Raw genomic sequence first — 72,089 nt, 5'->3', positions numbered from 1 at the left:
ATGGATTATAATTTGTAGGTTTTATATGATGAATATCCTACTATTAACTTCTAAATAAGAAGTTACACTCATCTTTTTCATATATCTAAACACAAGAGTTAGCATACAAACTATTTAGACGCTAGATTGGTTTGCATTTCACTGTCAAATTAATTTCTTTTCTTTACTTTGTTTGATTGGATGAAGCAAGAAGTCTCCTTAAAAGTATACAAGGCTATTATTTATTGTTAACTGCATCAATTGTAACTATGGTGAAATACTACTCCAAATCATTTGAATCTCAAGTGAAAGCATTGCATTACACCTAGACGCACTTCTATCTAAATTTTTCTAATTTAGAGAAGATTTTAGATATATTTCTGAATTTTTCAACATCTGAACAATATATCATTTTTTATTTTCTTCTTATTTTTTCTATTTCTATTGAATTAAGATAACTCCTGATAAGACCCTAGTAGGGTTGGGTCCTACTCAACCAAAAGTAGCTAATAAAATCATGAGATTGTAATAAACCTTACCTAGTCGTCTTTACAAAGTGGCTAGGGTTTGTATTTGAGCTTTTGGGCTTCCTAGTCGTCGCCCCTTTTACTGGACTGGTTGGTTAGGGTTGAGGGCAAAAGGGGTAACTCACTTAGGAAGCAGCTCCTAGGGCTAAGGTTAGGAGATTATTTCTTAGAGAAGTATTAGGAGTTGTAAAGGAATATGAGTCTTGAGTAGGAGTTAGTTAGAAATCCTATTATGAGTTAGGGTTTAGAAGCCCTATAAATAGCTATGTATTTATAATCTTTTCTTAAGTAATAGATGAATCTTTTCTGCAGCCTTTGAGCAATAATTTGGAGGAAAAAACCCCTATAGAGTTCCAAGGAAGTCGATACCCTAAAGAGATCAAACCCAAGCTTAGAATCTGCGAGGGTTCTAACATCTGGTATCAAAGTAGCGATCTGCTGCTTTTGCTACCACTAGCCAAGAAATTTTCACAATTGCTCTTGATGTCGCCATCTCCACCGTCATCTTCTGCCGTAGATTAAATCAATCTACTGTCGTCATCTCCAACTTTTTTCCCTAACTTTCATCCACTACCATCACAGCCCTAAAACTTTACTAAACCATACTCTCAAACTGTACCCAAAACAAGCATAAACCATAGCCTACATCCACTAATCCACCAACCCTTTCGACCATCACTTCTCTCAAGTTATACATGCCTTTAACCCGATAACAAAAGAGAGATCTTAACATTATAGATTTAGAGGCATATACTATGACACCTGAGGAGGCAATCAATGCTAAATTCGAACCCTTCGAGGTGCGAATAAAGGATAAGTGTAATCATATCAAATATTTAAGTTAGGAATTGATTTTCTTTCCTTACTTGTTATTATAATTTAAGAAAATCTTAATCTACTTCCTTGTTTGTTGATATGAATTAAGGAAATAACTATTAAGTATTCCAAATATGATGATATCATATTTGTTAGTATATTAAATAGAAATAATTTATATTAAATAAATATAAAAATTAAAATGAATTTTTCCTAATAGAGGCTCACCTCCTCCTATTTAAAGGGAGGGATTTCTCTCTTTCATTCCTCACATAGTCGAGCCTGGCAACGGGAGGAACGAGGAGTTACACCATGTTGACAAGAGGTAGGTTTCCCTACCTTTCTTAAATTTAAAAGTTTTAGTTTTTATTTTGATTCTTTAAATGTTGAAAGTTTTATAGTTTGAAAAATATGTCTCAATTCTTTAAATGTCAAAATTTTTGCATTAAAGTAATCAGTTAAAGTTTTCATAATATTCTTTGACCGATCATTAAGGTTTTATTGTAGAGTTAAATATGTTAAAAATATATTTGTTTTATATGATATTTCCTACATTACAGTTTATCTTTAATCTTATCTGGATTAAAATCTTGTTAGATTAAAATATGTTATCTAAAATCTTTTTTTTTAATTCTTTGATCTAAAATTTAAAATATATTATTCTCAATGATTTAAAATATGACTAGAATATGTTGAAATTTTATATGTGTTGAAAACATGATTTTTATTTGAATTTAGAAGGCTATTTCCTTGTATTAAAACTTATCTCCTAGTCCATTAAAACTTTTAATGTCTTATGATTTCTAGTCAAATTTAGAATGTTATTTCCTTGTATTAAAGCTTTTCTCCTCGTCTATCTTTTAATCCATTATTATGTTTTTTATTTATATTGTTAATGAGTATATGCTATGATATAAAATTAGATATTAATTGGAATGAAATTGCTCATAGGTCAGGCCTAACCCACGGGTCAGGCCTTGGCCCGTAGGCTACCTCAGCCCAACCATTATGGGCGATTACATGCGACGCACATGACTAGTCCATGGGCCAAGGCTAGGCCAGCTTTGTGTAATGTATGCTCAATCATGTAAAATGCACATGACCAGTAGATGGACTGGCTCAATCTAGCCCAATATTATTGTTGAACTTGAGCCCAAATATTGATTGAACTAAACTAGACTTGATTAGTCTAGATCAATTCAGGGTGATTCCGAATTGATTGACTTATTCAAGTTAGTTTAACCTAAATTGAACTTAATCTAATTTAAATTATACTAGTCTAGGGTGGTTCCAGACCAGTTAAATAAGGATTAGAGATCGGTTCAATTAGGCTCTAGTAAATCGAGTTCAATTGAATCGATTAAACTAGAGTTCAAGTCAATTGAGGGCTAATTTATATTATTTGATATTGGTGATATTTGAAAGAGACGTTTTAAATATGTTATTTCATCCCGAAATGGACATGACTAGTGTGAGATTATATTATTTTCCTGCCGAGAGCAGGTAGGGCGATTCCCTTCGGGGATTAGTGGGCCATTAGACGTGGCGGTTGGACGGTTCCTCCATCCGCTGTTGGGAGGAACGTGTCCCCACTTTGGCGGCTGTGGGACACCACTCCATCCGCTGTTGGGAGTGCAATATGAGTTTGCCTCCATCTGCTGTTGGGAGAACACAAACTCATCCCGTAGGATAAAGCCTCTCCATTCGCTATTGGGGGAGTGCTCCTTCGTGTATTTGATATACGCCAATGGGATAATTGATTGAATTTTGATTATGTATACATTTTGAGTTGACTTTTGGGGTTCCTACTCAGCGTTGCTGAATTTTCTTTGTTTTTGATTTTCAGAGTAGCCTCCCTCTAGTACTAAATCGGATTCCAGTGGTGAGCGAACTTTCCTCTATCGCTAGGTAGAGCCACTTGGATGATTCTTGAAGTTAACATCACCATGTTTACTTTTCTATTTATGATTCGATGAATAAATGGATTGTAATAAATGAATTGTAATAAATGTTTATGAATGATTAATAAAGTGATGTTTATCTATTTGGCCTAAATGTGTAGAAAGATATAAAAAAAAAAATCCATGATGTAACATCTTTTTATTGTATCAGAGCATGGTCTAAGGCCTGTAGGTGTATTAGATCCCTTGAGTGACTCTAACCGATGATTGTCTTTAACCTATTATAGGAGTAATGGAGCCAATTCCTGAGATTAGTGGTTCTGTCACTCGGGGTGCTCATGTTCACAATGCTATTGGTCTATGCACTCGGAGAGGTGTTCAAACAAATAATAACTTGGAAGCTCCACGCATCGTAGAGTAAACCCAGTCCTCCCGTACACCTATCACTAATTATGGGTCAGCTTCTCCAACTTCGCAGAATGCCTCTCATGCCCCAGCACCCGTCAATGCTTAAGATGACGTACTCGGAGTCCTCAATGCTATTAGAGGATACTTTGAGCGTCAGGAGGAACGAGATGAAATTTTACCGGGTAGGAATAATACCTTAGATCACTTTAAGAGATTGTGACCACCAATTTTTTAGGGCAAGCCAGATCCAATCTTCGCTGAATGTTGGATTCGTCAAGTGGAAAAGACAGGATTACTCAAGACTGTGAAAGAATACGACGGAATTTGGGTAGTAGTAGATGGACTTACTAAATCTGCTCACTTCCTCCCTATTAACAATAAGTATTCATTAGATAAATTAGCAAGCTTATATATTAAGAAAATTATTTGATATCATGGGGTGCCAGTTAGCATTATCTCAGATAGAGATCCAAGTTTTACCTCAAAATTTTGGGGAAGTCTACAAAAATCTTTGGGCGCGCAGTTAAAATTTAGTACAGCTTTTCACCCCTAAATTGATGGCCAATCTGAAATGACAATACAAACTCTTGAAGATCTCTTAAGAGCATGTGATTTAGACTTTGGTGGGAGTTGGGATATGTACTTGCATCTAATTGAGTTTTCTTATAATAATAGTTACCACTCTAGCATACAGATGGCTCCATTTGAAGCTCTTTATGGAAGAAAGTGCAGATCACCTGTATATTGGGATAAGGTGAGAGAACGGAAGCTTTTGAGTCCTCAATTAATTCAAAAAGATGTTGATAATATTCGAATTATACGCCAAAGATTATTAACAGCTCAAAGTCGTCAAAAAAGTTATGCAGATCGAAGGCGAAGAGATCTAGAGTTCGAAGTTGGTGAGCACATCTTCTTAAAGGTGTCGCCAACCAAGGGAGTTATAAGGTTTGGTCAAAGGGGAAAGTTAGCCCCAAGATTTATTAGCCCAGATCTTACAAAAGGTTGGGCCTGTGGCATACAGATTAGCATTGCTCCCGACTATGGCTGGCATCCATGATGTATTCCATGTGTCTATGCTTCGAAGATATATCAGGGATCCATCATATGTCATATCTTACCAACCACTACAACTAAAAGATTATGCTACTTTTGGAGAACAATCACCCAGATCTTGGAAAGGAAAGAATATGTTCTAAGGAACAAAATTATACCTTTGGTAAAGATTTGTTGGTAACACCATTCAGACTAAGAGACAACGTGGGAAAGAGAAGAAGATATACGAGAGTAGTATCCTCATCTATTCTATTAAGGTAAGCTAAATTTAGGGACCAAATTTCCTATAGAAGGGGAGAAATGTAATCACATTAAATATTTAAGTTAGGAATTGATTTTCTTTCCTTACTTGTTATTATAATTTAATGAAATCTTAATCTACTTCCTTGTTTGTTGATATGAATTAAGAAAATAACTATTAAGTATTCCAAATATAATAATATCATATTTGTTAGTATATTAAATAGAAATAATTTATATTAAATAAATATAAAAATTAAAATGAATTTTCCCTAATAGAGGCTCACCTCCTCCTATTTAAAGGGAGGGATTTCTCTCTTTCATTACTCACATAGTCGAGCCCGGCAACGGGAGGAACGAGGAGTTACACCCTGTTGACAAGAGGTAGGTTTCCCTACCTTTCTTAAATTTAAAAGTTTTAGTTTTTATTTTGATTCTTTAAATGTTGAAAGTTTTATAGTTTGAAAAATATGTCTCAATTCTTTAAATGTCAAAATTTTTGCATTAAAGTAATCAGTTAAAGTTTTCATAATATTCTTTGACCGATCATTAAGGTTTTATTGTAGAGTTAAATATGTTAAAAATATATTTGTTTTATATGATATTTCCTACATTACAGTTTATCTTTAATCTTATCTGGATTAAAATCTTGTTAGATTAAATATGTTATCTAAATTCTTTTTTTTTAATTCTTTGATCTAAAATTTAAAATATATTATTCTCAATGATTTAAAATATGACTAGAATATGTTGAAATTTTATATGTGTTAAAAACATGATTTTTACTTGAATTTAGAAGGCTATTTCTTTGTATTAAAACTTATCTCCCTGTCCATCTTTTAATGTCTTATAATTTCTAGTCAAATTTAGAATATTATTTCCTTGTATTAAAGCTTTTCTCCTCATCTATCTTTTAATGCATTATTATGTTTTTTATTTATATTATTAATGGGTATATGCTATGATATGAAATTGGATATTAATTGGAATGAAATTACTCACAGGCCAGGCCCAACCCACGAGTCAGGTCTTGGCCCATAGGCTACTCCAACCCAACCATTATGGGCGGTCACATGTGACGCACATGACTAGTCCATGGCTAGGGCTGGGCTAGCTTTGTGTAATGTATGCTCAATCATGTATAATGCACATGACCAGTAGATGGACTGGCTCAATCTAGCCCAATATTATTGTTGAACTTGAGCCCAAATATTGATTGAACTAAACTAGACTTGATTAGTCTAGATCAATTCAAGGTAATTCCAAATTGATTGACTTATTTAAGTTAGTTTAACCTAAATTGAACTTAATCTAATCTAAATTATACTAGTCTAGGGTGGTTCCAGACCAGTTAAATAAGGATTAGAGATCGGTTCAGTTAGGCTCTAGTAAATCGAGTTCAATTGAATCGATTAAACTAGAGTTCAAGTCAATTGAGGGCTAATTTGTATTATTTAATATTGATGATATTTGAAAGAGACGTTTTAAATATGTTATTTCATCCCGAAATGGACATGACTAGTGTCAGATTATATTATTTTCCTACCGAGAGCAGGTAGGGCGATTCCCTTCGGGATTAGCGGGCCGTCAGACGTGGCGGTTGGACGGTTCCTCCATCCGCTGTTGGGAGGAACGTGTCCCTACTTTGGCGAGTGTGGGACACCACTCCATCCGCTGTTGGGAGTGCGATATGAGTTTGCCTCCATCCGCTGTTGGGAGAACACAAACTCATCCTGTAGGATAAAGCCTCTCCATCCGCTGTTGGGGGAGTGCTCCTTCGGGTATTTGATATACGCCAATGGGATGATTGATTGAATTTTGATCATATATACATTTTGAGTTGACTTTTGGGGTTCCTACTCAACGTTGCTGAATTTTCTTTGTTTTTTATTTTCATAGCAGCCTCCCTCTAGTACTAAATCGGATTCCAGCGGAGAGCGGACCTTCCTCTACCGCTAGGTAGAGCCACTTAGATGATTCTTGAAGTTAACATCACCATGTTTACTTTTCTATTTATGATTCGATGAATAAATGGATTGTAATAAATGAATTGTAATAAATATTTATGAATGATGAATAAAGTGATGTTTATCTCTTTGGCCTAAATGTGTGGAAAGATATAAAAAAAAAATCCAGGATATGACAATAAGATTCAAAGTCTCTTTACTGAACTTAGTTTGGGCCGACCACCAAGCCCGAAGAAATCACATCAAGGAGAGAGCTCTGACCAATCGCACCAAGCCCGAAGAGATAACTTCCAAGAGATGGGAGGCTCTATTACCGATCTCTACTATCCATGCACGAGGGTGGACTTTCCTAGATGGGAAGAAGGAGACTTGATTGGTTGGATCTCGCACGCGGAGCAATATTTTCGATACCACAAAATCGCGGATGCATCTATGGTAGAAATTATGGCTATACATCTTGAAGGGGATGTCATACAGTGGTTTGACTGGTTTGAACACACTCATGGAGTCTTCATGTGGTGATAATTCAAAGAAAGACTACTGATCCACTTTGGATCAATTGATTACGAGAACATTAACAGACAGCTAGCAAAGATCCGACAAGCCTCCATCATTCAGAAGTACCAAACCAAGTTTGAAAGGTTATCTAATCAAACTCATGATTGGTCTGAAAAATAGCTATTAGAGATCATCATTGCGGGCTTGAAGCCAAAGATCCGGGGAAAAGTTAAAGCGTGACAACCGTACATACTTATGGCAGCCATCTCTTTCGTATGACTTCAAGAGGAGCGTTTGAACCATGAAGCCCGGAGGACTAGAGTTGCTCCTTGACCAACAATACTGAAGCCTTTAACCCCCCCTTACTATCAACCGAGCCCCTGCACTAAAAAGGTTGATAAGAGAAGAGCTTCGAGAGCGATCTGCGAAGGGGTTATGTTGGCATTGCGACGAGCCGTGGAGCCGCGAGCATCGCTGTAAAAAAGAGAGACTTCTTGTGATTGAACTAATAGAAGAAGAGGTCATTGAATATCCAGAAGGGAGCCTTAAACATAAAATAGAAGATACGAAAGAAGAGCCACAATTGACCGACTTTATGGTACACGCACTAGCTAACTACTTAAACCTGCAAACGATGAAAGTTGGAGGCCTTCTCAAACTACAACCGATCACTATTCTCATCGACACGGGCAGCACTAATAACTTCCTAAATAGTAAAGTTTCTACTCGGATGACGTTTCACATTGAAGGTTGCAGCAAGTTTGACGTAAAGGTCACCGACGAAAGAATCCTAAACTGTGACCAAAGATGTCCATAGGTGAAACTATTACTGCAAGACCAAGTAATTATCACCGATTTCTTCCTCCTACCAATTGATGACTATGAGGCCGTGCTTGGTATAGAATGGCTGACAATGCTAGGTGATGTCTCTTGAAAGTTATTCAAATTAATTATGAAATTCTACTGCAAAGGCAAACAAATCATCTTACGCGGGAAGCGCGGAAGCAACGTAACACCACTGTTTCGACCCAACGAATGGAGAAAGTTTTACACAAGATAAATGGTGGCTTTTTGATGCATCTCCAACACAACCAGAGGGGAAGAAAATAGAAATTGAAGATCAAAATCTCACCTAATTGCTTGTTGAATTTGTTGACATTTTTGTTGAGCCGCGCGGTTTCCCTCCAACTAAGCAACATGACCATCAGATTCCAATCCTTCCGGGCAAGCCAACAGCGAATACTCGGCTGTACCAATATCCTCACCTCCAAAAGGATGAAATTAAAAAGATCATAAAAGAGAAGCTTGAAACAGGGGTGATTCGGCCAAGTTGTAGCCCCTATTCCTCGCTGGTGCTAGTGCTACTAGATTTCAGCCGACCCTTCATCATTGAGGCCGACGCATCTGGAGTCGAAATTGGAGCCGTTCTAATGCAAGATGGTCGACCACTCAATATACCAACAAGGCATTATCTCCCTCCCATCAAAATATGTCAATATATGATAAGGAGATTCTTGCTATTGTGCATGCAGTAACGAGATGGAGACCCTACTTAATCGGCCAATGATTTCAAATTAAAACCAACCATAGAAGCCTGAAGTACTTTTTGGAGCAAAAGATATCAACTCTTCAGTAGCAAAAATGGGTAACTAAACTTCTTAGATTTGATAATAAAATTATTTACAAAAAGGGGAAAAAAAATATTGTTGCAGATGCACTCTTATTGCTACCTGAGAAAGCTAAGTTTTCAGCTATCTCCCTTCCTACCACTAGCTTCCTCGAGGACATTAGGGAAGAATGGAAGAAGGATCCAGAGATCAGTAACATTATAAAAAAATTGGAGGAGGATCCAAGTGCAATAGCCCATTACACTTGGGATTCGAGGGATCTACGCTACAAAGGTCACATTATGCTTATACCTGACTCCTCTTACATCAAAACCATCCTACATGTAATGCACTCCACACCTTCAGCATGGCACTCCAGATTCCTAAGAACCAACAAAAGAGTAAAACAAAATTTTTATTGGAGAGGGATGAAGAAAATTATTACTGAATATGTGGCACAATGTGATGTATGTCAACAACACAACTGTGAAACAATGGCAAGTCTAGGAAAGCTACAACCACTACCCATACTAGACTCGGTGCGGATTGACATCTCTATGGACTTCATCGAAGGGCTGCCACCTTCCAAAGGTAAAAGCACAATTCTCGTGGTGGTTGATAAACTTACGAAATGTACTCATTTTTATGCTATGCAAAATCCCTACACTACTGCTAGTATTGCATAGAATTTCATAGAAAATATTATTAAACTACATGGGATGCCAAGGTCCATTGTAAGTTATCGTGGCAGGATCTTCACTAGTAAATTTTGGACCGAGATATTTCAGTTACAAGGCACCAAACTCAAGATGAGCACAGCATATTATCCACAAACTGACAGCCAAACAAAGGTAGTAAATAGGTGTTTAGAGATGTACCTTTAATGTTTCGCCAGCGATCGGCCAAAGGAGTGGGCGAAATGGCTTCCCTAAGTCGAATGGTGGTATAATACTATATATTATTCATCTACAAAATGTGTCCCTTATGAAGCACTATATGGTCGGCAGGCCCTTGTGATTCCAAAGTATGTAATTGGCTCGGCTAAGGTAGATCGGGTCAATCAAGAATTGATTAACAAGGACAAACTCCTACAACTGTTAAAGGATAATCTCTTTACCGCTCAAGCCATAATGAAGCAGCAAGCCGACACACGACGAAGTGAAAAAGAATTTTCAGTAGGAGATTGGGTTTATCTTAGTCTACAACCATACAAGCAATTCTCCATTAACACTTGAGCCTCCATTAAGTTATCCCCACGTTTTTATGGGCCCTATTAGATCATAGAGCGTATTGGAGCCGTGGCGTATATACTTAAATTGCTCGAGGATGCCAAAATTTACCCTATCTTCTACGTGTCATGCCTAAAGCCCAAGTTGGGAGAACACGAGTCACCCTAGATCCAACTGCCTAACACCACTGAGGATGGAGTTATTCAAGCCCAACCACAAGCCATCCTCGATCGCAGGATCGTGATACTTTGCCGACGTCCCTCTACTAAAGTACTAGTGCATTGGAATAATTTACCACTTGAAGATGCCACATGGGAATCATATGAGGAGCTGAAGACCTGGTTCCCTAAGTTCATGGAATCTCAGCCTTGAGGATAAGGCTGATTTGGAGAGAGCGGGCTTGATAGGACCCTAGTAGGGTTGGGTCCTACTTAACCAAGAAGTAGCTAATAAAACTCTATGAGATTGTAATAAACCCCACATAGCCGCCTCTATCCTATAAAGAAGAATGGCTAGGGTTTATATTTGGGCATTTGGGCTTCCTAGCCGTTGCCACTTTTACTAGGCTGGTCGGTTAGGGTTGAGGGCAAAAGGGGTAACTCACTTAGGAAGCAGCTTCTAGGACTAGAGTTAGGAGGTTATTTCTTAGAGAAGCATTAGGAGTTGTAAAGGAATATGAGTCTTAAGTATGAGTCATATTAGGAGTTAGTTAGAAATCCTATTATGAGTTAGGGTTTAGAAGCCCTATATATAGCCATGTATTCATCTTCTTTTCTTAAGCAATAGATAAATCTTTTCTGCAGCATTTGAACAGCAATTTTGAGGAAGGAACCCCTAGAGTTTTAAGGAGGCCGATCCCCTAAAGAGATCAACCCAATATGCAAGGGTTCTGACAACTCCATTTAATAGTTTTTGACATTTAACTTTCTAAATAGGTTCACAATCAATGATAAAAATTTAATCTGGAAAAAAAAAATCCTGTAACAATTTGACTTTCCAGAAAAAAAAAATCCTGGAAAAAAAATTCCATCTGCTTTTGAGATCAAATGAAAAAATATTATATAGTATATTAGGACTGCTCCAAAAAATTTGAAACTTTCAATACTTGCATTACGCTTCGATGCACTTCTATATCAAATTTTCTAATTAAATAATTTTTAAGATAATTTTCTGATTTTTTCTATATTTGAAAAGTGTCATTTTTTTATTTTCTCTATGTTTTTTTATTGTCATTGAATTACGATAAATCCATATAATATTTTTTTGATCTTTGACTATCTAAATAGGTGGATAACGTATGATAAAAAATATACACAGAAAATATAAGTCTTGGTATATAATACATTGTTTTTAGGGTTAGACCAAAAACAATATATCACATATTAGGACTAGTCCAAATTATTTAAAATTTTTATAAAAAATTAAATTGAATCAAAATGGATATATGATATAATTTTTCTAATATAGAGAATTTTAACATTTTTTTTCAAATTATTTAGCATCTGAACCATGTGATATTTTCTTATTTTCCCTAAATTTTTTTATTTCCACCAAATCATAATGGATCCATGCAATATTTTTTGATATTTAACCCTTTAAATAGGTGGATAGACCGGTGAAACATTTATGCAAAAAATAAGTCCAAGCATAAGATACACTATTTTTGGGGTCATAAAAAATAGTGTATCTCATTTCAAAACTAGTCAAAATTATTTGAAATTTTTATGAAACTTTGAATTGGACAAGATGAATATATGCCATTGTTTTTCTAATTTAAATTTGTTTGATATTTTTCTCAAATTTCATCTCCTAAAGTGTTTTATTTTCTTATTTTCTCTTTATTTTTTCTATTTCAATGAATTAAGATGAATCATGCAATATTTTCTAACATTTGACCTTTTAAATAGGTGGAATACATAAGGTAAAATATTTGTATAGAAAATATAAGTTGTGGTATTCGATATATTATTTTTAAGGTTGGACTAAAAATAATATATCACATATCAAGACTAGTCCAATTAATTTAGAATTTTTATAAAAGCTTTGAATTTGACCCAGATAGACATATGTTATTATTTTTCTAATTTAATTTAATTTTTTTTTTAGCATTTGAACAATGTATTATTTTCTCTTTTTTATTTTAATTGAATTAGATGAAATCATGTAATATTTTTTTACATTTGACCTTCTAAATAGGTGAAAAACCCATGACAAAAAATTTGTATAGAAAATATAAGTCTAAGTATACAATACACTATTTTTTAGGTCACACCAAACTAGTGTATTATATACAAGGACTAGTCTTCATTATTTGAATTTTTTATGAAAGCTTTGAATTTGACTCAAATAGACATATGCCAATATTTTTTAATTTAGAGTTTTTTTTATATTTTTATAATTTTTCTAACACCTGAATAGTATGTCATTTTTCTTTATTTTCTCCTTGTTTTTTGTCTATTTATACTTAATTAAGATGGAATCATGTAAGGTTTCTATGACATTTGACTTTCTAAATAGGTGAAAATCTTATGATAAAAAATTTATGCAGAAAATATAAGCCTTAGCATATGATATTATTAAATCTCAGATTTTGATGATGAAATCAATTGATGAATTAATGATCTAATCTATGTTTTGAGATAAGTAATACAAGACTAATTACGATCATGAAAAAGGTAAAACAATTAAAGAAAAATCAAATTATGGCTAGAGTTAATGATCGGGTATCGGATCGGATGAATCGTGGGATACACCAAAGGATCAAATGATGCAGTGAAAGCTCATTGGAAGTTCACTGGGAGTTTATCGAAAGCTCACCAGAAGTTCACCAAAAGTTCGTTGGAAGTTCGCTAAGAGTTCGCTGAAAGTTTGCTGGAAGTTCATCGAGAGTTTGGTTGAACAATTAATGTGCTAGACAACTTAGATTGTTTGTATCGTAATTGTTTTAGCCTTAACTATCGTAGTTAGTGTTCAATCTTAAATTTTGATGATGAAATCAATTGATGTGTTTATCATCTGATGTGTGCTTAAGTGATGCAGGACTAGATCAGAAAAGGCAAATCGATTAAAGTAGGAGGAATCGGACGTTGAGCCGAAGAAAATATATAAGAAGATTGGACGTCAAGCTGGACGATCGGTCGGCGTCTCGACAGAAGGATTCAGTCCGTGAATTCAGGCATTGGGCTAAGAAGATCAGACATTATACTAAGGAGATCGGATATTATGAGAAGACAATATGCTGATTGGGCAATACGCCAAAGGAGAGGACGATGTGCTAAAGGATCGGACGAAGCATCGGAAGAACCAATAATCTGCTGGACAACATAGGATTCGTTTGTAATCAATTATGTCTAGATTGAGTTAGTTTAGAATATAATTAAGTTGATTTAGAATATAATTAGGATAACTCGATTAGGGGCTAACTAGGTCCAAAGTAGGATTGTTTTGGGCCAAGAGAAAGGCCCATTCATTGACCCAAAAGTTGGGTTAGGCGGCGTCACCGCTAGTGGCTTAGTCTCTAAGACAGTCTCTGAGACTGTGTCAAACGGTGGTACCGCTAGACCACTGCCTAGTATCAGTACTGTAGGCGGTGGTACCACCCAACATAGGTGGTGGTACTACTAGTACCCGTGATGAGACTTTTTTTTGTTCTAATTTTGAAGTCATTTGGAGTTCATAAATATCCCAAATATTCCTACATGGAACAGCAAGAATTGAGCACAAAATTGAGTTGAAAAAAGGGGAAAAGAATACTTAAAAAATTAGAAAACTCTCTTAGGATTTAGGATCAATTCTTCCTAGTATTTAGAAGTTTGTTTAAAAGGGAGAAGTGAAGTCTAAGAAAGAAAGGCTTGTAAGGGTTGTCTCCTAAACCCGTGAAAAGGAGAAAGAGTATAAAAGGGTAGTTGATCTTCGCCAATTGAAGGAAGATTGTTAGTAGATGCCGGTGGCCTCGATGGAAGAGGAATCAAGTGTGGACGTAGGTCATGACGACCGAATCACTATAAAACTTGGTTTGTATTTACTTCTTGTTATTTACCTTCATTGCAAACTAATTTTTACTTTCACTATGCTTCCGTACACTTTTAAAGTTAAGCATTTCCGATATTGGTTTTTATCAAAACGAAAATTTTTCAAACCGATGTAAGTTTTATCACTACACTAATTTACTCCCCCCCCTTCCCCCTTAGTGCCAACTCGATCCTAACAGTTGGTATTAGAGCTACGTTCTTTCTCGTTTAGTTTAACACCCAAGAGAAATGACTCTTTTTAGTTTTCAAGAGGGTCACTCTATTATTCGTCCTCCTATATTCAATGAGACGAACTACTTTATTGGAAAACTTAGATAAGAGTTTTTTTGCTTTTGTTGAATCTCAATTTATTGAATATTACTGAAAATGAATTTCAAAAGTCTTCTCTTCCAATAAATGATTGGAATAATTTGGAGAAAAAGACTTTCTCTTTGAACACCAAATCTATGAATGCTTTATTTTGTGCTTTGGATAAAAATGAATTCAATTAAGTTTCTATTTATAAAACCACATATAATATTTGACGCACTCTTGAAATCACACATGAAGACACTAGTAAAGTTAAAGATTCAAAAATTAATCTTTTGATGCATGATTTTGAATTATTTTGAATGAAGCCAAGTAAAACTATCGTTGATATGTACACCCGTTTTACGGATGTCATCAATAGCTTAAAAGCTCTTGGTAAAAGTTTTTCGAATCTTGAACTTGTGAATGAAGTTTTACGTTCTCTTCCTAAAAATTAGGATCCTAAAGTAACAACTATTCAAGAATTAAATAACTTGAACCATTTTCCGATTGAAGAACTTATTCGGTTTTTGATGACCTATAAAATGATGTGCAAGGTATATAATGAACTTGATGAACATAAGAACAACCTTCCAAAGAGCAAGAAGGATTTGACACTTAGAACAAATAAAGACCACTCGAGTGAAAGCTCAAGTGATGATAATTTTGAACTCTTAACAATAAAACTTAAGAAAATTTTAAAAGAAGAATCGAAGAATAAAATTAAACTAATGAAGAAGTTACCAAAGAAGAAGAAAGTATTCAAGGTGGCTTAGGACAAAACGAGCCTAATAGACCCTTAATTTAGTTAGTATAGTTACATATAAAACTAACTTAATTTATGACCTAACTATGATAATCAAGACATAAATAATTACAAAACAAGAAATCTAAGTTGTTCGACATATCATTGGTTCATCCGAACTCCCGACAAACTTCCGGCATGTCATTCGAACTTTCGACATATCACCCAATCCATCGGCATGTTGACTCTTGCAATGTTCGATCTTGGCGCAATATCCGATTCTTCCAGCCTGATGCCCGATCTCTAACTCCGCCCCAACGTCTGATTCTTCTGCTTTAATTATTTTACCTTTTCATGATCGAAGTTAATCCTACATCACTTTTTTTCAAAACAATGATTAGATCACAAACTCATCAATTAATTACAATTGATGATGGAGTTTAACTAAACCCCCTATCTATATATCATATCAAAATAAACTTTGAATTCAAGTCAAAATAATCATGAATCATAGTGATCATATGCAACAAATCATATCAAAGTAATTTTTACTTAGATCTTATATATATCATTGCATACATCATCATAAGTTGAAGTATTGCATGCATAATTGATCATATGCAAGACATCATTACTTGCATCATTATCAGAAGTTAAAATATTACATGCATCATCAATATAAACATAATTTAAAATCATCAAGGTATAACTTGCATAATACCAAAATGTTTACATTTCAAACCATCATTACTTTCCCTTCATATGCATAACATTGTATACATCATATGCATCATCATAATATCAAAAGTAATCATTACTTACATTATATATATATCATTGCATGAGTTAAAGTATTGCATGTATCAACATTATAAACATAATTTCAAATCATCAAGGTATAACATACATGATATCAAAATATTTATATTTCAAACCATCATTACTTTCACTTCGTATGCATAATATTGCATACATCATATGCATCATTATAATATCAAAAGTAATCATTACTTATATTATATGCATATCATTGCATGATACCAAAATATTAATATTTTCAAACCATTATCATGCATAATATAAAATTATCAAGCATGATACCAAAACTTTTAACATTTTCAAAACATCGGTCATTACTTCTCTCCCTTTATCATCAACAAAAAGAAGAAAAGTGCAACTATCTGGTTTTTGAAATATATAAGTTTAGCAAGTTTTACTTTTCTAGCAAGTTTTTTGAGATGTGCAAGCTAGCACTTTTTGCTTCTCTTGAGATGTGCAAGATAACACTTCTCTTTCCCTTGAGATGTGCAATCTAGCACTTATACTTCTCTTGAGATATGTAAGGTAGCAAGTCTTTTTCTCCCCTTTATCACAAAAAAAAAAAGAAAGGAAAAGGGAAGGATTCAATGCTGCAAAAAATATTTCAATCATCGCATTAAAAAAAATAAAAGTTCAAGTCATGAATACCGAAAGGCCATAAATCATTCGTAACAAATCTTTTCTTTTGTAAATAGTAAGGAAAAGGAATGATAGGAAATAATCTTAATTCAAAAAGAAAGCTCAAATTATGAAAACCAAGAAATCAAGAAAATGATCTGAACAATATATAAGAAGAATTCATACATTTAGAAGATTTAACATACCTAATTCTTTTCTAATAAAATCAAATTATTCCTCATTTAATGATTTTATAAAAATATCTGCTAATTGATATTTTGTATCAATAAACTCTAAAGATATATTATGATTATTAATATGATCTATAATAAAATGATGTCCAATATCAATATGTTTAGCTCTAGAGTGTTAAATGAGATTCTTTGTTAAACATATTCACTAGTATTATCACATTTTATAGGAATATTTTTCAAGTAAAGTACATAGTCTTCTAAAGTGTTTTTTTCATCTAAATAACTTATGCATAACATGCACCTGCTACTATATATTCAGCCTCGACATAGATAATGCATCATAATTTTGTTTCTTGGAAAACCAAAAAACAAGTGAATGACCTAAGAGTTAACATGTTCTAGATATGCTTTTCCTATCTATTATATATATATATATATATATATATATATATATATATATATATATATATATATATACATATATATATATGTGTATATATATGTATATATATGTGTATATATATGTATATATATGTGTATATATATGTATATATATGTGTATATATATGTATATATATGTGTATATATATGTATATATATGTGTATATATATGTATATATATGTGTATATATATGTATATATATGTGTATATATATGTATATATATGTGTATATATATGTATATATATGTGTATATATATGTATATATGTGTATATATATGTATATGTATATATATATGTATACATATATATATACATATATGTATACATATACATGTATATATATACATATACATGTATATATATACATATATATACATATACATGTACATATATACATATATATACATATATACATATATATATATATATGAATATATATGTATATATATATATATATGTATACATATATATACATATATACATACATATATGTATACATACATATATGTATACATATATGTATGTATATATGTATATATATGTATACATATATATATATACATATATATTCATATACATATATATATATATATACATATATATTCATATACATATATATATATATACATATATATATATATACATATATATATACATATATATATATATACATATATATATACATATATATATACATATACATATATATATATATATATATACATATATATATACATATATATATATATATACATATATATATATATATATATATACATATATATATATATATATATATATATATATATATACATATATATATATATATATATATATATATATATATACATATATATATATATATATATATATATATATATATATATATATATATATATATATATATATATATGTTTGTGTGTGTGTGAAAAAGGAAAACTTAAAGGCTTAATCACATATTCGGGTAAGAGTTAGGAGTTAAAAGATTGGTTTAGAAAATAGGGAGATGGATATGGAGAACACACAAGATTCTTCCAGCCAACGGTACCTCATCGACATCATTTATTTGCTAGGATGGTTAAGTACTCTTTGATTCCTTAATAATCACCAAATTATTTGAATAATCAAATTATATATGAGATAATAAATTTAAACAGGAAAAAAACTCTCGAAAGTAGAGTTCGATTACTATATAAATATTCTATCTATATAACTAAGAAGTATCCAAACCATATCAATCTCAGGTTTATTATTTTATATATTTGATTTAATATTTCAAGATCATTCTTTTAAGGCATGAGAGAAGCCTTCTAATACTGTACTAAAGTTCATTGCTTTAAAGTTTTTGGATGCAGCACCATCCGTCTCAGCACAATAGGACAATTCGCTGTTTGGTGACCACATCAAGGGTCACTTGCCGGTTAGAGTGGTAAGTATTTAGAAATTTTAATTAGATTCAAATTAATTGTTGAAACTTTAATTAAATTCTAGCTTCTTGTAGGATTAGAATTTGAATTAAGAATCCAAATAAAAATATGAGTCTTTAGTAAATTATGATTTATTCCGATCTATATAGCGTAGTTCATGGTCCTTACTAAAGCAAAAACATTATATATCACTTGGTTTTGATGAAAGGAAAAGATAATTCTTTGGATACTCTTGGATATTCTAATGAATCTAGAGAGGTTGAAGAGATGTCTTCTCGAGCTTGAGTTTGCATTAACTCAAGATATAACCTAATCTCATATTGGTAAAAAATTTATGTTTTTTCATGAACATAGACAAATATCGAATCATGTTAATTTTGCCATCGACTTTACTAGTGTTGAGAGAGGATCATGTCAAAATCTTTCTTATCAGCATTCCCTACTGAAAGCAAAATGATCATTCGATTGGTACTGAGATCACTGCAAAGCTTAAATCCAAATGTTGCAAGGACCAGCTTTGCTTGGTAAGGGTGGGGTGATAAGGACTTCAACATTGATCATCAACAACACCATCAAAACTGAGTTCACCTCTCTTCTGTAAAAGCTTATCATCAGCATCCTTTGTAAGTGTGGGATCTTTCTAATGGCTGTCTCAATCGCCTCTGTCAGGCACAATATTATGTGGAGAACGGTAGTTTTCCCTACCATTGACTTCCTGCAAGCCTCCTTAGTCCTCAGGGAATGAAATAAATGTCTTAACCTCCTTAGTTGTTAGGGAATGAAATCTATCATTAGCCATGTTGGGAAGAGAAGACCTTGAAACTAAAAGAAAGATTTTAAGAATTAAAAAACAAAATATACTAGAAAAACTGATACTAGATTTACTTTTTGCCTACATTCATGCAAAAATACTAAATTTTTTTACTGTACAAGATCAATTCCAAATACTCCCATATCCAAACCCAGGTTACATCACTTATACATCTACTTCTCAACCCTCTCTAACTCCACTAGTAAATACTACATGAGCATCCAAAGTGTCTTTCTTTATGCCCCTCTCTCGTATCATCTAGATTGTCTTGAGATACATGGCATATTTATAACAATAAGACATAATTTATTAAATATTTTATCTTGAAATACACCATACCAACTAATAAAGAAACAAAATATATACATGAAAACTTAAGAAAAATAACTTGGTAATGATGCTAATGAAGAAAATACTTATAAAGAAAAATATTTACATGACATTTATCTTGAAATGGACCATACTAACTAATGAAGAAATGAAATATATATATGGAAAATAAAGAAAAATAAATTGCTAATGATGCTTACAAGACACAGCATTTAAACTTGATGAAATAGCAGCAATCAGCTGGGGTGGGGAGACTTGCCAAGGAGAGGTTTCTGCAATTTCTGCCCCCCCAAGAATATAGAAGATTTGCAGATACTAAATTTCTTGAAGCATACTTGAGACCAACACCGAAGAAGACAACTAATCCTTCTCGATAAGATTGACATCAATCAACTTCAAAGAGCCATGGGCAAAGAGAAAGAATTCTTAGCTTGGAAGCATGCCAGAATCAGTAAAGCCAGGAAGATAGTGGCTTATGTCCTCAACTGTTATAAAACTCACCAAGAAGATAAGCGTAATTGGAAAGTTGATTCCTCATTAGTCAAATGTGATGCAATACAACAGCTCTGATTGGCATCAATCAACTTCAGATGAGCCATCAGCAAATAGGAAGAATGCTTAGCTTGAAAGATTCAGTAAAGCCAGGAAGATATGTGTAAGCATGTAAGTTGATTCCTAATTATCTGTGATGCGATGCAACAGCTCAACAGAACCTGTCATGACAAGACATCTCATATACCACAAAAAGATTAATTCCATTTTTAAGCACATAACTCTAACCTAAGACGAGAAACCACATAAAATTATGTATGGGACACAAATCTAAGATGAGAAATGAAGATCCAGATGGCATACACAATCTGTTTGGTGTGTTGCTGTCAATCCAGTGGATCATCCTATGATGTAGTTAGGGATGTAGCACTTTGGTGTCAGCCTCAGTAAGCAAATAACTAAATACCATCCAATATAATTTTTTCTTTGTAGTATAGACAGCAGATATGAGTGAGTAATCTGAATGTAGTAGAGTGGTCTGCAAAAAGACAACTAAAACAAGAAGCCTTGTGTAGTAGGTAGAAGATGATCATATTGCATAAGCCCTTATGTAGTAGGTGGAAGAAGCCTCACGTGAAGTAGTCTGCCTAACACAAAAAGAGCCACAGAATACAATGATGATTACATAGTACAGTGAATTTATAATTGTGGCAAATTTCTTTAGGTCAACATATGGTAAATCGAGTTTCAACAAATGGTAGGACTTTCTAAATAACACAATAATTAATGTAGGGAAATATTGCAGCTTATTTCTTATGGTCAGAAAACAGTCAAATTTGTCCAATTTGGACAGCCAACCAGTTCTATACTAACTCTTAATAAAAAATGAGTGAACTTGAAGAATTACACATTAAATTCCGAAAAACAAATTTGAATATTAATTTACTCTACAACAATCTGATGAGATTCACAAAAGCCAAAAGAATTCATTTTCATGAACATGTTATTATATATATATATATATATATATATATATATATATATATATATATATATATATGAATAAAATAAGTTTATGTAGAGACTCTGATGAACCTGTAGATTTGACTAATTTACAGAAAGACGCATCAGCAGTATGGTAAAAGCAAGTACATGAGCAATAAGCATGACTCGGAACATTCCACCAAAGGTAACTAGAGAAAAATGACTGTATTAACCAGTTAAATAAGGTGAAAATTGTACCTGATATAAGTGACACTGGCAAGCCAAGATTTCCTTGTTGTGCACAAGCATTTTTGCACTGGTTGACATATTGAAAACTAGTGTAGTTATCCAATTTAGCCTCCGCTCATTTCCAACTCCAGCTAACTCCAATTATATTGCAATGACCAGCCATTTGGGATGATGTGTATGACCTAAAGGCCAAATTATTCATACAAAATAACAACAAGGAAAGATTAAAATTTGAGCAATACAAGTGCCAGGGTATCCATCACTGATGTGCTTCATGTGCTCCTTGGAACCAATTTATCATTGTGAAAATATGAACATTGAGCTGATAAATTCACACACCTAAACTGCAAAATCAGATTTTAGTTTCAAGACAAACGCAATAGCTGACTAGAAAAGAAAATTCAAATATAGCATCAAAATAAATCATAAGCGAAAAAGCATTTTCGAACACACCAAACAACAATGCAGTGTAACCACAAATTTGTAAGCAACATGAGCTTCTTGAACATTTACACAAAATAGCCAAGTATTGGTTGCAGTTTACAGATTTCTGAAAAAGCGAGAGTTAGATTTGAGTTTATAATCCCATTTCTCACCTGTTTTATGTTTCAAAGGGACAGTGAAACATAAGGCACGCAAGGTCAAAGGCAGAGTTTGACAGAATTTCAATCTATTTTCTGCTAAACAAGCTCCGTAATCTGCCTCGTTCCAGTTGCTCAAGCAACTTCTTTGTGCCTGGAATGTCCATATCGGAGAGCTTCTTGAGATAACCAATTGCACCATGTGAAATCATCATCTTCTTGCACATTTTGCTCGACAACAGAATTAAAAGGCAAGAGACTGCATACTTCTTTGCGGTGTTCTGAGGACAGGGATCAAGCAACTGAACCAGATTTGGCACACTCTTATCATCCTTCTTAACATCCCTACCATTTTGAGGATATGTCATCAAGCTAGCAATTGCTTGTGCTGCAACCTCCCTCGCGCCATTGCTCTTGGCCTCGAGCATCTTCACAAGCAAGGGTATGCAACCAAATTCTCCAACAATTCTTTTGGTTTCTGCTGAGCTGGAGAACTTACAAATGGCAGCCGCGGCTGCCTGCTGTGCCCCCAAAGATCCATCTTTCAGCACATGCACAAGGCAAGGAAGCAAGCCAAGAGAGATCAGACTATCCACGGATACAGAACCAACCAGATTCTTCAATGCACCGACTGCTGATTCCTGTGGTAAGGGTCTGTCAAGGTATGTCAGAAGGCTCCGAATCCCTCCTTCGGATACAACCGTCCTCCTCAAGCTCTCATTGCTGCATGTTAAGTGCTGCAAACACTCAGCTGCATACTCCTTCGATCCCAAAACAATGCCGCAATCAAGCAGATTGATCATGACACGAACTATTCCCTCATCCACAAGACTCTGCCTCTCTTCGGGCACAGCAGAAAGGTTGTTAAGCGTGCCAGCAGCAGCCGACTGAGAGATCGAACTGCCGACCTGACAGACTCCGATCAGCGGGCGAATTCCACCATGGCCGGCGATCAAACGAGCAGTGTCAGCGGACAGGGACAGCCTTTGTAGGGAGATGACTGCCTTCTCTCTTGCTACTAAGCTCCCGGATTCCAGAAGACGGATCAGCGGCGGCAGCACTCCTTCGGAAACCAACAGGTTCTCGCAGTTTCCTGATTCGGTAAGCAAGCAAACTGCAGTGGCGGCCTTCTCCCTGAGCTTGGGTGAGGTTGCTGTCAACAGCTGTATGAGGGCGGAGATGTTGCTCCGTCCCAGGACAGCCATCACGCCCTTCTCGTCCTCCCTCATCGCCTCCAATAGCCCATCCAACGCCCGGTGCTTGGCATCGGCGTGCCCGATCAGGATGCGGGCGAGCAGCTCGTGGAAATTCCAGCTAGCGTACTCCGCTTCGCCGGGACGGGCGGAGGCGACCGGAGGGAGGGCCATCTCGCCGAGGACGCCGGTCTTGACGACGAGTCCACAGTCGTGGAGATTGAGATCGAGCTTGCCGGAGAGGGCGTCGAGGTCGCTCTGCATCTTCAACTTGCCGACGGAGGCGCTGACGTCGCCGCGACATCGATCGGCCAATTCGACAGCCTCGGAGACGGTGGCGGCGACGGACTGAAGGAGCTCGCGGCAGAGGGCGTCCCGCGCGAAGCAGGGGTGGCTGGAGAGGTCGGAGAGGCAGGGCGGCACGCGCTCGAGCTTGGAAACGATGGACATCCACCGCCTGGCGAATCCCTTGGCGGACCTGGCCTTCTCGAGGGCGAGGGGGGCGAGGAGGCGGGCGCGGGAGAGCCAGTGGTCCGCCGATTCGGCAGCAAAGGGCACGGCCTCTTCCACCATGAGTCGCTGCTGAAGTTGTTGACCCTTCTGATCTGGGCAAACAACGGAGGAGGCAGTAAGACATCACGACGCCATGTAAATATTCGCCGTAGGAATTGAATTGACGCCACCGCACGTTCTTGAGGGGTAATATGGTCACTTCATGTTATCCACGAGGGCCGTGGGACGGGATGTCTCATTCCTCGACGTCGACGGCTGACAGACTTGGGAAAGCGACGAGTCTCGAACCCAATTGACAATAAAGCACTTACGAGGTTCGAAAACCTTCCGAAGGCCACCGACTCAATGGGCGACAAATCCGGCACCAAGCACCAAGCCGTCGGAGTCAAAGTCGACGTTCCGCCGGCTGTTGATGAGAATGCAGCCCGGTCGGCTAAAAACAAGAATTATAACGAGCGGGAGGAGGAAACCGCACATTTCAGTAGAGCGTTTGGTTGTTGTTGATGAGAATGCAGCCCGGTCGCTAAAAAAGGCAGCTTTGGCGGTGTCGGCGGAGACGTCTGAGTCCCCCTCCTTGTTCTTCAAGAAAGAGCAAAAAAGGGCGACAAGGAGAGCAGCGAGTACTCCTCTTGAAGCAGAAGCGAGAAAAGATAGCTCTTCCTCATCAAAGAGGCAGCGGAGGCAGAGGAAACAGAGTGGGAGTGGAACGGAAGGATGAGACGGATTCGGTGTTGCCCGCACCAGTGGAGAAGCCTTGATTAGGTGATTTATGGACGTACGTCGGACGGGGCCCGCAGATCGAACGGTTGGAACGGGCTCGATTGGCGATCCGACCGTCGTTATGCTTCAATTTGAAAACGGACCGCAGGCGAGTGGGACCGACATGTGTTGAATCCTTTTGAGGAGTCCTTTTTGAATCGGAAGCTGACGGCTTAGATGTCTCGCGGGAACATGTTAGTGGACCTGTGGCGGGGACCGCGACGGCGAACGAGGGGTGACGGCGATGTCGGTGCAAGCCCGAAGGTGCACGATTACGGCTATCGATCCGGGGGTAGACGCGAAGCAAGAGAAAGTCCCACGGTGGCGTAGTGCGCGTGAACCAACGTGACGTGGCATCTTCTTGGAAGTTGACGGCTGACTGCAGGGGCCCTGATTCACGATAATGCCACTGACATGAATTGGGTTCTGCTCCGGGTATATTTTTATATAGAGTCAATATACCTCGAATTCTCTTAATATAACTGCTGTTTAATATGATTATTGCTTTTATCAACCGACATTCAACGTATGGAGTTTAAACAAAATCTACTGAGGTGCTTATTATCACGATGATTATTCTTCCACTAAATCGATAGTTACAAAATTGACCTCGTCAATTTTTTTTTCATTCTAAACTAATGGTATTCAACTTGAACTCGTAAGTTATTTGTAAATATTTATTATCTATAATTATATATATATAACTGATTTTATGGTTGGAGACGTGTTGTCGGATACAACCTTGATTTAGTTTTTTACATGAACAGATACCAACAATTTATGTCCTCAAAGTAAAATAAAAAATATATCATGGATTGTAAATATTTTTCATCTTCCAATTGAATCCAAATACAAGATACAAATATTTTCTATTCTTAATAAAATTATTCTCCACTCAACTGAGCTTTTTTTAAAATTTAACCTATAAAAATACTAAAAAATTGAGACAAATTGGATATATTTTATCATGTTGATCAATTTTAGTTTTGATAATATATGTTGAATTAAGAAATAGGAAGTGAAAAGTATTGATTTTATTCATGGAAAAGATAGATTTTATTTAAATCTCATATTTTGATGATGAAATCAATTGATAATGTTATGATATAATATGTGTTTAAGTGACGCAAGACTAACTTCGATCAGAAAAAATAAATCAATTAAAATAGGAGGAATCGAACATTGGGCCGAAGTGGAACATGTTAGAATATTGAACGTCGGGTCATAGGATCGATCGATGTATCGGCAAAAGGTTTCATGCCATGAGTTTGGGCATTAACCAAAGGATCGGACATTGTGCCAACGAGATCGAAAGTTGCGGGAGTCAACATGTCGATTGGGTAATTCGTCGAAGGAGAGGATGATGCGCCGAAGGATCGGACGAATCGCTTAATGAACTAATGACATGCTGGATAATATAAGATTCATGCTTATAATTGTGTCTCTAGATCGAGTTAGTTTAGGTCTAATTGAGTTGGTATTGGGGTAAAACAATGTTAACTCAATTATGGGCTAATTGGGCTTGAATCAGAGCTGAATTGAGTCTGTTATTTGGCACATTCAGTGTCCTATAGTAGGGTCTGGCGATGGTACCACCCAAACATAATCTTCAAGACTATGTCAGGTAATGGTATCGCCCAGTGTTAGTATGTCAAGCGGTAGTATCGCTAGACTGAGCGGTGGTACCGTCCAATGTTAATTTTGCAGGTGGTGGTACCGCATAACACAAGCGATGGTACTACTATGACCCAGGAAACTCGGGATGGGACGACCCTTCTGACCGGCCATCGTTCCAGGACGTGCAGAGCGGCGTCAGACAGCACCGCCCCGAGCTCCCGGGATGGGACATGTGGCATAGGGCTCCGATTTGGCGTGTGGTGTCAGGGGTGACGTGTCAAGGCCGCCAAAATATACCATATCAAAACAATGTCAGGATTGGAAGAATGGTGTGGTGCCGATGACTGTGTTTTTGCCTTCTCTTCGTGAGCTTGGTATCAAGGACTGCTTTGCTTTTGACCAACATGAATGCATAGAGAGTTATCAAAGACATATTCCAATCCATCTGCTACTTCAGTGGGACAAAAGCATAGACCAAGAAACATTTGACTGTTAGCTTATCTATCAATATCATGTATTTGTTCTTCATTTCATATTGTTGTCTATTCTCAAGTCAGTCAACTATGATGTCTATCTTGATGAGTCCCAAAGTTTAAATAGCTTTTATCTCATTTTATAGGAATAGTTATTTCTATTGATATTGTATTAGGATCCTTTTTATTTTTTGAGTTTTGAATAATATTTTATTGAGTTTGTCTAGTAAGAATCAGGTAGGAGCTTATTTGAGATTTATTTATTTATTAAAAGTCCAAGTCATGATGGATTCAAGAGTGAAACTCTATAAATTTGGATGTACCTATTTCTTTTCATCATCTATGAAATATTATTTCAGCTTTTGGCAAACCCTAGGAGGCCGATCATTTCGAAGTGATCATCCATTTTCTTTCTCTTCTTCTATGATAAAATTTTAGGGTCTTATCATTTAGTATCAGAGCATTAATCCTTGGCATTTCTGTTGTAATTTCTCACATCACTTCATCGTCGCAGCCATTATCAACTAAAAGAAAAAAAAATGAAGTCGACAGCCATGCCTAAGTGGCCACACCCCATCTTGCTCGAGCAAGAAAGGGCCACTGTCGCTGTTTCCCAACCAACGGACCAACCCCCTCATCACTCCTAGCCTCGATGATCCTTCATTGCTCCCAGCCCTTAGTGATGCTGCTCCCAGCCGTGCCACCACTGTTGTCTCTCGACCTCGATAACAACCTTCCCTCTACGTAGCGACCGAAATAGGGCAACTCCCCATGCCCATCATCGTTGCTTTCTTTCTCTTCTCCACCAGCATCAACAACAGCCCCCGTAGCCACAGCTCCTAGCCGCTCGTGATCCCTTGGTGCTCTCACCCCATGCAGCGACAAAAATAGGGTAGCAACCTTCCCTCCTTGTACCGATCGAAACAGGACGGTAGCAACCTTCCCTCCTCCTCTTCTCCACCAGCATCGACAACATCCCCTGTAGCCTCAGCCTTTGGCTACTCGTGATCCCTTGACACTCTCACCCCATGCAGAAACAAGGCAAAAAACACCCCCAACCGCCTCCTCACACCTTCTGTCGCAACCGCCGATTATCATTGCTTCCTTCTTCCTTCAATATTGACATCGATAGTAGCTGTTGCAGCCTCACCCTCAACCACTCGTGATCCCTTGGCATCGCCAGTGTCTTAGCCCTCGGTGCAATAGAAATAGAGCATTGGCCATCGCTGCTCCTAGCCCTTAGCAACGCTACTCCCAACGTCTTATCCCACGGTGCCTCCTAGCCTCGACAACAGTAGCCTTCAGTGGTAGCCTCCCAACCTCGACAGCAACCTCCCATCCTTGACGGTAGCTTTGGTAGCTACTCCCAACCATGCCACCACCATTACTGCCTCCTAGCCATGCCCTCAACACTACCTCGAGCCAGCGTCATTGAAAGTTGCATTGAATAAGCAGTGCTGATGCCCTTGACCAAACATCAAAAACTCCCTAATGTCCTCGAGGAGACCGGTGGTAGAAAGGGAGATGGCTGAAACCTTAGCTTGTTCAGGTAGCCGTGAGAGTGCATCTGCAACAATGTTTTCTTTCCCCTTTTTATAAATAATTTTATAATCAAATCCAAGAAGTTTGGTTACCCATTTTTGCTGCTCAGGGGATGATATCTTTTGCTCTAAAAAGTACTTGAGGCTTTTATGGTCAGTTTTAATTTGAAATCGCCGGCTGATCAGGTAGGGTCTCCACCTCATTACTATAAAAGAGTAGTTGATCTCCGCCCATTGAAAAAAGATCGTTAGTGGATGTCAGTGGCCTCGACGGAAGAGGAATAGGAAGTAGATGTAGGTCACGATGACTGAACCACTATAAATCTGATATGTTCTTTTTTTATTGCTTTCTTCCATTACTTATCTATACTTTATATTTTATATTTACTCTAAGTCATTACTTTCATTACTTTCTGATATGGACTTTGACAAAACAATTTTGTCGAACGAAACTTTTCAAATCAACATAATTTTTATCGTTGCACTAATTCACCCCCCCCCCTCTTAGTGCCAACTCGATCCTAACAATTGGTATCAGAGCCACAGTTTTTCTTTTTTGGTTTAACACCTAAGAGAAATGGCTCTTTTTGGCTTTCAAGAGGGTCACTCTATCATTCATCCTCTTATGTTCAATGGGACAGACTATACATATTGAAAAACTTGAATGAGAGTTTTCTTACTTTCTATGAATCTCTATCTATGGAATATAGTCACATTTGGTTTTAAGAAGTCTTCCAAACTAATGAATGAATGAAATAATTTGGAAAAAAAGATTTTCTCTTTGAATGCCAAAGCTATGAATGCTTTATTTTGTGCTTTGAATAAAAATAAATTCAATTGAATTTCTATTTATGAAATGACTTATGAGATTTGACATACTCTTAAAATCACATACGAAGGTATGAATAGAGTTAAAGAGTCTAAAGTCAATCTTTTGATGTATGATTTTGAATTGTTTCATATGAAACCAAGCAAAACCATTGAAGATATGTATACTCATTTTATGGATGTCATCAATGGTTTAAATGCACTTGGTAAAAGTTTTTTGAATCTTGAACTTGTGAATAAAGTTTTACGTTCTCTTCCTAAAAACTGAGATTAAAAAGTAATTGTCATATAAGAGGCAAAGAACTTCAATAGTTTTCTACTTGAAGAACTTATTTGTTCATTAATGACCTATGAAATGACGTGCAAGGTACATAATGAACTTAATAAATATGAGAATAACCTTCCAAATAACGTGAAGGATTTGACACTTAAACTTTAGAAGACCACTCGAGCGAAAGCTCAAGTGATAATGATTTTGAACTCTTAACAATAAAACTTAAAAAGTTTATGAATAAAAAATCAAAGAATAAAAATAAACTTAAAAAGAACACAACTATTTGCTATGAATGCAAGAAGCCGGGACACTGTTAGGACTCTAGCTAGGAGAGTCCTAATTGAGAGGGACATTTATGTAAAACCTACCTAAGCCGACCCCTATTAAAGAGGTGAAGTGGCCGGCTAGGGTTAGGAGGTTATTTCTTAGAGAAGAATAAGGAGTTGTAAAGGAATAGGAGTCTTAAGTAGGAGTCCTATTAGGAGTTAGCTAGAAGTAGGAGTCTTGAGTAGGAGTCCTATTAGGAGTTGGTTAGAAGTAGGAGTCTTAAGTAAGAGTCCTATTAGGAGTTAGGGTTTAGAAGCCCTATAAATAGTCATTTATTTCACCTCTTTTCATAAGCAATAGATGAATCTTTTCTGCAGCCTTTGAGCAGCAACTTGGAGGGAGGAACCCCTATAGAGTTCTAAGGAGGCCGATCCCCTAAAGAGATCAACCCCAAGTTTAGAATCTGCAAGGGTTCTAACACCTGGTATCAGAGCAGCGTTCTTGGCGTCTCGCTGCCCTTCCACAGCCATCCATCAACCCTCCACAACCGCCTAAAGCAATTCCCACAATTGCTTAAGAGATCGTTGCCAAATTCCGCCGTCATCTCCACCACCACGGATCATCCTTTGATCTCCCTATGAATTGCAACAGGTTCTGGTTTTCTACCTTACTACTGCTGCAATTTAGTTATCCTTATTTGAAAATCCCAAAAAAATTATTCCTATATTGCTGCATAAACTTTTCGTCATAAAGTTTTCATCTCTACGACGAAAGATACATTGCAGAATTCCAACCGTATAGCACCGTCTGTTTGACCTTGCTACTGTGTTTTTTCTATCCAAATCTCTACGAAATTTTTAAGACATCTTTGACATTTTCTAACAGCAGATTTCCTTTGGTTTTGTCAAAAAATTCTCAATATAAACCATTGATATTCTACGTCTAATCTGCTATACTTGAAAATCTGCACTGTAAAATTTCAGCCGCATAGCACTGTTTATTTGATCTTGATACTATGTTGTTTCTATCCAAATCTCTACGAAATTTTTATGATAGCTTTGACACTTCCTAACAGTAGAATTCTCTTTGGTTTCATCAAAAAATTCTCAATATAAACCACGGATCTTTTACGTCCAATCTGCTATACTTAAAAATATGTGCCGCAGAAAATTTCAGCCGCATATTGTTGCCTTAACCCATCTATTTACAATCTTTTTTGAATGAAATTTCTTATACACTTCATAGATCATCTTGGCTTCCATCTATGATTGATCTATTAAGAAATTCATCTCTAAAAACAATTTTGTGTTGCTGTAAATTTTCGTCGTAACCCGTTGAAATTTCTCGATGAGAATTCTGCAATCGCAAATTGCACCAATTTTCTTGCTGTTATACTGCCGAAATTTTCTTGATTAAATTAGATATTCTTGCTGTCATATAAACTGTGATTTTGCTATCAATTCCCTCCTCAATTCTCTCAAGTTTTTGGTGGAAATTACGTTGAGAAACCGTTGTTTCTTCGACGACAATTCTACTCTTACAAGACAGCACATACTTGCTGCAACTTCCACTTATTTCTATCAAACTTTTGCTACCATCTACCACAGATCCAAAACTTTCATCTATAGCCCTAAAACTCCACCAAACTACACCCTCAAACTGCACCCAAAATAGCCACAAAACAAGCCTAAACCGTAGCCTACATCCACCAATCTACCAACCCTTTCGACCATCACCTCTCTCAACCAATACATGCCTTTAACCCGACAACAAAAGAGAGATCTTAACATCACAGATTTGACGGCATATACTATGGCATCTGAGGAGGTAATCAATGCTAAATTTGAAGCCTTCGAGGCGCGAATGGAGGATAAGATTCGGACGCTCTTTACCGAAATCAGATTGGGCCGACCACTAAACCCGAAGAAATCACATCAAGGAGAGAGCTTTGCCCAATTGCACCAAGCCCGAAGATATGACTTCCAAGAGAGGGAAAGCTCTATGACCAACCCCAACTATCCATGCATGAGAGTGGACTTCTCTAGATGGGAAGAAGGAGACCTGATTGGTTGGATCTCACGCGCGGAGCGATATTTTCGGTACCATAAAACCGTGGAAGCATCTATGGTGAAAATTGTAGCTGTACATCTTGAAGGGGATGCTATATAGTGGTTTGACTAGTTTGAACATACTTATGGAGTCCTTTCATGGCGACAATTCAAAGAAGGACTGCTGATCCACTTCAAACCAACCGATTACGAGAATATTGACGGACAACTAGCAAAGATCCGACAAACCTCTACCATTCAGGAGTACCAAACCAGGTCTGAAAGGTTATCTAATCAAACTCGTAATTGGTCTCAAAAATAGCTATTGAGAACCTTCATTGAGGGCTTGAAGCCGGAGATCCGAGGAGAAGTTAAAGCACGACAACCGTACACGCTTATGGTAGCCATCTCATTCGCACGACATCAAGAGGAGCAACTGAACCATGAAGCTCGGAGGACTTGGGTCACTCCTTAACTAGTAATATTGAAGCCCTCAGCCCCCCCTACTATTGGCCGAGTCCCTACACCAAAGAGGTTAACAAGAGAAGAGCTTCGGGAGCGATATACGAAGGGGTTATGTTGGCATTACGACGAGCCGTGGAGCCGTGAGCATCGCTGTAGTAAAGGGAGACTTCTTATGATTGAACAAATAGAAGAAGAGATCATTGAATATCCATAAGAGAGCCTTGAACATGAAGAAGAAGATGCAGAAAAAGAGCCACAACCGACCGAAGTTACAGTACATGCACTAGCCGGCTACTCAAACCCACAAACGATGAAAGTTGGAGGCCTTCTCAAACAACAACCGATCACTGTTCTCATCGACATGGGCAGTACTAATAACTTTCTAAACAGTATGGTTGCTATCTAGATAGCTTTATCTATCGAGAATTGCAGTAGGTTTGATGTTAAGGCCGCCGATGGTTGGATTTTGAAGTATGATCGTAGGCGCCCGCAAGTGAAACTGTTGCTGATCATGAGGCCTTACCAAGAGATAATTGCATATTTCTTCATTCTCCCTCTTGATGATCATGAGACAATGCTCATAATTAAATGGTTGATGACATTAGGTGATATTTCTTGGAATTTTATGCAACTAATTATGAAATTTTACAGTAAGGAGAAACAGGTAATACTGAACAGGAAATGTGGGGGCGACGTAACAACGATTTGCACACAACAAATGGAGAAGGTTTTGCATAAAGCATGCAGCGGCTTTTTGGTACAACTTGAGCAGAAAACTAAGGGAGAGCTAACAAAATTTGAAGATCCAAATCTACTTCCTTTGCTTGCTAAATTTTCAGATATATTTGATAAACCGGGCAACCTACCTCTTACCCGTCGACATGATCATTGTATAACGATTCTTCCAGGCAAATCTCCAGCAAATGCTCAGCCATATCAGTATCCACATCTCCAGAAGGATGAAATAAAAAGGATTGTAAAAGAGATGCTCAAAACAGGAGTTATTCGGCCATGTTGCAGCCCCTACTCTTCACTGATGCTCCTCATACGAAAGAAGGATGGAATATGGCGATTATGTGTTGATTACCGAGCTCTCAATGGTATAACCATCAAAGATAAATACCCTGTTCCAGTAGTAGATAAGTTGCTAGATGAAAGGGAGCACAAATCTTCACAAAGCTGGACCTTCGATCCAGGTATCATCAAATACGAGTATGCGAAGAAGACATACCGAAAACCACCTTTTGAACACACAACAACCACTATGAATTTTTTCTTTCTTCAAAAGAAGGTGAAATATCTTGGGCATATCATATTGGAGGAAGGTGTGGTAGTAGAGCCCTTCAAAATTGGAGCAATGCAAAACTAGCTGACCCCGAGGAACATAAAATTGCTACATGGCTTTCTGGGTTTAACAGGCTACTACTGCAAGTTCATGAAAAATTATGGAGAGATCAGTGCACCACTTACTTCCTTACTGAAAAAAGATGTCTTCCAATAGTCGGACAGAGCCTCCGCTGCCTTCGACAAACTTAAGGTAGCCATGACGACGACGCCGGTGCGAACACTACCAGATTTCAACCGACCCTTCATTATTGAGGCCGACGCATTTGGAGTCGGAATTGGAGCCATTCTCATGCAAGATGGTTGACCACTCACATACACTAGCAAGGTATTATCTCCCTCCCATCAAAATAAGTCAACATATGATAAGGAGATGCTCGCCATTATGCGCGCAGCAACGAGGTGGAGACCCTACTTGATTGGCCGATGATTTCAAATTAAAACCGACCATAAAAGCCTCAAGTACTTTTCAGAGCGAAAGATATCATCCCCTGAGTAGCAAAAATGGGTAACAAAACTTCTTGGATTTGATTATGAAATAACTTACAAAAAGGGGAAAGAGAATGTTCTTGCAGATGCGCTTTCGTAGCTACCTGAGCAAGTTGAAGTTTCGACCGTTTCACTTTCGACCAGCGACTTTCTTAAGGATATTAAGATGGAATGGTAGGAAGATTCATAGACTAGTAAGATTATAAAAAAATTGGAGGAAGCACCAAGCCCCATGGCTCATTACAATTGGGACTCAAAAGAATTACATTATAAGGGACGCATTGTACTTATGATAAATTCTACTTGCATCTTCACAAGCAGATTTTTGACAAAGTTATTCCATATGCATGGTACTAAATTGAAAAGGAGTATGACATATCACCCACAAACCGACGGCCAGACGGAAGTTGTAAATAGATGCTTGGAGACAGCCCAAAGCCACCCACCAAATTTAACTACCCAAGGAGAACTTCAAACTCAGCTAAGTGCCATTATTGATCGACGGATCGTGACTCGACGACGACGATCCACTGTTGAATTGCTAATACAGTGGGCAAACCTACTAATAGAAGATGCCACTTGGGAGAACATGATGACTTGAAGATCAAATTCCCAAAATTCATGAATCGTCAGCCTCGAGGACAAGGCTGATTTAAAGAGGGCGGGTTTGTTAGGACTCTAGCTAGGAGAGTTCTAATTGAGAGGGACATTCATGTAAAACCTACCTAAGCCGACCCATATTAAAGAGGTGAAGTGGCTGGCTAGGGTTAGGAGGTTATTTCTTAGAGAAGAATAAAGAGTTGTAAAGGAATAGGAGTCTTGAGTATGAGTCCTATTAGGAGTTGGCTAGAAGTAGGAGTCTTGAGTAGGAGTCTTGAGTAGGAGTCCTATTAGGAGTTGGTTAGAAGTAGGAGTCTTAAGTAAGAGTCCTATTAGGAGTTAGGGTTTAGAAGCCCTATAAATAGTAATGTATTCCACCTCTTTTCATAAGCAATAGATGAATCTTTTCTGCAGCCTTTGAGCAGCAACTTGGAGGGAGGAACCCCTATAGAGTTCCAAGGAGGCCGATCCCCTAAAGAGATCAACCCCAAGTTTAGAATCTGCAAGGGTTCTAACAGACACTCTGAAGATTAGTATATAAAACTGAAGAAGAAGTTGTTAAAGAAGAAGGAAGCACTCAAGGATAAATCGAGCGCATCTGAAGATGAAGAGCAAATCAACAAAGACAAGGTGGCCTTTCACAATGAGGTATGTAACTCACCCGAAATGTATTTACCTTATTTTGAAATTATTTGATGCATTTCATGAGTTATTTTTAAATTAGTAAAAAAAATTATATATAAATTATTTAAAAAAATTGATCATGAAAATTGTATGTCTTATGATAAAGGAACAAAATATTAGATTTAAATCTAATGTTTATACACCTAATAAGATTAATTCTATGTATGTTTTAAGAAACAATAATGTGTATCTTGATGAGTTCTAAATTACTTTTAAATTATAAATAATGTTGCATGGTATGAAAGACTAGAGCATGAAATCAATCATAAAATTTGGAACTAAAAGAACTTGAGCTATTTTTAATCTTATAGGAATCTATCTTTATTGCTTTCTTTAAATTTTTTGAAAAATAATTTTGATGATGATTTTGGATTTCTTTTCATATGATTCATTTTAATAATAAGATGATATATCCAACTTAAGATGTATTTTATATGAAACATTATTCTTGATTCTCGTATGATTCACTCTTTTAAGAGAATATTCATCCAAACGAATCATGATTATTCTTTTGATTATAACTTGAAAGTTTTCTATGAATCAAGATTTTTTCTTTCACTTAAAAAGGAAAATATATTATTACAACAAATAATAACAAAAGAAAGATCATTGAAATTAAAATGATTATTAACAACTTGAATCTTTTATTTGAAGATATTTTAATATGTCATAGTATTATGATTGTTAATGATGATGCTTGTTTTTCGAGTTTAAACGATAATACATGGTTTTGGCTTAGAAAACAATGACATGATTGTATGAAATTAATCACATAGAGGAATACATTATTTTTCTTGTTAAAAATCTTATTAAATTTTCAACAAGAGATCCTAAAAAACTAATAAATCTATTTATGTCATTTTGAATCTCTTGAAAGTGATTTTGATTATTTGAATTTGAATGAGTTTTTACCTATATCATGATTTTGATTCCTTAGAATTATAACTTGAAATCTTTTATTAATTAATATATCTTATTATGTGTTCTCATATTATTTAAGAGGATTTTTTTTTATGAATCATGATTTTTTGAATTATAACTTGAGATTTTTTTTGAATATATAAATCATGATCTTGACAACTTGAGATTTCTTATGATTCAAGATATTTTTTTTGTTTCTCCTATGATTCTTTTTGCTTTTTACAAAAGAGGAGTTTTTTCCAAATCATGATGTTGATTTTTTGATAATAATAACTTGAGATTCTTATGAGTCAAGATTGTTTAATATGATTCTTCTTTTCGCTATCCAAAATAATCATAAATTATCTCTTGATATTCATAACTTAAAATTTGTTTTCATGAATTATCTATCTCATTACCAAGTTAATTTTTCTTGATATATTTCATGTGATGATTTGAAAAATGATATAATGGGAAAAGTTTTGCACTATTGTAACTATCTATTCTTTTTTATAATGACAAAGGGGGAGTAGCAAAACTTGCACATATCAAGAGAGGTAATACTCACATGCATGTTCTAACTTTAACATCTCAAAAAACTTGTTAGCTTACATGTTCTAAAATGATGTAAAACTTGCAATTTACTATCTTGCATTCTTTTTCAAAAACTTGCTAACTTGAATATCGTAAAGAAAAGCAAATATGCTAAACTTGTATATATCTAAAACTTGCTAGCTTGCATGTTCTAAAATGATGCAAAACTTTCTATCTTACTAGCTTGAATAATTCAAAATTTTGCTAATTGCACTTCTCCTTTTTGTTGATGACAAAGGGGGAGAAGGTATGATGATCATGCATGGTATGATGTAATATTTTGAAATTATGAATGATGATTTGGAATCATACATATAATGATGATTTTATATTTTAAAATATACATGATGATTTAGTATTATGCATGCAATACTTTAACTTATGATAATGATGCATGCAATAATGAAATATTCATGATTAAATTTGTTTAGACTTGAATTCAATTTGAATTCAAGGTTCATCTTAATTATGACATATTGATAGAGAGAGTTTAGTTAAATTTCATTATTAATTAGTTATCATCATTAAAAAGAGGGAGATTGTTTAATATCAGATTTTGGTAATGAAACCAATTGATAAAGTTATGATCTAATATGCGTTTAAGGGACATAGGACTAACGTTGATAAGAAAAGACAAATCAATTAAAGCAAGAGGAATCGAACGTTAGGCCAAAGTGGAACATGTCAGAATATTAGACGTCGGGCTGTAGGATCGGTCGATGTATCGGCAGAAAGCTTCATACCATGAGTTCGAGCATCGGGCCAAAGGATTGGACATTGCGCCAAGGAGATCGGAAGTTGCAGGAGTTAACATGCCGATTGGGTAATACGTCGAAGGAGAGGATGATGCACCGAAGGATTGGTCGAAGCGCCGGATAAACCAATGACTTGCGAGACAACATAGGATTAATGCATGTAATTATGTGTCTAAATTGAGTTAGTTTAGGTCTAATTGAGTCGATAATGGAGTGAAACAATGCTAACTCAATTAGGGACCAATTGGGCCTAAATCAGAGCTAAATTGAGCCTATTATTTGGCTCATTCAGTGTCTTAAAGTAAGATCTAGTGGTTGTATCACCCAAACACAGTCTTCAAGACTGTGTCAAGCGATGGTACCGCCCAAACATAGTCTTCAAGACTGTGTCAAGTAGTGATACCACCAGATTGGGCGGTGGTACCACCTAGTGTCAGTATGTCAAGTAGTGGTACCATTTAGTGTCAGTACTGCAGGTGGTGGTACTGTCCAACACAGGCTATGGTACCACTAGGACCCGGGAAACCCGAGATAAGACCTTGTTTGGCTCTAATTTTGAAGCCATTTGGGGTCTATAAATACGTTAGCTATTCCTGCATGAAGAAGAAAGAATTGAGCATGAAATTGAGTTGAAAAAGGGGAAAGAATACTTGAAAAAAATTGAGAAACTCTCTTAGGATTTAGGATCACTTTTTCCTAGTTTTTAAAAGTTCATCTAAGGGGAGAAGTGAGGTCTAAGAAAGGGAGGCTTATAAGGGTTGTCTCCTAAACCCGTGAAATAGAGAAAGAGTGTAAAAAGGTAGTTGATGTTAGGATTGGAGCGGCACTAAGAGGGGGGTGGGGGGTGAAATAGTGCAGTGGATTAAAACTCATAAGTTTGAAATTGATTTCGTAAATGTGTAGAGATTTCGATTTGACGAAGGCTGACTTAGCTAAAATAGCTCGAGTAAAGGTAGTCAAGAGTAGGGAGATGAAAACCGAACAATTTGCAGCTAAGTAGAGAAATGATTCAAAAATTTAAATACTCACACATTCAAGGAACACCACGATGTATAGTGGTTCAGTCAAATGACCTACATCCACTTTCAAAGCCTTCTTCGATGAGGCTTCTGTAATATCTCTCACTTTTGAAAATTTATTAATAAGAATTTATATATAAACGGAAGACCTATATATAAATATAAAAATTTTAAGGACTAAACTGTTAAGTTATAAAAAAAAAACCAAAAATTTTGGTTTTATCCTACCGCCTCCCACTCTCTCTATTTCTCGAGAAACAGAGAGAGGAGCGGTGGGGCGTGGGGAGAAGAAGAAGAAGAAGAAGAAGAAGAAGAGAGGAGGATAGCGACGGCAAGGCTGCAGCGAGGAAGTGTGTGGCGTTGGGGAGGAAAAGGGAAGAGGAGAATAAGAGAAGGAGAAGAAGAGGGAAAAGAGAGGGAAGAGGAAGAGGAGCGAGAGGTGGCAGCAGCTAGGGCTGTAGCACCTCTGTTTCCTGCAGGTGGAAACAGAGGAGAGGTGTGGGGCGTTCGAAGAGGAGAAGAAGAAGAAGAGGAAGAGAAGAAGAAGAGGAAGTAGGAGAAGAGGTTGTGATACCTCTGTTTCCTGCAGAGGAAACAGAGGAGAGGGTGTGTGTGACGCCGGGGAGGAGGAGGGAAGAAGAAGAGGAGAAGAAGAGAAGGGAAAGGAGGAGTTGCGGCTGCGGCGGTGGCAGCTACAGCTGGAAGAGAAGAAAAGGAAGAGAAGGTGAGGAAGAAGAGAAGAAGAAGAAAGGAAGGAGAAGGAAGAAGGAGAAGAAGAGGGAAAAGAGAGGGAAGAGGGAGAGGAGCGAGAGGTGGCAGCAGCTAGGGCTACAGCACCTCTGTTTCCTGCAGGTGGAAACAAAGGAGAGGTGCGGGGCGTTCGAAGAGGAGAAGAAGAAGAAGAGGAAGAGAAGAAGAAGAGGAAGTAGGAGAAGAGGTTGTGATACCTTTGTTTCCTGCAGAGGAAACAAAGGAGAGGGTGTGTGTGACGCCGGGGGGGGAGGAGGGAAGAAGAAGAGGGGAAGAAGAGAAGGGAAAGGAGGAGCTGCGGTTGTGGCGGTGGCAGCTGCAGTTGGAAGAGAAGGTGAGGAAGAAGAAAAGAAGAAGAAAGGAAGGAGAAGGAAGAGGAGAAGGGAAAGAAGCAGCTGCGGCTGCAGCTGTGGCAGCTATAGCTATGGCAGGGAAAGAGGAAGAGGAAGGAAGAAGGGAAGGAGAGGAAGAAGAGAAGGGGAAGAAGGGGCTGCGGCTGCGGCGATGACAGCTGCAGTTGGAAGAGAAGGAGAGGAAGATAAGCAAGGGAGGAAGAAGAGGCTGCGGCCATGGCTGCGACTGCGACTGCGGCAGTTGCAGCTAGGAAAGAAAAGAAAGGAAAGGTGGGAAAAGGGGCTGTGGACGGGATTGCGATCGCGGCGGCAGCGACTGCCTATGCAGCAGCTGTGTCTGCGAAAGAAGGAGAGGAAGAAGGCAGTGTGGTGGAAGGGGCTGCTATTGTGGCAGTGGCAGCGGCGGTGGCTGTGGCAGCTACGTTTGGGAAAGAAAATGAAGGAATGAGAGTAAAAGAGAGCAGGTGACTATGCCTCTATGTTCTGCATGAGCTGCAGTTGTGAAGGAAAAAAGAGAAGACACGTAGAAAACGAAATAAGGAGAGGACACGGAGGAAAAGTAGAAGGATTTGGGTTGACACCTTCTTTGGACCTTCGGATCAAAATCTTTAAAAGGCAAGTGTTCTGATTCTCCCTATTGTAAGCTTTCTAATCTTTCGTATTGCAAGTGTTCCGATCCTTCCTATTGCAAGCTTTCTAATCTTTCCTATTGCAAGTGTCTTGATCTTTCCTTATTGTAATTTTATCTCTACATTTGCTTTGAATATGAGAAACTTTGAATTGTTCTAGCCTTGCATTTGATATATCTCCTATTTAGACGTAACAATTCGAATCTATGCAACTTTTGAGATTCTGACCTTTCTACCTTGTTATGGTTATCACTTTATGTATCGATCTCTGATTTGGACAAAACTTATTTGATCAGAATATAGACTCATAAACCTTTCTTTTGATAGCTTATTTTAAGAATTCGGAGTAAGTTTGCCTGCCCATACTTCTGTTTCAAATGAGCCTATAGATTCTGCAAAACAAGGATCGTAATTTCTAACCTTTTGATACTGAACTGCTTATAAGTCCCTGTTGCAAACGTTGATTTATTCAAAGCTTATTTCATTGGAAACTAGACTCGTAGATCTTTCTTTGATACTTGGATTGAAAGATTTAGAGTCCAAACGCCTGCCCAGTTTTCTGTTGAAACCGACCCTATGAATTCTGTAAAATTGAGATTTGTTCTTTGATCTTGGGTTACTAAATCTATTGTAACTCTTTGTTGGAAACTTCGATTCATACAAGACTTATTTTATCTGAAAATAGATGGAAATATCTTTCCATAACAGCTTTCTTAAGTATATTAGAGCACAATTGATAGTTTGAATCATTTGTTCAATGTGCCTCTTGAATTCTGCTAGAAATCGAGCTTTGGTCGATTTCGCATATTCTGGTTTCATTCCTTTAGAAATTGATTTCATCTAACCTTCTTATTTGAATTGAGCTATATATGATTGTTTGGAATCTTTGTATGCTCTTGCTTTCATTTCCTTTCAAATCTGAATACATTTGTGAAGGATTATATTTGTATCGTATTGACTCATAAAGGCATATGTACATTTCGTTGTTCCGCATGTGCTTCCGATATGTCCCAATTTATTGTTCACAATACCTTTTGTACTCTGGTGTTTGTGGGATTATTTGGACCTTTGCCAGAAATGGTAAAGGGTATGTGCTTAGAGCCCGCGATGCTCTAGATTATGTTTGGTGGTCATTCAGAAATGGATGGACCATATTATGTTTGGAATCCCACTTCACCATCTATCTGTTTGATATGAAATTCAGAGCCGACCTATCACTTGGGCAGGGTGAGGGGGCTCGAGTAGGAAAGGGCTACTCGTGGATGGAGTCGAGAACTCATCACGGCGTGAGCCACCACTGAGTTAAACCTCACATGCACTATGCTAGGGTACGACGTCTGAGCTTCTGTTTCGTATTTTGTATTGATATGCTCCAAAATGTTTTCCTATGCCATTGATATGCTTCAAAATGCTTCACATACCATTGATATGTTCCGAAATATTCCATTTGTCATTGATATGCTCCGGAACATTTCATACGCTATTGGTAAGTTCCAATTACTCTGTGCTCCATTTGCTATGAACTGATATGTTCTGAAATGTCCTATTTGCCATTGATATGCTCTGGAACATCTCGTACGCTATTGATATGCTCCAATTACTCTATGCTCCATTTGTTATGAACCAAATATGTTTTGAATGACATGACACATATGATTTTGTATCTAATGAGATGATATCCTTGAGAAATCTTGTATTCTACCTTGCATTATGATATCTTACTTGTTTGAAACCATTCCTTTTATTCTGAATATGCTTTGTCACTTGCTTAGCTGTTTTTAGCTCACTCTGTTGTTATATAAATCTTTCAGGTCAAGTTTTCACTCCTTGAGATGTTTTGAATTGGGCTAAGGTAGTGGAGAGCTATTCAGAATTATGGGCAAGTCTTGTTGGTTATTATGTTATTGTTGTATAAGCATATTTTGTATGTAATGAAATGTTGTCGATGAATCGAAATGGATATACTATGTAAAAGTGTTAGAAGATCTCTCTTATTTGGAATTTCAGAATATTAAGTCTAGTTTATGATGATATGAACTTGTGGTGAATAATTGGAGTTCTGATTGTATAATTTATTTAGCTTGTGGATTTATAAATGTTGTTCATGTTTGTCAAGTTTGGCTTGGGTTGCCATAAATGTGAATTATCGAGTGATGTGATATATGATTATAGATGTGAGTTTGATAGAATGTTTTTCAGTGTCCTCAAATGTTAGTTTGGATCCTGGATTGGTTTATGATGAAAATTTTAATATCATCGATATTTATTTGAGGGGGCGTGACAGCTTCCAACTTCCACTAGAAAATCACTTTATAGGGGAAGGACCAAATACCCCTTTTACAACCTTCTTACAAGTGGTTCACACTCTTATAGGTTTTTCCAAAGAGAAAGAGGGAGGTGAACACTTAAGCTATTGAAAACAAGACTTTGCTAGACTTTTTCTCACTTTCTAACTTCACAAAAAAGGTATTGTCTCTACTGAGAATTGAGGGGTATTTATAGGCCCCAAGAGGATTCAAATTTGGGCTCTAAATTTGAATTACTTTTGGGTTCCTAGTGCTGGCAGTGCCACCGCTTGTTAGTGGCGGTGCCACCGCTTGTCAATGTCTAACACTAATAGTGTACTAGTGGAGAACTCTCGAGTTCTGGGCGGTACCACCGCCCGACCTTTCGGGTTCTGGGCGGTGCCACTGCCCAGTCTGGCGGTGCCACCACCCGACCTTATGGGTCACTAGTTGGGCTCCTAATTTGGCCCAAACTAGTCTATATTAGGGCCCAGTGAGCCCATAACCAGGTTATAGGATTAACCCTTAATACTAACCCAAATTATATGCAAACTATGAAATTAAGACATAGCCCTAAGCAAATTTTAACCGGCAACTTCGAGTTTCCTTCCAGCGAGCTTTCCGGTGAACTTCCGGCGGATTTCCGATACACCCTCGGATTTCTTCCGACGGACTCCCAACAGGCTCCCGGTCTTGTGGCGAGTTCAAGGAGTCTTTGACAAGCATATGAACATTCTTGGTGATCTCCACGAACCTCCGACGATCTTTTTGGCAGACTTTCGAAAACTTCGGCAACTCCCCGATTCTTTCTCGGTTGGTTCCGGTAGCACTTCGGACGATTCTTCGAACTTTCGGTGGACTCTCGAGCACCCATCGAACTTGACTCTAGTAAACTTGCTTTATATCTTCATGCTATCGTAGTTAATCATGTACATGTAAAACACACTTCGATCTAGACAATTAATCCTAAGCATGTAATCAAGTTTCCCGGCATGTCATTGGTCCCTCGACACTTTGTCCGATTCTTCGGCGCATCGTCGTCTCCTACGGCCTATTGCCCAATTGGCTAGTTGACTTCGTAACTCTGATATCCTTGGCGCAATGTCTGCTCTTCTTGGCCCGATGCCCGAATCCACAGCTTGAAGCCTTCTGTCGAAACATCGACCGATCCAACGGCCTGACGTCCAATCTTCTGACATGTTCCTCCGGCCCAACACGATTTTCCTGCTTTAATTGTCTCATCCTGATCGAAGCATCTTGCGTCACTCAAAACACAGATTAAAACATAAACACATATTGATTGGTTTCATCATCAAAATCCGAGATTCAACAATCTCCCCCTTTTTGATGATGATAACCAATCGACGACGGAGTTAACCTTAACTCCCGAAGTTTAAATAAACTCTCCCTATCAATATGTCATATTGATAGAACCTTGAATTCAAACTGAATTCAAGTCATTGCAATTATTTATCATGAATATTTACAACACGTCATCATGCATAACATTATCATACTTCTCCCCCTTTGTCATCAACAAAAAGGAGAAGTTCCACTATCATGTGTTTGGAAATACAAGTTCAACTCATTGCATGAAAAACATAATATCCATTTTTATCATCATGCAAGTTTGCTATCGTCATAGATATATATGGTAGTACGATAGCAAGTTTACAATATACAAGCTAGCAAAAATTTTTCAACATTTTAAGACACGCAAGCTAGCAATTTTGAGATGTTCAAGAAAGCAACTTTTGTTTCTTCAAATATAAGTTTTGCTAGATGTGCAAGTTAACTTTTTTGCTTCTTGAGATAGGCAAGATAGCACTCATTGGTGATGTTCAAGATAACAATTTCTTCTCTTTTAAGAAGTGTAATTTTTATTTTTTTCTTGAATTGTGCGAGCTAGCAAATTAGCTTTCTAGCATGTTTTGCTCCCCCTTTGTCATTGTCAGAAAGAAGGGAAGACCATTTTCGTTAATTTCTAAATTATGACAAAGGTAAATAGCATAGATGAAAATTTAAGCCTTGAATGTCAAAATAATTATTTTATCATAAATATTTTATCATTACGTGTATCATTATTATACGTTAAAGTATTGCATGCATAATACCAAATCATCATATATATTTTCAAAATATATAAACTCATCATTATATGCATGATTCCAAATCATCATTCATATTATTTCAATCATTGTTTCAATCATCACTATAACTCATCATGCACAAAATATAAAATCATCTAACATGATACAAACATTTATTTTCAAAATATTTATTACTATTTTCATGTATGATAATAAAGTATTCATGATACTGAACATTAAATCAATATTTTTAAGTATTTATCACTTCATAATTGTTGGTATCAAACATTTATCATTTAAAGCATTCATGATACACATCATATGCAATACATCACATACATCATCATAATAAAAAGCATATGCATCATTTCAAATCATAAATATTTCAAATCATCATGGTATTAATATGTCAAATTACATCCTGCCATGTATGATCATAATTTTTCCCCATTTTATCTTCTAAATAAGAAAGAATAAGGGAAGAACAAAAATAGTGTAAAATATTTCAATTATTTCAAGGCATACAAGCCATAAATCCAATGGCATTATGTCATGAAAGATAAAACCTCTTGAATTACAAAAGACATGATTCGTTTTATCAAATCTCTTCTTTTTATAAATAACAAAAATTGTAAGTGTATAAAGAAGAGATCGTGATTAAAAAAAATCTCAAGTAGTAAATCCAAGAAATCAAGATCATGATTTGAATACAAACTCATTCAAATTCAAATTGTCAAATTCATCAAAATCTCAACATTACTTTCAAGAGATTCAAAATGGTATACATAGATTTATCATAATAATAATCAAGATCAATAAGATAGAGAAAAATAATTAAAAAAAAATATGTTTCTTTTTTTAGTTGTTTCAATTCATATGATTTTATTTCATTTATGCCAAATAAAAACATGTATCATGTTTAAAACCGAAAGTGTAAGATTTATTCTGACAAAGATCAATAAGACACTTTCATTATGGTAAAAATTAATAATCCGTAAATCGCAAGATTCATCATGCATAATTTCGGATTATAAAACCATTAAACATGATTTCAAATCAATATGCCCAAGTTTTTTTGTATGAAAACATACATCATACTTAAAACCGAAATGTAACATTTCATCATGATAAAAATCGATAATCCATAAATTACTTAAAAATCACCATGCATAATTTTGAAATTTATTAAGCATGATCATTATGCATGATATTAAAACATGATTTCAAAATGTTTAATATTTTCATTACATAATTTCATCTTTATGCATCATCATATTTTCAAATTCGAACATGCACAATTTCAAAACCATACATTTCATGTTTCATGCATGATATAAATAAATCAATCATCATTATGAGCATATCATACATGATATTCAAGCATTCATGATATATCATTTTTTGCAACATAATCATAGCTTTTCAATTGACGGTATCTAAATGTCAAAGTTCATTACATCCTATCATGCATGATCATTAACTTCTCATTTGTATTTTATGCATAATTTCATTTCATTACATTAGAAACATCAAGAAGAATTAATTGCGTGATGAGATAAATATTTCATGAATACACGGAATTGTATAAAAATCATATCATGAGTGTTTCATGCATTCATATCATCACATGAAGAATATCAAAAAGAATTTTGGTGATGAGATGCATAAATAGTGAACATAAATTTTGAATATCAAGAGACATATTATGATTCTTTTTTAATAACTTAAATAGTGAAAAGAAAGAATCATAATAGATAATTTTGATTTATAAAATAAATTTTCAAGTTATAATTTTTAGAAATCAAGATAAAAATCGTGGTTAGATGAAACTCATTCAAATCATCAAAATCATCAAAATCACTTTTAAGATGATCAAATAGATTCATTAAAGTCAATAAGATATAGAATTTTTTTTTAAGAAAAATACTTTTCTCTTTTTAGTTGTTTCAATTTATGTGATTGATTTTATATTAGCATACTCAAATATTTGTTCTTATGTTAAAACCATGCATCAACATTTAGGATCGAAAAATAAATTTTGTCATGAAAACCATCAAGATCAATAAACCATAAAAATCATCATGTATAACTTTAAAAACTCATGCATAAAATCGTCAAATTATGGTATCAAAATTTCAATATTTTCATTATAACTTTATGCATCATTAAGTATACAATCGTCAAGCATGATACTTACACTATTTCATATAAGCATGCCTATTTCATTTATGTCAAATCAAAATATGCATCATTTTTAAACCAAAAAAGTCACTTTTATTATCGTGAAAATTGATAATCCATAAATCACAAAAATCATTATGCATTATTTCAAATCAAAAATGATTTTATTTATTTTCAAAATATTCATCATGATAGGACATTCAAGGCAAAGAAATCATTAAACATAAGGCATATTCATCAATCATGATTTCATTAAGCATAAGGTATTTTCAACCAAAATTATTTTATTATTTATTGTAGTCGTGCATTTTTCTTTTTAGGTGAATCTATCTTTTCATGCTTAGTTTACCATACAAGAGCCATGCATCATCATTAAGCATGATATTAAATTTCTCAATATTTTCATTAAGACATCAAGCATGGTTTCAATTAAAATCGGAAATCATCAAGATACACATTTTTTCTTCTTAAGAAAAATATACATATGATCATTAGATTTAAATCTAACATTTTATTTGATTAACATAAAATATATAATTATTATTATTATTTTTAAGATTACGATCATGATCATATTTTTGTATTTTTAATTTTTCAAACATGTAATTTTTAAAAAAATAATTATTCTAAAAAAAGAAAATACATCGTGGAAAACATCAAGTAATTTTAAAATAAATTAGGGGGTTTCGATTACCTCATCATTGAAAGCGGTTAAGGCGTAGTTTGCCACATCGCCTTTTTTTATTTTCTCCTCGTCTTCGAAGGAGCTCGATTCATCCCAATTTTTGTTATTTTTCTTGCGTTCAAAGTAAGTAGTTCTATTCTTTTTGCTTTTTAATTTTTGTTTCATTTGTAGTTTAAGTTCACCATCACTTGAGCTTATGCTCGAGTGGTCTTCAAATGTTCTATGTCCCAAATCCTTCCTGTTCTTTGGAAGGTTATTCTCGAGTTCTCTTTTTGCCATTTTGTTCATTTCGTAGGTCATTAGAGACCTAATAAGTTCTTCGAGAGGAAATGTTTTAAGGTTCTTGGCCTCTTGAATGGCCATAACTTTTGGATCCCAACTCTTTGGAAGGGATCTTAAAATTTTAGTTACTAGTTCAAAGTTATAAAAATCTTTACTAAGAGCTTTGAGTCCATTGATGATATCCGTGAAACGGGTGTACATGTCTCCGATAGACTCACTTGGTTTCATCCGGAAAAGTTCATAAGAATGCACAAGAATGTTGATTTTGGACTCTTTCACTCGGCTAGTGCCTTCATGAGTGACCTCAAGAGTTCTCTAAATATCAAAAGCCGAATCACAAATCAAAACGTGATTAAATTTATTTTTGTCAAGTGCACAAAACAAGGCATTCATAGCCTTTGCGTTTAAAGCAAAAACCTTCTTTTCCGATTCATCCCATTCGCTCATCAGAAGATAAGATTTTTGAAATCCATTTTCGACAATAGTCCAAAGCTCAAAATCCATGGAAATAAGGAAGATCCTCATATGAGTCTTCCAATACGTGTAATCCGACCCATTAAACATGGCGGACATGTAATAGAGTGACCCTCTTGCATGCCGGAGTAAGCCATCTCTCTTAGGTATTAAACCAAATATGAGAGTGAGTCATGCTCTGATACCAATTGTTAGGATCGGAGCGAAACTAAGAGGGGGGGGGGGTGAATTAGTGCAGCGGATTAAAACTCGTAAGTTTGAAATTGATTTCGTAAATATGTAGAGATTTTGATTCGATGAAGGATGACTTAGCTAAAATAGCTCGAGTAAAGATAGTCAAGAGTAGGGAGATAAAAACCGAATGATTTGTAGCTAAGTAGAGAAATGGTTCAGAAATTTAAACACTCACACATTCAAGGAACACCATGATGTATAGTGGTTCGGTCAAATGACCTACATCCACTTTCGAAGCCTTCTTCGATGAGGCTTCCAACTTCAACTAGCAAATTACTTTGTAGGGGAAGGACCAAATACCCCTCTTACAACCTTCTTACAAGTGGTTCACACTCTTACAGATTTTTCCAAAGAGAAAGAGGGAGGTGAACACCTAAGCTATTGAAAACAAGACTTTGCTAGACTTTTTCTCACTTTCTAACTTCACAAAAAAGGTGTTGTCTCTGCTGAGAATTGAGGGGTATTTATAGGCCCCAAGAGGATTCAAATTTGGGCTCCAAATTTAAGTTACTTTTGGGTTTCTAGTGCTGGCGGTGCCACCGCCTATCAGTGTCTGACACTAACAATGTACTGGCGATGCCACCGCCAGAACTCTCAGGTTCTAGACGGTGCCACCGCCTAGTCCAACGGTACCACTGCCCGACTTTTCGGGTTCTGGGCGGTGCCACCGCCCAGTCCGACAGTGCCACCGCCCGACCTTACGGGTCACTGGTTGGGCTCCTAATTTGGCCCAAACCAGTCTATATTAGGGGCCAGTTGGCCCCTAACTAGGTTATAGGATTAACCCTTAATTCTAACCCAAATCATATGTAAAATATAAAATTAAGACATAGCCCTAAGCAAATTTTAACTGGAAACTTCGAGTTTCCTTCCCGCGAGCTTTCCGGCGAACTTCCGGCGGACTTCCGATACACCCTCAGATTTCTTCCGACGGACTCCCAACAGGCTCCCGGTCTTATGGTGAGTTCAAGGAGTCTTTGGCAAGTATCCAAACCTTCTTGTTCAAGGAGTCTTTGGCAAGTATCCAAATCCGAGATTCAATAGTTGATCGTTAGGACTCTAGCTAGGAGAGTCCTAATTGAGTTTCATTGAAAAGAATATTTATGTAAAACATACCTAGCCGACCCCTATTAAAGAGGTGAAGAGGCTGGCTAAGGATATGATTAGTTTAGAGGTTGCCTCTTAGAGAAGTATTAGGAGTTGGTTAGAAGTATAAGTCTTGAGTATGAGTCCTATTAGGAGTCTTGAGTAGGAGTCCCATTAGGAGTTGGGGTTTAGAAGTCCTATAAATATTCATGTATTCATCATCTTTTGATAAGCAATAGATGAATCTTTTTAGTAGCCTTTGAGCAGCAACCTGGAGGAAGGAACCCCTATAGAGTTCCAAGGAGGCCGATCCCCTAAAGAGATCAACCCTAAGCTTAGACTCCGCAAGGGTTCTAACACTTGGTATCAAAGCAGCATTCTTGGCATCTCCTACCCTTCCACAACCATCCATCAACTCTCCATAGCTGCCCAAAGCAATTCCCATAATTGTTGAAAAGATCATCACCGAATTCCACTATCATCTCCACCACCACGGATCATCCTTTGATCTCCCCGTGAATTGCAACAGGTTTTGGTTTCCTACCTTACTACTACTGTAATTTAGTTATCCTTATTCAAAAATCTAAAAAAAAAGTTATTCCTATATTGCTGTATAAACTTTTTATCGTAAAGTTTTCATCTCTACAACAAAAGATGCACTGCAGAATTCTAGCCGCATAACATAATTTGTTTGATCTTGCTACTGCATTTTTTTGGCCCAAATCTCTATGAAATTTTTACGATAGCTTTAAAACTTCCTAACAGCGGATTTCCCTTTGGTTTTATTAAAAATGTCTCAATATAAACCACTGACATTTTCGTCCGAATTGCTCCACTTTAGATGTAAAAACCCGTTGTAGTACCTTTCTATGATCCTCAATTTTTCTGAACCTTCCACGACCCCATGCCATTAACCCATTAATAGAAAAAAAGATAGGGACATCTCTGATCTATAGGCATATGTTATGGCTTCTCAAGATCCAATTGATGCCAAATTTGTAGTATTGAAATCTTGGATTAAATCGCCCATGGAGGACAAATTGCGCACTTTGTTTATAGAATTCAGATTTGGACAACCGTTGAGTCCAACCAAATGTCAGTGAGGAGAGAGTTTAGAGACCTCCAGAGAAGGAGGGATAGCCCTCAAACATGCTTCAGCCATGCATAAGGGTGGACTTCCTGTGATGGGAAGAAGGAGAGCTGGCGGCGTGGATTTTGCGCACCGAACGTTACTTTCACTACTATCGAACGTTGGATGATGCTATGGTGGAAATTACTATCATCCACCTTGAAGGAGATGCTATTAAACGATATAATTGGCTGGAATACAATCATGGGGCTCTGATGTGGAATAAATTTAAGAACGCACTACAGAATCATTTCGAACCTATGGAGTATGAAAATATTGATGGCCAACTCACAAAGATTCGACAAATCTCTCTACGATTCGAGAGTACTAAACCAAATTTCAGAAGCTATCCTACCTTGCTCATGATTGGACTAGCCATCAATTGTTAGGAACATTTATCGAAGGACTCAAGCCAGTGATAAAAGGGGAGGTTAAGGCATGGCAACCCCGTACCGTGATAGCTGTAATTTCTTTTACCCGAATACAAGAAGAACGACTCAACCAAGATACTCGGAGGATGAGAACCTCTCTTAGGCCCATGGCATATAAACCTCCTATTGAATCTCATATTTTGATGATGAAACCAATTGATAGTATTTATAATTTAATCTGCATTTTGAGTGATGCAGAATGCTTCGATTAGGATGAGACAATTAAAGCAAAAGAATCATGTTGTGCAGGGGGAAAACATATCAGAAGATTGGACGTCGAGTTGGAGGATTGGTTGACGTATCAACAGAAGGCTTCGGGCCATGGATTCGAGCATCGGGCCAAGAAGAGCGGAGATTGTGCCAAGGATATCGGAGTTGCAGAGTCAACTGGCCGATTGGGCAATAGGCCGCAAGAGAGGACGATGCACCGAAAAATCGGACGAAGCGTCGAGGGACCAATGACATGCCGAACAACATTATTAAAGCTTAGTATTAATTGTCTAGATCAAAGTGTATTTTTACATATGTAGGATTAACTAAGATAGTAAGACATGAAGCAAAATGAAGTCCCAGAGTCAAGGACGCGATTTTGTTGGGAGTTCGAGAGTTCGTCGGAAGTCCGAACGTTCATCGAAAGTTCTGGCGGAACCAACCGAGAAGTCTCGAAGCTTGCCAGAGAAGCTCATCGGAACTCGCCAAGAAGATCATCTTGAAGTCTAGGAGCTTGCCGGGAGTTCACCGGATCATTACCGAGTGATCGTCGGAAGCTCGCCAGAAGAAACCAAGACATAGGGACTTATTTAGCTTAGCAAATGTCTTAGGAATCGTAGTTAGCATGTAATTGGGTTTGGATTTGGGCTAACCCAATTAGGGGCTAGCTAGGCCCATGTAAGGACTATGTTGGGCCCAAACAATGCCCTAAGAAGTGGCACCATCGTGGCACAGTCTTCGAGACTATGTCAGGCGGTGGTACCACTAGTCTGGGCAGTTGTACTGCCCCTAGCAGGGTGCCAGGTGGTGGCACCACCAGTCTGGGCGGTGGTACCGCCCAACACAGCCTCGCAGGTAGTGGTACCGCCCAACGCAGGCGGGGGTATCGCCCATGCCCGGGAAACCAGGGATAAGATGTTTTTAGGCTCCAAGTTTGAATTAACTTGAAGCCTATAAATAACTCTCTCATCCTTGGTGAAAAAACACAAGCATAGAGGATTCAAAAGTGAGAAAACGCTACTGCAATCTCTTTAAAATTTCCCTCCTCCACTCTAAGTTTCGAATTCTGTAAGAGAGAAGTGAGTACTTGTAAGAGTTGTCTCCTAAACCCTTGAAAAAGAGAAGATGGGTGTAAAAGAGTAGTTGATCTTCGCCAATTGAAAGAAGATCAATAGTGGATGCTGGTGGCCTCGACGGAAGAGGAATCAGCGAAGTGGATGTAGGTCACGACGACCGAACCACTCTAAAATCTGGTTTATGTTTTATTCTTGCTATTTACCTTACTGCAAACTGAATTCCTCCTTCACTATTTTTTCATACAATTTCAAGTTAACATCTTTACGAAACTGGTTTTATCGCAACGAAGTTTTTGAAGACGTGATTTTTGCCGTTGTACTAATTCACCCCCTATTAGGACCGGAGCGACACTAAGAGGGGGGGGGGGTGAATTAGTGCAACGGTAAAGTATGATAAACTTTCGACGATTTAAACACTTTCGAAAACTTCGTACGATAAAAGCAACTTTTCGTTTGAAACCATTTCGATTGCATTTTAACTTGAAGGCAGTAAGCTATTGAAGGGGTTTGTAGTAAGGTAATAGCAGGAAGTAAATGCAAACTAGAGAAGATAGTAGTTTATAGTGGTTCGGTCAATCGTGACCTACATCCACTCCTCCGATTCCTCTTCCGTCGAGGCCACCAGCATCCACTAATGATCTTCCTTTACTAGGCGAAGATCAACCTCCTTCTTACACCCCTCTTATAGCCTCTTACAAGTGGTTCACCCTTTTACAAAGATTTCAATGAAAGGAAAGGAGGTGAACACTCAAGCTATTGAAAACAAGACTTTTCCTAATGCTTTTCTCAACTTCTAGCTTCTCAAAAGGTTGTTATCTTAGCTGAGATTTGAGGGGTATTTATAGGCCTCAAGAGGATTCAAATTTGGGCTCCAAAATTTGAATTCTCTTTGGTTCCCGATGCTGGCGGTGCCACCGCCTGTCAGTTTTTGACATTGACAGTAGACTGGCGATGCCACCGCCCAGCTCTCGGGTGCTTGGCGGTGCCACCGCCTAGGCCAATTCAGCTCACTGGTTGGGCTCCAAACTTGGTCCAAACTAGTCCGAACTCGGGCCCAATTGGCCCCTACTTAGGTTATAGGATTAACACCTAATCCTAACCCTAATTAATGTGCTAACTACGAATTTAAAGACATTTTCTAAGCTATTACAAAGTCCATAAGTCAAGACTTCTTTCGCCGAGCTTCCGACGAACTTCCGACGGTCTTCCGATAAACTCTCAGAAACCATTCTACGGACTCCCGGCAAGCTCCTAGACTTCACGATTTGATCTTGGCGAGTTCCAACGAGCTTCTTCGGCAAGCTCCGATCTTTCTCGACGAGCTCCACGAACTTCCAACGAACCTTCTGGCGAGCTTCCGAAAAACCCTTCGGCAAGCTCCCTACTCATTCTCGGCTAGTTCCGGCAGCATTCCCGACGAACCTTCGGACTTCCATCGAACTCTCGAACTCGCAACAAATCCTTCGCGCTTGACTCCGATACTTTATTTCGCTTTATGTCTTCATCGTTATCGTAGTTAATCCTACACACACAAGCCAAAACTCTACTCCGATCTAGACAATTATTACAAAGCGAATTGATATTCTGTTGCCCAGCATGTCATTGGTTGGCGCTTCGTCCGATTCTTCGGCGCATCGTCCTCTCTTGCGGCTTGTTGCCCAATCGGCGGTTGACCTCCTCAACCCGATATCCTTGGCGTAATTCCGCTCTTGGCCCGATGCCCGACGTTTGAAGCCTTCTGCCATCCAATATCCTAACGTGATCTCCTCCGACGCAATGTCAATTCCTCCTGCGTTAACTGTCTAATCCTGATCGAGTACACCTGCATCACTCAAAATGCTTTTAAACATCTAAACACAATCAATTAGTTTCATCATCAAAATCCGAGATTCAACAATCTCTCCCTTTTTGATGATGACAACTAATTGATGACTAATGGAGTTAACCTTAACTCCCCGGAGTTTAACTAAACTCCCCCTATCAATATGCCATTGATAGAACACTTGGATTATCCCAAATCCAAGTAACATTCATCACATGTTATGAAAAACATTTAAACCATCATGCAAATATATATAAAATATTCAATTCAATGCATAAAGTCATCAATATACTTCTCCCCCTATGTCATCAACAAAAAGGAGAAGTAGCTCTAGCTATTTTAAAAGATATTCAAGTTTTTGTAACATGAAGCTAGATTTTCATCATAACATATAAGCACAAAAGCATAGTAAGATTCTTAAGTTCAATCATGGCAATTCAACACTTGCTTCTTGTGCAAGATTGCACTTTGCTTTTCTTTGCATGTTCTAACTAGCAAAAGCTTTCTCCCCTTTGTTTTTGTCGAAAAGAAGGGAAGAGTACAAGCTAGCCAGCATTTGCCTTGAGCTAGCAATCTTTCTCCCCCTATGTCATTGCCGAAAAGAAGGAGAGGAACCAATGATTTAGACTTTTACATAAATTATGAATTTGCATCAATCAATATTTCAATCATCACATGATATATACAAGACAAAAATGCAAAGAAATCATGTCATGAAAGACATCAATTGTTAAACATGATATGATAATTAGTCTCAAAATTTTCAATTTGCGATACATGTGATACATTGCGATACTAAAAAATTTAATGCGATGCTTTTAAGGATATCAACCTATTTTTGATACAAAGCATAGCAAGAGCAATTTTGTTGCAAGTTTTCGAAGTTTTGCACTTTTTGCTTCTTTCGATAGACAAGATCTTTCTTCTCTTTTTGAGAAGTGCAAGCTTGCAAGTTTTACTTCCTTAGCATGCTAGGAAGTTTACTTTCATTTTCAATGCACAAGCTAGCAAAAACCTTCTCCCCTTTATCAAAGTAAAAAAGAAAGGGAGGACTCAATGGCTAAAAATTTCAACCATTCAACAAGCTAAATATGCAAAGAATTCATGAAATATATCAATAAGGATCAATTCATGAATACGAAAGATATGATTTAATGGTTCATTAAAATTCTTCTTAACAAGTTCACGATCAAGATTCATTTGAAAAGATATAGCACAAAGAGCAACTTGAAACATTCTTATCAAGATCACATTTTAAAATATTCCAAGTATCAAGAGGAATTAATTGGGTGATGAGATAAATATTTCACGAATACATGGAATTGTATAAAAAAAATCATATCATATGTGTTTCATACATTCATATCATCACATGAAGGAATATAAACAAAAATTAGTGATGAGATATTACTTCATGAATACAATAAAATTCATATAGCATATCATGGTTTATTAGAAGTAGTCTTCCTTTTGGTGAATAGCAAAAAGAATAGTAGGAGAGCAAGATCTTAATTCATGCACATCAAATATTCAATCATTAAAATCATGATTCATCTAGAAAATTCTCCTCTTTAAATATTCAAAGAGAGAATCATGATGAACATTCTTGGTTTACATAAAGTTTCAAAACATAATTATTAAGATCATGAATACTAAAAGACTATGAAACATTTCGACGAATCTCCTTTTAAATAGAAAACAATCTTGATTCATAAAGGATTTCATGTTATAAATTTCAAGAGATCAAGATCGTGATTTCGATAAAAATTTATTCAAATTTAAATCATCAAAATTATTATCAAAATCCAAGAGATTCATAAGATGATACAAATGGAATCATCAAAATCAATAAGATCGAGCAAAATAATTTTCAAGAATGTTTCCCTCTTTTTGATTGTTTCAAAACATATGATTTTGTTTCATTTATGCCAAATAAAAATATGTATCATGTTTAAAACCGAAAGAGTAAGATTTATTACAACAAAGATCAATAAGGTACTTTTATTATGGTAAAAATCAATAATCCATAAATCGTAAGATTCATCATGCATAATTTCGAGATTTATTAAGCATGATCAATATGCATGACACTAAAACATGGTTTCAAAATGTTTAATATTTTTATTACACAATTTCATCATTATGCATCATTATATATAACTTTATAATGTCATGCATAAAATCATCAAATCATAGTATTAAAATATTAATATTTTCATTACAATTTTATGCATCATTAAGTATACAATTGTCAAGCATGACACTTCACTATTTCATATAAGCATGCCTATTTCATTTATGTCAAATCAAAATATACATCATTTTTAAAGCTACTTTGATGTCAAATCAAAAAATGCATCATTAAGCATAATCATTATGCATTACTTCAAATCAAACATGATTTCATTTATTTTCAAAATATTTATAATGATAGAGCATATAAGCCAAAGAAACTATTAAACGTAAAGCATATTCATCAATGATGGTTTCATTGGGCATAAGGCATTTTCAAACAAAATCATTTTGTTATTTGTTGTAGTCATACATTTTTCTTTTTAGGTGAATCTATCTTTTCATGCTTAAATTTTTTAATTTTTCAAAGATGCTAAAAGAAAAACATGATATAATTTTTGAAAAATAATTTTTTATTTTCTATTCCTACTATCTAAATTAAGCACTCATGAAAAACTCTAAGTAATTTCAAAATAATTCAAGAGAGTTGAGTTACTTACCTTATAGTTGAAGCCCGTCAAAGCCCAATTCGCCGTTTCATTTTTGGAAGTTCTTGATTCATCCTTGGGTGCCTTCCTTTTCTTTGGCCTCTTCCTCCGTTCAAGTTCATTGTTTATTTTAGATTTTTGTTTAATGAACTTATTAAGAGTTAGTGTTCGAAGTTCAAGTTCATTATTGTCCTCATCACTTGAGTCATCGCTCAAGTGGTATTCATTTGTCCGGAGTTCCAAATCCTTCCTATTCTTTGGAAGGTGGTTCAAGTGTTCATTGTGTTCATCATGTGTATTACGCACTATTTCATATGTCATCAATGAGCCGATAAGTTATTCAAGTGGAAAAATATTTAAATCTTTTGTTTCTTGTATTGCCATTACTTTTGATTCCCAAGCTTTAGAAAGTGATCATAAAACTTTACTAACAAGTTCAAAATTCGAGAAACATTTGCCAAGAGCTTGTAAACCATTGACGACATCCGTAAAATGGGTGTACATGTCAACAATGGTTTCGCTCGGCTTCATTTGAAAAAGCTCGAAATCATGCATTAAAATGTTAACTTTCGAGTCTTTGACTCTACTAGTTCCCTCGTGTGTGATTTCAAGTGTTCGCCAAATATCAAAAGCCGTTTCGCATGTAGAAATCCGATTGAACTCATTTTTGTCCAAAGCGCAAAATAAGGCATTCATAGCCTTTGCGTTTAAAGAAAAATACATCTTCTCCAAATCCGACCATTCGTTCATCGGTTTAGAGGGAAGTTGAAAACCATTTTCAACGATATTCCATAAATCTAAATTCATAGAAATAAAGAAAACTCTTATTCGAGTTTTCCAATAAGTATAGTCCAATCCGTTAAACAACGGTGGATGAACAACCGAAAAGCCCTCTTGAAAGCCATGAAGAGCCATTTCTCTCAAGTGTAAATCCGAAATGAGAAATACCGGGCTCTGATACCAATTGTTAGGACCGGAGCGGCACTAGGGGGGGGGGGGGTGAATTAGTGCAACGGTAAAGTATGATAAACTTTTGACGATTTAAACACTTTCGGAAACTTCGTACAATAAAAGCAACTTTTCGTTTGAAACCATTTCGATTGCATTTTAACTTGAAGGCAGTAAGCTCTTGAAGGGGTTTGCAGTAAGGTAATAGCAGGAAGTAAATGCAAACCAGAGAAGATGGTAGTTTATAGTGGTTCGGTCAATCGTGACCTACATCCACTCCTCCGATTCCTCTTCCGTCGAGGCCACCGGCATCCACTAACGATCTTTCTTTACTAGGCGAAGATCAACCTCCTTCTTACACCCCTCTTACAACCTCTTACAAGTGGTTCACCCTTTTATAAATATTTCAATGAAAGGAAAGGAGGTGAACACTCAAGCTATTGAAAACAAGACTTTTCCTAAAGCTTTTCTCAACTTCTAGCTTCTCAAAAGGTTGTTATCTCAGCTGAGATTTGAGGGGTATTTATAGGCCTCAAGAGGATTCAAATTTGGGCTCCAAAATTTGAATTCTCTTTGGTTCCCGATGCTAGCGGTGCCAACGCTTGTCAGTGGCGGTGCCACCGCTTATCAGTTTTTGACACTGACAGTGGACTGGTGATGCCACCGCCCAGCTCTCGGGTGCTGGGCGGTGCCACCGCCTAGGCCAATTCAGCTCACTGGTTGGGCTCCAAACTTGGCCCAAACTAGTCCGAACTCGGGCCCAATTGGCCCCTACTTAGGTTATAGGATTAACACATAATCCTAACCCTAATTAACGTGCTAACTACGAATTTAAAGACATTTTCTAAGCTATTACAAAGTCCGTAAGTCAAGACTTCTTCCGACGAGCTTCTGACGAACTTCCGACGGTCTTTCGATAAACTCTCGGAAACCATTCTACGGACTCCCGGCAAGCTCCTAGACTTCACGATTTGATCTTGGCGAGTTCCAACGAGCTTCTTCGGCAAGCTCCGATCTTTCTCGGCGAGCTCCGTGAACTTCCAACGAACCTTCTGGCGAGCTTCCGAAAAACCCTTCGGCAAGCTCCCTACTCATTCTCGGCTAGTTTCGGCAGCATTCCCGACGAACCTTCGGACTTCCGTCGAACTCTCGAACTCGGAACAAATCCTTCGCGCTTGACTCCGATACTTTATTTCGCTTTATGTCTTCATCGTTATCGTAGTTAATCCTGCACACACAAGCCAAAACTCTACTCCGATCTAGATAATTATTACAAAGCGAATTGACATTCTGTTGCCCGGCACGTCATTGGTTGGCGCTTCGTCCGATTCTTCGGCGCATCGTCCTCTCTTGCGGCTTGTTGCCCAATCGGCGGTTGACCTCCGCAACCCCAATATCCTTAGCGCAATTCCGCTCTTGGCCCGATGCCCGACGTCCGAAGACTTCTTCCATCCAATATCATAACGTGATCTCCTCCGGCGCAACGTCAATTCCTCCTGCGTTAACTGTCTAATCCTGATCGAGTAGACTTGCATCACTCAAAATGCTTTTAAACATCTAAACATAATCAATTAGTTTCATCATCAAAATCCGTGATTCAACACCCCCCTCTTAGTGCCGCTCTTGATCCTAACAATTGGTATCAAAGCCTCGTTTTTCTCATTTGGTTTAACACCCAAAGAGAAATGACTCTTTTCGGCATTCAAAAGGGTCACTCTCTCATTCATCCTCCCTTTTTCAATGGGATAGACTACACTTATTGGAAAACTCAAATAAGAGTTTTCTTACTTTCTTTGGATTTAAATTTATGGAGTATTGTGGAAAACGGTTTTCGAATGTCTTCTCTTCCAATGAACCATTGGAATGATTTGGAGAAAAAGACGTTTTCTTTAAATGCTAGATCTATGAATGCTCTATTTTGTGCCTTAGATAAAAATAAATTTAATCGGGTTTCTTTATGCGAAACGACTTTCAACATTTGGCATATTCTTGAAACCACTCACGAAGGCATAAGTAGATTAAAAGATTCGAAAATCAACCTTTTAATGCACGATTTTGAACTTTTTCATATGAAACCAAGCAAAACCGTTGTTGACATGTACACCCGTTTTACGGATGTCATCAATGGTTTAAAAGCACTTGGTAAATTTTTTTTAAAATTTGAACTCATTAACAAGATCTTAATATCACTTTCTAAAACTTGGGAATCGAAAGTAACGGTAATACAAGAAAGAAAAGATTTAAATATTTTTTCACTTGAAGAACTTATCGGTTCATTGATGACATATGAAATGGTGCATAATGCATATGATGAACTGTTAGGATCGGAGTGGCACTAAGAGGGGGGGGTGAATTAGTGCAGTGGTGAAGTGCGATAAACTTTTACGATTTAAATACTTTTTGGAAACTTCGTACGATAAAAGCAACGTTTTCGTTTAAAACCGTTTCGATTGCGTTTTAACTTGAAGAGATAAGTGAGATGGAGACAAAGCAGTATAGCGTTAAAGTGCAAATGGTTTGCAGTAATATAAATGACAATAAGTAAATGCAAACCAGAGATTACGTCGATTTTATAGTGGTTCGGTCAAATGACCTACAACCACTTGCGAGGCCCCTCTTCGATGAGGCTCCCACCTTCCACTAGCAAATCTCTTGAAATGGAAGGGCAAATACCCCTCTTACAACCATTTACATGCAATTCAACCTCTTACAAATTTTCAGTAAGAAAGAAGGAGGTGAACTATTTAGAAATTGAAAAACAAGACTTGCTAAGACTTTCTAAGACTTTTCTCTCAAATAATTGCTTCTCAAAAGGTTGTATTCTCTGCTGAGAATTGGGGGGTATTTATAGACCCCAAGAGGATTCAAATTTGATCTCCAAAATTTGAATTCCCTTGAGTTCCCGAGGCTAGCGGTGCCACCGCCTGTCGACCGTTGCACTGGCGGTGCCACCGCCCGACTTCTCGGGTGCTGGGCGGTGCCATCGCCCAGTCAAGCGGTGCCACCGCCTGTCCGTGTCAGGCGCTAACAGTGCTGGGCGGTGCCACCGCCCAGCCCAAGCGGTGCTACCGCCTAGCTCTCGGGCACTGGGTGGTGCCACCGCCCAGCCTAGGCGGTGCCACCGCCTACAGTGTTTTCAGCCCACTAGTTGGGCTTCAATCTTGCCCCAAACTAGTTCGAACTTGGGCCCAATTGGCCCCTACTTGGGTTATAGGATTAACACCTAATCCTAACCCTAATTAACGTGCTAACTATGAATTTAAAGACATTTTCTAAGCTATTACAAAGTCCATAAGTCAAGACTTCTTCCGGCGAGCTTCCGGCGAACTTCCGACGGTCTTCCGATAAACTCTCGGAAACCATTCTGCGGACTCCCGGCAAGCTCCTAGACTTCACGATTTGATCTTGGCGAGTTCCAATGAGCTTCTTTGGTAAGCTCCGATCTTTCTCGGTGAGCTCCGCGAACTTCCAATGAACCTTTCGGCGAGCTTCCGAAAAACCCTTCGGCAAGCTCCCTACTCATTCTCGACTAGTTCCGGCAGCATTACCGACGAACCTTCGGACTTCCGTCGAACTCTCGAACTCCCAATGAATCCTTCGCGCTTGACTCCAGCACTTTGTTTCGCTTTATGTCTTCATCGTTATCGTAGTTATTCCGGCACACACAAACTAAAACTCTACTCCGATCTAGACAATTATTACAACGCGAATTGACATTCTGTTGCCCGGCACGTCATTGGTTGGCACTTCGTCCGATTCTTCGGTGCATCGTCCTCTCTTGCGGCTTGTTGCCCAATCGGCGGTTGACCTCCGCAACCCCAATATCCTTGGCGCAATTCCACTCTCTTTGGCCCGACTCCCGATGTCCGAAGCCTTCTGCCGTCCAATACCCTGACGTGATCTCCTCCGGCACAACGTCAATTCCTCCTGCGTTAACTGTCTAATCCTGATCGAGTAGACCTGCATTACTCAAAATGCAGTTAAACATAAACATAATTATCAATTAGTTTCATCATCAAAATACGAGATTCAACATGAACATGATGAACAAAACCACCTTCCAAAGAATAGGAAGGATTTGATACTTAGAACAATTGAAGATCACTCGAGCATACGCTCAAGTGATGGTGAACTTGAACTCACAAAGAAATTTAAAAAGTTAATGAAACAAAAATTAAAAAATAAAAAGAATACAACTACTTGCTTTGAATGCAAGAAGAAGAACACAAATTGGGATGAATCGAGCTCCTCCGAAGATGAGGAGAAAATCAACAAAAGCGAGGTGGCAAACTACGCCTTAACGGCATTCGACGATGAGGTAATCAAAATACCTTTAATTTATTTCGAAATTACATGATATTGTTTCATGAATTATTTTTAATTTAGTTTAGAATTAATTTTCTTAAAAATTATATGTATAATAATAAAAATGTAAAAATTAGGAATCCTGCTTATCATTCTAGTAATTTTGAAAATAATCATGAAAATTACATGTTTATGATAAACACAATAATTTTGATTAAAAATGCCTTATGAAATCATGCTTGATGTTCTAATGATGTAATAATGCAATAAAATGATAGATATAAATCTAATGCTTGTATACCTAACAAGATTAGTTTAAGAAGCATTAATGTATATCTTGATGATTTCATGATATTGATTGAAGATGATTTATGTTTAATGAAATCATACTTGATGATTTTATACTATACATGAGACTTTGAAGTTATTCACGATGAAATGTTGCTTTTTCGATTTTAAACTATAATGTTTGGTTTTCATAAGAAAAACTTGAGCATGTTTATATGAAATCAATCACTTAAAATGAAACACACAAAATAGGAGGAATACATTTTCCATCTCTATTGATTTTTTGATAAAAGATTAATGAATCCATGTATATTATGCTTTTGTGAATCTTTTGAAAATGATTTTGATTTGATGAGTTGAATTTGAATGAGTTTATCTTGATTTTTCGAGATTTATAACTTGAAATTTTTTTAATAAATCAAGATCTTGGTTTTTGATCTCCTATGCTTCCTTTTGTCATTTACTAAAGAGAAAAATTATCCAAATGAATCATGAATGTTCTTTCGGTATTTATGAATAGATTATAACTTGAAAATCTTTTATGAATCAAGATTTTTCATTATCTCCTAAGAATTCTTTTCATCATTTTATTTAAGAGGAGATTTGTTAAAATGAATCATGGTGTCTCTTGATTTCTTGAAATTATAACTTGAGAATTCTTTTTATAAATCAAGATTGTTTGCTATGATTCTTTCTTTTTGTTATTTGAGTTATTCAAAAAGAATCATAATATGTCTATTGGTTTTCACAATTTGTCTTCATTATTTGTATATCTCAACACCAAAATTCTCGTGATATTTTTCATGTGATTATGAAATTATGCATGAAATACTATTATTTTGTATACAAATGAGAAGTTATGATCATGCATGGTAGGATGTAATTTAACATTTAGATACTATCATGATTTGAAATACTATGATTTGTTACTAAAGTGATGATATGAATGCATGAGATTCTTATGATAGTGTTTTGATGCTTAAAAATTTTAATGTCTTAGTATCATGTATGATATGCTCATAATGATGATTGATTTATTTTTTGGTATCGTACATGAAAAATGAAATATAAGGTTTTGAAATTGTACATGTTTTAATTTGAATATATAATGATGTACAAATAAGATTGATACTTATCTTTGTCATGATTTAGAAATTGTTGAAAACGGAAAAGAATTACAACATTGTATTCTTCCCTTCTTTTTGACAATGACAAAGGGGGAGCAAAACATACTAGAAAGCAAATTAGCTAGCTTGCACAAGTCATGAAAATGTAAAAATTTGCTTACTTTCTTGCACATCTAAAGAGAAGATGCAAATGTAACACTTGCCAAATTGTTTGCTTGCTTCATGTAAAACATTGTATATTGCTAGCTTGCATGTTGTAAAATAATGTAAAATTTTACTAGCTTGTACTTTGCAAAAGAAGCAAAAATAACACTTCTCAAAAGAGAAGAAAGAGCTTTCTGTCTTGAACATCACTAGCTTGCCTATCTCAAGAAGCAAAACTCGCAACTTGCACATTGCTAAAGGAAGCAAGAATGGCTAGCTTGCACACTTCAACAAGAAAGCTATATTGCATGATGGAAATTCTTTTTGCTAGCTTGTATGTTGTAGAACTTGCTATCTTACTACCTTGCATATTCAAAATTGATAGCTTGCACTTCTCAAAAGAGAAGAAAGAGTTGCTTTCTTGAACATCTTAAAATTTGCTAGCTTGGTAGAACTTGCTATCTTGAACATCACCAAGACTTGCTAGCCTACATGTTGATAAAACTGAAGATTATATTGCAATGATTTGAAATGTTATATCTCTAAACATATAAGAATTAGACTTCTCCTTTTTGTTGATGACAAAGAGGGAGAAGTATATGGATATTGTGCATGATTTTATTTATAACATATCTGCTAGGATTTTTGAATCCAAGAGTCTCTATCAATACAACATATTGATAGGGGGAGTTTGTTTAAACTCCAGGAGTTAAAGTTAACTCCATCATCAATTGGTTGTCATCATAAAAAAGGGAGAGATTGTTGAATCCCATATTCTGATGATGAAACCAATTTATAGTATTTATGATTTAATATACGTTTTGAGTGAAGCAGGATGCTTCGATCAGGATGAGACAATTAAAGCAGGAAGAATCATGTTGTGTTGGGGGAAAATATATCAGAAGATTGGACGTCGAGCCGGAGGATCGATCGACGTATCGATAGAAGGCTTCGGGCCATGAATTCAGGTATCGGGCCAAGAAGAGCAAATATTGCACCAAGGATACTGGAGTTGCGGAGTCAACTGGCCGATTAGGCAATAGGCCGCAAGAGAGGATGATGCGCCGAAGAATTGGACGAAGCGTTGAGGGACCAATGACATGCCGGACAATAAGATTAATGCTTAGTATTAATTGTCTAGATCGAAGTGTGTTCTTACATGTGCAGGATTAACTACGATAGCAAAGTATGAAGCATAATGAAGTCCCGAAGTCAAGGATGCGATTTCGTTGGGAGTTCGAGAGTTCGTCGGAAGTCCAGACGTTCGTCGGAAGTTATGACGGAACCAGCCGAGAAGTCTTGGAGCTTGCTAGAGAAGCTCATCAGAACTCGCCAATAAGTTCGTTGTGAAGTCCAGGAGCTTGCCGGAGTCTGCCGGGACATTGCCGAGAGATCATCGGAAGTTCGTCGGAAGATCGCTGGAAGCTCATCGGAAGAAACCAAGACATAGGGACTTATTTAGCTTAGCAAATGTCTTAGGAATCATAGTTAGCATGTAATTGGGTTTGGATTTGGGCCAACCCAATTAGGGGCCAACTAGGCCCATGTAAGGACTGTGTTGGGCCCAATAAGAGGTCCAAACAATGCCCCAAGAAGTGGCACCATCATGGCACAGTCTTCAAGACTATGTCAAGCGATGGTACCTCCAGTCTGGGCAATTATACCACCCCTGGCAGGGTGCCAGGCGGTGGTACCGCCTAGGCTGGGTGGTGGTACCACCCATGCCCGGGAAACTTGGGATGAGATATTTTTAGGCTCCAAGTTTGAATCAACTTGAAGCTTATAAATACCCCTCTCATCCCTGGTTAAAAAACACAAGCATAGAGAATTCAAAAGTGAGAAAACGCTACTGCAATCTCTTTAGAAATTTCCTCCTCCACTCTAAGTTTAGAATTTTGTAAAAGAGGAGTGAGTGCTGTAAGGGTTGTCTCATAAACCCGTGAAAAGGAGAAGAGGGGTGTAAAAGGGTAGTTGATCTTTGCCCATTGAAAGAAGATCAATAGTGGATGCTGGTGGCCTCGACGGTGTTAGGATCGAGAGCACTAAGAGGGGGGGGGGTGAATTAGTGCAGCGGAAATCTTTTAGCGATTAAAAACGAAAGCTGCGTTTGTTTGATAGAAACTATTTTGATGCAAAAGCCAATTCTAAGATTACTTATGATTGAGTACAGTTTACGTCTAAACACAGTTTACATCTAAGCGCAGTTTACGCAGTTTGCGTCTAAATGCAGTTTGTGTCTAAATGCAGATTGCGACTAAGCGCAGTTTGCATCTAAGTGCAGTTTGCGTCTTAGGCTCAGATTGCGTCTAAGCGCAGTTTGCGCAGGTTGCGTCTAAGCGCAGATTGCGTCGAAGCTCAGATTGCGTCTAAGCGCAGTTTGCGTTTAAGCGCAGTTTGCGTCTTAAGCGTAGATTGCGTCTAAGCGCAGTTTGCGTCCAAACACAGTTTTACGTCAAAACGTAGATTCGGAAAGATTTGAACTTAGACACTCGTTCGTAAAAGCGCAGAAGTCAGTTTGCAGTTGTAAACGTAAACTGCAGAGAAACTCGTTCGTAAAAGCTCAGAAATCAATTTGCAGTTATAAATAAAATCAAGACGTAAACGTAAACTGCAAAGAAACTCGTTCGTAAAAGCGCAGAAGACAGTTTGCAGTTATAAATAGAATCAAAACGTAAGTGTAAACCGCAATGTAGAGATCGTACGAAAACACCGATTTACATCTGAATGCAGATTCGGAAAGAACAGAACTTAGAAACTTGTTCGTAAAAGCGCAGAGAGCAGTAGCTATGTAGGAGGTTTGCAGTAATGACAAAGTGCTCAAAATGAAAGCAAACCAGAGATTTAAAGTGGTTCGGTCAGTCTTGACCTACTTCACTTTTGGCTTCCTCCACCGACGAGGTCACCGATGTCAACTAGAGGCCTTCCTTCAATAGGCGAAGGCCAACTACCCTTTTACAGTTTCACTCCTTTTGACGGGCTCAGGAGACAACCCTTACAGAACCTTTCTCTCCTCTCTTTACAACTCAAGACTTGAAGAACAGAAAGAGGAGAACTTTTGGACTTTAAACACAAATTTGAGCTCTTAGAATCACAGAAAAGATCAAGAATTCGATGTAGTTCTGTATCTTTTCAGTGCTGAATGGGTGGGGTATTTATAGGCCCCAACCCAGTTCAAATTTGGAGCTCAAAATGATCAAATCCCGGAATTCCGGGATCAAGCGGTTGCACCTCTTGACTGGAGAGGTTGCACCGCCTGGCAGAGCTCGAAGACTGAGCCTCTGGGCGATGCTACCTCTGTCAGGGGCGGTTGCACCTCTCTGCCAGAGCTCGAAGATCGAGCTCAGGCGGTTGCACCGCCTGACTGGAGAGGTTGCACCGCCTGACTGGAGAGGTTGCACCGCTTGGCAGAGCTCGAAACTTGAGCTCTGGCGGTGCTACCTCCTGACAGAGGAGGTTGCACTGCCCAGTCTCGCTTGGAGACTGAGCCCTGGGCAGTTGCACCTCTTGGCTGGAGCAGTTGTACCGCCTAGTCTCGCTGGGAGACATAGCCTGGGCGGTGCTACCTCCCTGCCTGGGCGGTTGCACCTCCCACAGCAACCTGGGTCCGAATGGGCTGAACCATTCGACCCAATTTGAGTTCTTCAGGGGCCCAATTACCCCAGGATTAAGCTAATGGGATCACCTCCCATTTCTAACTTACTCAAAGTGCTAACTACGATTATTTCCTAAGACATATTCTGTAGCTTGCTTCGGTACGTCACTTGCTTCTTCCGGCGAGTTTCCGCCGAACTTCCGTCGATCATTTGATGAACCCTCGGTGATGCTCCTGCGGACTTCCGGCAAACTCCTGGACTACGACAATCCACTTGGCAAGTTCCGACGAGCTCCTTTGGCAAGCTTCTGGACTTCTCGGATTTGTTCCCGCAGAACCTCCGACAACTGTCCGAACTTCCGTCGAGCTCTCGAACTCCCAACGTGATCATTGTCATGACTCCGGCGCAACTCCTGCTGCATGTCTTACTTTCATCGTAGTTAATCCTGCACACTTATCTCAACACATACATTAGACAACAAATGACAATTGACTTCATCATCAAAATCCGAGATTCAACAATCTCCCCCTTTTTGATGATGACAATCAATTGATAATGGAGTTAACCTTAACTCCTCCTGTCAATATGCCATACTTCTTGAATTTAAAAACTTTATAAATTCAAGAGACATATTCCCATTATGATTCCTATCATAATGTATCTCTTTAAAGATGATGTCAAGGCTTGACATACATTTTCAAATTTAACAAGTTTGAATGATTGTAATTGTAGCAATTCATCATATTGTAAGATATCGACATGTAAAGCTGTGAAACAAGATTTTGATATCATTACATGATGTACACATTTCAATTTTTTAGCAAGTGTAGCATAGCATCACATGGTAAGATATCAGTTCGTACGATGCAAATTTTTGTTTGATATCTTGATACAAGGCATATGGCAATCATATATTTCTTGGTGATGCAAGTATGGCATAATCATAGCATCAGTGATAGCAACCATATCATCAAACATATCAGCATCAGTGATCATATCATCATTAGTGATAGCAAACATATCAATTCATATATTAGCAAACATATCAATTCATATATTTCTCCCCCTTTGTCATCAACAAAAAGCATGATAGATGTCATTCCAGCAGGTTATCAAGCACATAAAGGAAGGCTTGACATGCATTGAATATTTCTTCTCCTTGTTATGTTATAGTTCTTTGCTTGAAGGAGAAAACTCATTTTTCAAAGGTTTTCATAAGAGTGTACAGGAAAATCTTATTTTTAGCATTCAAACCGAAAATAAGATGAACTTTTCAATGCATTCGGATATGAGTAAGCTACTAATTTCCAAAAACATTTGTCACATAATTTTCAACATGTTATTTGATCAAGTGATACCAAGGCATGTAATAGTAATCAATAACGTCCGAAAAATAATTTTAACTAGTTTAAGTATTCGGACACATCAACATTCCTAATTCCTTTCTTATGAAATCAAATTGTTCTTCACTTAGATGTTTTATAAAGATATCAGCTAGTTGATGTTTCATATCAATATCATATTGCTGACTTATCAACTACATTGGTATGTCACTTTATATTTATCAAGGCATAAGGTTTTCAAAACATTTAGTTTCAATGTAAAATCCGAGATAAACAATAAGAGATGTTTGTAACTTTGCATATGCTTACAGATCAAGGTAAAGAGTAACATATGGAGTTTACAACATATCAGGTAACTATATCAAAGACAAAGTCCTTCATGGTGAGTAACATAAAGAGTTTACAACATGCCATATTAAAGACAAAGTCCATGAGGAGTTTATAACAACAACGGATGATTGTGTTCATACAAGCTCATTCATGAAGTGGAAGGTTAAAGTGCCTAAATAAAGAGTCAAATTGTCGATGAATTTGCTGCAGCTCAGTTAGGATTTGATCTTGTCGATGTTCAAACCGTTCTTGTCTTTGTTCGAATCGGTCCATCCGAATCCCAATATCTTCGACAGATGATGTGTGAGTTTGCTCAAACGGATGTGTTTCCTCAAAGGGACAGATCGGAGGAGATTGAGTACCCCTAAAGACTGGTGTTTCTGGTTCTGGTTCAGGTTGAGGGGGATCAGTTCTTCTTGGCATTCTAACCCAGTTGTCGTTTCTATAAAAACATCTTAGTCGGTGAAGTAGATTTTTATTAATTATGCTGAATCTATCTACTTTCATTACTTCTTCTTCCGGTGGTATTAGAATATCATAGGCTTTCATTATTCTAGTTATTATACCACTATATGGGAGCATCATGTCTTTCTTAGATAGTTCCAACATGTTTTGTTGGATAAGATAACCAAGACAGATGTCATTTCCTTTCATGATCATATACATAGTTTCTAATTCTAATTGGCTTACTTCATCATGATGATATTGTTTAGGAAGAATGATGCTAGTTAGGATGTGATGAAGTACCTTAGTGTTTAGAGGCAGTAAATGTTCACAACTTTTAGGAACAAATTCTAAGTTCGGATTGGCAAATATTGTTTGTAGGGCTTCAACGTATGTTGTTCCAACATTTTCATCATCCCATGATCCTCTAAAGTAAAGTCCTCTACTTTTCATGGGAATGCCTATCATGTCGCAAATGAATCTATCCGTAATCGAAATATGTTGTCCTAAGAGATAGGTGGACATCCTTTCTTCTTCATCTACTAGTATGTTGTTGTAAAACAATCTTACTAGTCTTGGATAGATGGGTTCATTAATTTGTAGGATAGGGAGTAGATCTAAGTTTGCAAACCACTGGATTGTTTCTAAGTCTCTTAGCTCACTTAAATCTACGTATTTTCCCTTGTTAACATTCCTAAGTTCAAAAGAGGAAAATTTTTCAGCATGGTATTTTGAATCGAAAAGGGTGGAATCAAAATCTTCTACTAATCTCCTCTTTCCATTGTCCCTTGAGGATCTTTTAGATCCCATAACTACTGCTGTTTAGAATAATAGTGATGAGCAAAAGCAAATGAATCAAGAAACAGAGTTTTAGAGATTACCTTAATGAGATCTTCAAGAGAGGGAACTTCAAGAGAGGGAAGGAATGTTGACGCTTTGCTTCGAAATGAAGAGTATTTGGGATGCTAAGATGAGGGAAATGGGGATGGAGGAGACTTAGGAGAGTAGAGGAGGGAAGGAAGTAAGTTGGGGTCGGTTTCACCGCCGGCCCTAGCTTGAGTTATAAAGGGGCAGAGTTGCGGGCGGTTGCACCTCTAGCTGGAGCGGTGCAACCGCTTGCAACCCGTGACAGCTGGAGGTGCTACCTCCAGCTGGGGCGGTGCCACCGCCTGGTGAACACTTGATCTGAAAATTTTTCGTCTTGAGGAGAGTTTTCATTCAACTTTTCCTACGTAATTACGTAAGAATTTTCAATTTAAGACAGGGACTTTGGTACGATCAAGGTAGATTTTTAACGTGTACATTCTTAATGTCGTACACAAGTTTGTGATAGTTTCTTCAAGTTGATAAGTTTTGCAAGATCATGACAGAGTTAGTGATTTCATGATACGAGTTAAGTTAGAAGGTTATGAAAGGATGAAATTGATGGGTTCGAAAATCCAGGGATATGTGAATTTGGGAATCATATGTTTCTAATTCTTGAAAAGTTAAACAGGATTATATCTAGGTCGTATTTGTGATTTTACCCTTGTTGTTGTTTCCGAAGGTAACATAGCCTTCGTCTATGCTAGTGAGCTTAGAGAATTGAGATGGATCTCCGGTCATATGCCTTGAGCATCCACTATCAAGGTACCATCTCTTGCTCCTAGCTTGCGATGATGTGGGTTTCTACAAGAAAGGATAATTTTTAGGTACCCATTTGCTTTTGGGTGCCTTAAAGATAGATCTATATTGTTTATCATGTTGCATAGAGTTTATCATGATTCCTTTAGGAACCCAAATCAATTTTTTTGGACTAATTTTCTTGAATGGACAGTAAGTGTCTTGTGTCCAATTTTGCAACAAAAGTTGCATTTTGCTTGTTGTTGAACATGTAAGATGGGGCCTTTTATAAAGGTGGTTGGATTTAGGTGAGGACTTCTCACAAATCCAATTCTACTTCTTTTTGGAACGTGACCCTTGTTTGCAAGGATTATGTTCAATGACTTGCTACCAACCTCGAATTTCTTCAAGATGTCCTTGAGTAGTAGGTTTTCTATTTGAAAAGTTTCTAGATCATGACATTTGATACATGAATTTAAACTATCATGATGTTCAATTTTTAACTTATCAAAATCACAAGTAAGACTATCATGTTCTTTTTTCAACAATTTATATTTTCTATTGATAATCTTGCATTCATCAAATAAGTCATGGAAGGCATTTAATAATTCATCGAAAGATAAATCAGCATCTAATAAATTCGTTACCTCCTCTCCGATGGCCATTAAGGCGTAATGAGCAACTTGCTCGGTGTTAGACTCCTCTTCTTCAGATGCGCTCGAATCATCCCATGTTGCTTTGAGCGCCTTCTTCTTTGTCGTTCTCTTCTTGGCTTGAGGACAGTCACTCTTGTAGTGTCTCGGCTTTTTGCACTCATAGCATATAACTTGATCTTTCTTGGGTTCAAGTTTATTTTTAGTATCATTCCTAAACTTGTTTCTTTTAATGAACTTTTTAAATTTTCTTGTTAGAAGTGCCAGGTCATCGT

At 37.0% G+C, this 72,089-nt stretch overlaps 1 protein-coding gene across 5 annotated transcripts; it reads right to left on the bottom strand.

Annotated features, from left to right (window-relative positions):
* Positions 1-19,996: 19,996 nt before the first annotated feature.
* LOC103978317 (protein CELLULOSE SYNTHASE INTERACTIVE 3) lies at positions 19,997-24,663 on the bottom strand. Of its 5 annotated transcripts, none has more exons than XM_065126698.1 (3): positions 22,253-24,663; positions 21,666-22,000; positions 19,997-21,066 (listed from the first exon to the last, which is right to left on the bottom strand). In XM_065126698.1, the coding sequence occupies exon 1, from the start codon at positions 24,001-24,003 to the stop codon at positions 22,327-22,329; it is 1,677 nt and encodes a 558-aa protein (XP_064982770.1). In that variant the 5' UTR covers positions 24,004-24,663; the 3' UTR covers positions 19,997-21,066; positions 21,666-22,000; positions 22,253-22,326. The 5 variants fall into 5 exon arrangements, with proteins under 5 accessions (XP_064982770.1, XP_064982779.1, XP_064982762.1 ...); XM_065126707.1 differs by having other exon boundaries at positions 19,997-20,644; XM_065126690.1 differs by having other exon boundaries at positions 19,997-22,000.
* Positions 24,664-72,089: the final 47,426 nt, after the last annotated feature.

Source organism: Musa acuminata, chromosome BXJ1-3 (genome assembly GCF_036884655.1).
Source record: "Musa acuminata AAA Group cultivar baxijiao chromosome BXJ1-3, Cavendish_Baxijiao_AAA, whole genome shotgun sequence".
In the NCBI taxonomy this organism is placed as follows: domain Eukaryota; kingdom Viridiplantae; phylum Streptophyta; class Magnoliopsida; order Zingiberales; family Musaceae; genus Musa; species Musa acuminata.
The sequence above is the reverse complement of the archived record's forward strand: the minus strand, read 5'-3'. Positions and strand labels throughout refer to the sequence as shown.

Excerpts from the sequence above, each read along its gene's own strand:
- LOC103978317 (XM_065126690.1), bottom strand. The coding sequence starts at position 24,003 with ATGGTGGAAGAGGCCGTGCCCTTTGCTGCCGAATCGGCGGACCACTGG.